The 59,370-nt window shown below is 46.7% G+C and overlaps 4 protein-coding genes across 5 annotated transcripts in view; 3 read left to right on the plus strand and 1 right to left on the minus strand.

The window, feature by feature from the left end:
- Positions 1 to 15,977: 15,977 nt before the first annotated feature.
- Positions 15,978 to 32,814, plus strand: LOC127029397 (lactosylceramide 4-alpha-galactosyltransferase-like). The gene is given in 5 exon segments (XM_050915003.1): positions 15,978 to 15,995; positions 15,998 to 20,170; positions 21,603 to 21,716; positions 30,259 to 30,369; positions 32,752 to 32,814. Coding segments are annotated over 2 exon segments (1,152 nt in total). The 3' UTR covers positions 17,132 to 20,170; positions 21,603 to 21,716; positions 30,259 to 30,369; positions 32,752 to 32,814.
- Positions 32,641 to 35,447, plus strand: LOC127029399 (lactosylceramide 4-alpha-galactosyltransferase-like). Its single transcript, XM_050915006.1, has one exon. It carries the CDS (start codon positions 32,806 to 32,808, stop codon positions 33,886 to 33,888), a length of 1,083 nt encoding a protein of 360 aa, XP_050770963.1. The 5' UTR covers positions 32,641 to 32,805; the 3' UTR covers positions 33,889 to 35,447.
- Positions 35,448 to 35,547: 100 nt separating this feature from the next.
- On the minus strand, positions 35,548 to 46,081 carry LOC127029398 (poly(U)-specific endoribonuclease-B-like). Its single transcript, XM_050915004.1, has 7 exons — positions 46,060 to 46,081; positions 41,214 to 41,313; positions 39,157 to 39,268; positions 37,814 to 37,935; positions 37,616 to 37,728; positions 36,258 to 36,411; positions 35,548 to 35,832 (listed from the first exon to the last, which is right to left on the minus strand). The coding sequence occupies exons 1-7, from the start codon at positions 46,068 to 46,070 to the stop codon at positions 35,563 to 35,565; spliced, it is 882 nt and encodes a 293-aa protein (XP_050770961.1). The 5' UTR covers positions 46,071 to 46,081; the 3' UTR covers positions 35,548 to 35,562.
- A 4,512-nt stretch (positions 46,082 to 50,593) lies between these two features.
- Positions 50,594 to 59,370, plus strand: part of LOC127017486 (NADH-cytochrome b5 reductase 3) — a 22,559-nt gene continuing 13,782 nt past the window's right edge. Inside the window, exons 1-2 of one of the 2 annotated variants that reach the window (XM_050898569.1) lie at positions 50,594 to 50,614; positions 55,465 to 55,596. In XM_050898569.1, the coding sequence (XP_050754526.1) occupies positions 50,594 to 50,614; positions 55,465 to 55,596 (153 nt within the window). Of the gene's footprint in view, positions 50,615 to 55,200; positions 55,597 to 59,370 lie in introns of those variants that run through there. The other variant, XM_050898561.1, reaches the window with a different exon arrangement.

The raw sequence follows: 59,370 nt of genomic DNA on the forward strand, positions 1-59,370 counted from the left end.
TGTATAATATCTGGGAGACTGATACCGCAAGGGCTTAACCCCACTGGCTGCTTTCCTTCCCCCTGCGCTGTGTGCAGGCGACCCAAAGCCTCTGGCACGTGCTTCCTCTACCCCCGTGAACGGATGCATGTCCTCCCTCCTCCTCCACCCCCTCCCTCCCCACATGGGCTGTTACAATCTAATCACTAAGTGCCAGCCACGCCGCACCCTTCTCCCTCCCCACCTTCAGTAAGCCATTTACTTATTTCCCAGGCTAAGAGACCAGTGCCATTGATTACGCGTCTTTCATAGGAATAGTTTTTGCGTAAACTCTTCCCAGTACTGACACCTCAGCAGCTGACGCACAGACCTTTCCAGCAGCAGGACTCAGCCCTGGCCGGCAGCTCACCGGCTTATTTTGAAACAGGGATGAGGATGAAGTCACCTGTAGTGCCATAGCAACCCTCCCCAGCATCTCTCCTCTCCCAGTTCAAACCAAAGCCACCTCGCTGGCTGACAGACGAGGTAGGAAGCTGCTCATCAAATGAAAACCAGGCTGAAAGCACTTAAGAACTGTTTACTCAGGTGATTTGCAGCTGTGAAATCAGCTCACAGGTGATGCTGCTCTTGTTCTGCCAGGTGCTTTGGAGGATGATTTGCATGGTGCTATGCTCTTTACAGTGGCTGGGGGTAGGTCGTGCCTCCCACAGCTTGTCTCGGCTCCCTGACACCCAGCATACCCTGGCTCTGATTGGCAAGCAGGGCTGGCTAGCATCTTTGGGGTACTCCCCAGGTCATTGCCTCCTTCAAGCACAGGGGCAGCTGTGCCACTTGCACATCAGCGCTTTAAGGCAAATCCAAACCAGTGGCAGCTCACACAGTGGCTGTAAGCCAACAGTTCAGGAACTAATGAAAAAACGGCCCAGAGGCACGTGCGTGATCCGAATTCTGCTATTTAGAGACATCTCCACGTCCAGAGACTAAGACTTTACCATCTCTGCTGTAGCAGCCCCATGGGAGCTAAATCCTGGCTCTGGCAATCTTCAGGAGAGATGTCCAGGCTTCAGATCCTCCTTCCCCACTTTGTTACCGTTCCACAGGGTGCCTGCGTATGGCAGTGCTGCAGGTACTGCACTTGCCGTGCGCTTGCCCCACCAGCTCCCATGATGTAGCTATTTGCCCCTGAATGCACCCAGCCCAGGTTCACAAACTCCATCTTGCCTTCCCCTGCGTCCGACGCCTGCTTTCACCCAGGGACCAGGCGAGGAATAGCATCCCTGAGCTCAGCGCCGCGGGCTGCTGAGGGTGCTGCCCATGCAGCTCAGAAATGCAGAAAAACTGAGGTGGGAAGGGATCTCAGGAGGTCATCTGGTCCAAACCCTCGCTCCAAGGAGGGCGAGCATTGACACTTTCAGTAGCAACTCTGTCTCATTAATCTAAACTCTGCTCAGCGGGGCAGACAAAAATATCTTGAAATCCATTTTAACTTCAAATTCGATTAAGGCCTGTTCTGGTAAAAGAAATAGTTTAACATTATTTCGGGGGGGGGGGAGGAGCAGTTTCAGATTACTTAATTGTGGGGAAAACATGTTTTTTGTTTAAAGCAATGTCAACATCTCTTTCATGGAAATGTTTGTTGTAAGTACACTGTTTTGTAACACATAAGTAACATACTGTATCATGGGAATCGTAAAAAACAGGCCTGGAAGACACCTCAAAAGAGCCTGTGTCCAACCCCTGCTCCAGTTAGGATTACCTCCATCTAAACCTTTCCTGATTATCATCTAACCTGCCTCCCAAAATCTCTGGTGATCTTCCCATGCAATTTACTCCACCCCATAACAGCCCTGCAGTCAAAGGTGCTTTCCTAAATGAAAGCCCAAATTTCCCTTCTTTATTCACGCTAATTGAGAACTTGTCAAGCAGTCATTTGTGAGGAATAATTTAGGCAAAACTTCCTCCTGCCTGAGGGTAGATATGAAACTTGTTTTGCAACACATAAGCAGCTCATCTGCGGGCTGCGCTTCTTTTTTTTTTTTTTTTTTTTAAAAACTAAAATTTTCAGTTTCACGTCTTTGTTGACGCGTGTCAGCTTTGTAATCATCTCCGTCGTCCCATCCTCCCCTGCTCCTCTCTCCGTCCGTAGTTTACCAGCCCTTCAGGCCCTGATGTCTCTAACCAGGGTCGGTTGAATCCCCTAGCAGCCGCCCCCGCTGCCCGCCCGCCCGCCGCCCCGCCGGCGGAGGGGCCACGCGCTACCGACCACCGACGCGCATCGTGACTTGCGCTCCGCTTGATATATCACAGCGTGACAAGAGGTAAAACTGCGATGAAAAGCATGGATCGGATGACAAGCTCCCGACCGGCCGTGAGGCAGAGGAGAAATTCCTGGAAGTGAGGAGGAGAGCGCGAGGGAAATTTAAATTGCCTTGCGGCAATTTAAAACGGTATATTATGAATTAAAAAAAACCCCAAACCACCATCCCAAAAGCAGCAGTGGCCTTGCCCAGGGAGGGGCCGTTTCTCGGTGCCGTCGGGGGGGGGGGGGCGATGCCGCCCGCTCCGGGGCGCGGGGGCGGCTCGGGCGGCGCCGCCGGCCCCGCGTCTCCGGCGAGTAACGGGTACGTTTCCCCGCCGGGTCTCTCCGACCCGACCCGGGAGGGGGCGGCCGGGGGCCCGTCCGGAGGCGGGACCGGCGGGGGAGGGCGGGCGCCGTCGGTGATGCCCGGGGCGGCGGGAGGGCAGCCGCACTTCTTAGCGGGCGCGGAGCGGCGGCCCCGGAGGTGAGGTGGCGGGCGGGGAGGCTCGGGGGGCCGCGGCCGGGGCTCCGGGCCGGGCTGCGGGGAAGGCGGCGCAGCCCAGCGACGGCGCCCGGGCGCAGCGAGGGGGACGCGGGTCTCGGGTTGCCCGTGAGCCGGGGCTGGGTGGCTTCGTCCTCCCTCCCCGCTTGGGGAAAGGTGTATTCTTCCACGGGGAACTTTTCCACGAGCAGAGGCGCGTCACCGTCCACCGCGGTGCCGGCCGCCCTGCGGGCAGCCCTTCCGTGTGGGTTGGAGCCCAGCTGCCGGCGGGACGGCGGCTCCGCTCGCCTCGTCGGGCGCAGCGGCCGGGAGGGCTGCCAGGCCCGGGGCGGGGCGGGGGGGAGGCGGGGGGCGGCCTGGCAGCCGGGCCGCCCTCAGCCGGGACCCCCTGGGCAGCTCTGAGCTGGCTCCGTGCGGCTGCCGTGCCCGGTCGGAGCTCTGCAGACAGCAGTTCTTACGGTCCAGGCAGGCAGGGAGGTCTCCCTCTCGGTGGTGGCAAGGCATTTCGGCTGAGGTTTGTGAAGGGGAGCTGCTCTGGGATCCAGGCACAGCTTTGTGAGGGTTTCTGCTGTGCAGGCATCGCTGTCAGAGGGAGCTGTCGAAGGCGCAGATGAATGTGGGAGCTGCGGGGAAAGGAGCTGCACGTACAGTGCCCGCATGTGCTGCAGGCTGAAAGGGCTCCATCCCACTTGAGAAGGACTAGTCGAACGCTGAAACTGGGGGTCCGGGTGAATGGCAGCAGCACAGTGGGAGGACGAAGAGAAACGGGTCGGATGGGACAGAGACACGTGGAATTCCTCTCTGCCAGCAGTGACGGGCTGGCTTGGGTGAGGGGGTGGAAAAGACACCAGAACTGGTGACAGGGGAGGGTGCAGTTGGCCGTCACATTCCCGGGCAGACACGCCGTGAAAAACTTCAGAGTCTGAGCAGGGATCAGGTCTGAGGAAGAAAGATGGAGACTCGCAATAGAGCTGTAGAAATGCTTGCTGTGGCGAGAGGGGGAAGAAAGCCCCTACGAAAGAGGCGTAAGAAAATACGTAACACTTGTAACTGTAGTAACCTAAAACTAGTAATGCTGCTGAAAGAAGGCGAGTTTAGAAGCTTTGGCCAAGAATGAGCTATCCCAGTTAAACTAACATGTTGTTTCTTAATGCGTGAGAGGTTGCTCAGAATAGACTGGATATTTCTTAACCCTGAAGAAACCCTCTCTAGCTTCTGCTGAGCTCTGATGGTTTTGCACTATTATTCATGGGTTTTGTTGCCGTGGAAGTCAGAGGAGCAAATCTTGCAGAACTCAAATTCCCTTTTTTTGGTTCTTGTAGCAATTCCAGCAGCGTCTCGAGGCACAGGCTCTGTAGGAGGAAGCACTGACTAGGGAGTGATAACTGAAGGCCCTTCTCTTGTTCGCATGCCCCTCATTTGACAACACAAAAATGGCAGTCATCCTTGAGGGCTGGAGGGTGTGATGTTGGGTGAACAGCAATCTGCCTGCCATGAATTACTTTTAGGTGTGTGGTTCAGGTAGCAGCTGGTAGCTATGCCCGACGTTTTCCTTCTCACAGGATTTCTACTGGCTCTCAAGGCGTTGGCTGTCTCCATCCGACAGTGGCTCTAATGAAGTTTTTCCTGCTCAGGGGTATCACGGGGCCAAGTTCAGTAGTTGTGGACTGTGAAGGCCTCAGTGTGCTATTTGGTGTTACCACGGAGTTAAGTTTGGTGACACTAAAAGGATGCAGCCTCCTGGCTGCCTGTTCTTGCATCTCTGTGCCAGTATTTGTGCCTGTCTCACCCTGCAGTGGAGCAAAGTCAATTCTGGGAGCTATACCAGTAAGAAAATCAAATCCTTCAGCAGAACTGGCTTTTTGGTGCTTTAGCTTTCACGGTTGGTCACAGCAGGGTCAGAGGAGTGTCAAGGAGGAGCCTGAGAAGGAAGGGAGTGGGGCCACTTGCTTTATCAACAATTAGCCATTGCCTTGGTTTTGCTGTGTCATCAGCAGATACTTTGGCACGACGTACTTATGAGTAATTCTACTTCCATCTTACTTTCATTGCATTTGTTTTGTCCTTAGTATAGAGAGAAGCCACTGTCTGCCAGTCGCAGTTACCATATAAAACCATACAGATGTGCCTGTTCCATATATAGAGGGGAGACCAGATGAGCAGTGTGTAGCGCTGGATACGTCTTGCTATCAGCGCTGTTGTGGTTTGGATCAAGTTCCAGTACGTGATGGCAGGAGAGATTGGGGACAGCCTTCTTGTCTTTACTGGCAGCCCCTCAGTAAATCAGCATAGCTGTACTATCGTTTAGCTCCCTAAGGGTTGCACTTCCCATGCTTGTTAAAAGCTTGGACTCTGTCTTTTGGCTTTGCGATCCCTTTCTGTGCTCTCATCTGGGTTTTTTTTTCACAGGCACTCCTGACCAAAGAAACACTTAAAACTCCTTACGTTGCTGGGTTGTTCAGATTCCAGAACAGATGAACAAATCTTATTTTGGGTGGTGCTTTCACTGGGAAACAAGTGATATGTTACCAACTCACTTCTTCGCTTGTCACTCACTTCTTCGCTTGTCTCTGCTAGCTTTTACAATTATCTTAAACTGGGGCTGGGAACTCTGCCTCTGGGAACTGAGGTCTGGTGGAACTTCAGATTATGGCATTGTGAACCAACCACTCCTTTGCGAGTGAAGGATTAAGTACAATCATGTTAATATTTAGATTTTTCTGTTAAAAAGGAAAGTGTTCACACTCTATGTTTTTGTATAATTGCACAAAACCTCCCATCTGTGCAAGACACATGGGTGGGTTAGTATCTCCCAGTCTTTAATATGTTCACCCTTGCAGTGGCTCTGTCAGATAGGAAAGTACTCCTTCCATATTCATAGGAGGAAGGTTGTGTTAGAGACAGAAAAACAACCCCTGAGATCCTTGAAGAAATTTAGACATCGACTTCACTATGATTTCAAGTTGGAGGTGAGATTTTATGCTTCAGTTTTAAGTGATCTGTTCCTTGTCCTGTAAGAAACCTGTTCCAGAGCAGCAAAATAAATAGAAATCCCCTGAATCCATGTGTAGTCTGCTGTTGGACCATCTTTCCTCTCCAGCATGTCTCTGGATTTTAAAAACAGAGAAAGAAAGTGTTGTCCAGATTAGGGGAAGGAAAAATCACTACATATTGGCCTATTAGGCTTGAAGTGTTTAATCATTAGTATGCTTTGATACATTGTATCTCTTCGCTTATTAATGCTGCTGGATGCCTGGTCACATATGACTGACCTCCTTGTAGAAGAGGACAGCGTCTTCAGTGCCTTCTCTCTGTTTTGCAAGATCTGCTGTGCAGAGGCAGCAGTAATACTGGTGATTAACAGGATTTGCTCACTTCCCAACCGGGCGTAGTTCTGACTTCCGTGTTCTCGCAGTCTGCTCGTATATGCATGTCCTTCCAAAGAGCTGCTCCTTTTCTAGCCATGTGCCAATATTTTCTTGAGCTGTGAGGGTTAAAATAGTGTTTAGACTTAAATTTTATACACAGTTTCCAGCCCTATTATACAATGAGTGTGCATGGCTTTCTACAAATATGCAGTAATAGGAAACTACTATTTGAAAGCTGTTGGTGGCAAAGAGCTGTATCAGTTTGCTAGCTGATCTACTGCTAGCATCTGTCCCTTTTGTCTGTTTGTCCTTTCCAGCAGCTTTCTGCAGCCAAATTCTGCCTTCTCTTTTATTTTAAGTATTGATGAGGGGTTTATGTGGTCTGTTTCTTGAAAGCTAAAAGCTGCGAGGTACAAAAACTGCTCCTTTCAGTTAAAGAAGACCCAAATGCTAAGCTCTACAAAAAAGCATTGGGAAACTTCTCTTGACAGGGTGCTGAATAAGATGTTCCTGTACTATTTTGGGTGGAAAGAGAGATACCAGTCTGACTAAGCACTGTAGCTGGGTTCCTGATTTTGCCAGCCTTTCTCTACCCAGGTCTGTTCGTAAATGCTCCTGCTCCCCTCTGTGCCTCGCAGTGACCCTGGCATCTTTCCTCACTCCACCGCACTCGTTGCATTGCTTGGTGCTCCTATCAGGATGGAACCCTTCACCACTCCATCCCCCAGGGACCTCGGTTTGGCACAGTGGAGCCCAGCACCCTGACATTATATGGTGTTACCCCAGTAGTACACTGGGGAGCCACGGGGGGCACTGGGGAATGAGGGGTCCAAGCAGGCCCTCCCCGACCCATGCCAGCCCGTGTGAGGCCAGTGGGGCAGCTGTGGGGTGCAGCGGGCTCAGCCAGAAGCCCCACACGAGGCCGAGCCACGAGGGTGAGGCAGCTCTGGGGTCAGTCTGTGGGGCAGAGTCCAGGTCAATGGGGTACAGGGCCAGACGTAGGCATGGCTGCAATGTCAGGGGCAAGAGCCTCAGCTTAAAAGCCCTCTCCATGTTTCTCAGCTCCTTCCCGGTTCCCTGCCTGCAAGCCAGCTGCCTCGTACAGTGCTTTCTCTTCTGTTGAGAAATTCCGTCTTCTGTCCTGCCTCACAGCTCAGGGTTTCTGGGTTGGTGATGCTTGCTGTTGCCATCTCTGATTCCTGAAGCCATCCTACATACCTGCTGCTCCCCAGTGCCTCCTGTGCTGGGCTGAAGGGCCACGGCAGAGTGGGGAGGAAGGCGTGGAGCAGAGCAACATGGGGAAGGATGCTCCTGCGATGAGGAAGTGAAGGGGCTACGGCCCACTGTGAAGGAGGGATGGAGGTTCAGAAAAAGAAAATGAGGGGTGTGCTTCGAATTACCACAGGATTCTTTGAGTTGGGAGGCAGGTTATAGCTCCCACATCACTGGGATGCTGTACTCTGCAGCTGGGAGTGCTGGCCAGCTGTACAATACCTAGCGCTGGGGACTTTGCAGTATGTTCTGCTGTTGTGCCTGTCAGGTGTAAGTAAATCTTATCACTTTATTCATGAAATAGGCATAGAAATCTCAGGAAGACACGAGGCTATAGTGTTTTACTTGTGCTTATGAAGCTTCACTAAGAAATACTCAAGATCATTTGAGATCTTTGCAAGGACACGCAGAGTCTTATATTTCAATAAATACTCTAAAGACTAGCAACAGCTTTTCGTAAAGTTGAGAAGAAAATTAATCTTCCTGGGGCTTTTTGGGTAACCTCAGGTGTCCCCGAGCAGGCGAGGCGTGTGGGGGTGAGGAGCAGATATCCACCACAGGGCCCTCCCGCCCACACCCCGCACCTTGGTGGCCTCGCCACAGAGGGGCTGCTCACACCTGCAGGGCTCCCTGGAAGGCTTTGGGAAAGCTGCAAGTCAGAAACGACGCTTCCCTTTCAGCCCTGTGTTTGTTTGAGCAGTTCAGCCCTGTATTCATTTGAGCAGGTAGTCATGAGTTCAATATTAGAAATCTCTGCTCTTGATCGGGTAGCTAAATTCTCTATGTGAATGCCGTGTGGAGCGTGAATAGCGTTGAATTTTAAAAGGAGTGCATTCAGGGAGGTTACATATGATCCTGGTATGCGCTGGTTGAGCTAAGTGCAAATAGCATATTATCATGAAGTGTGCAGAAGTGAACAGAATCAAATGCATCATCTCTTGGTGTTTCATATGTATAGTATTAGTATTGGGGGAAGCCTTGATAAGCAAGAAACTTTAACGTAGATTCAGGTTGTGTAAAAAGTCAAGGCGTTTTAAATGTGTTAACTATGGTACCTGGTGTACCCTTTGGAAAGGCCGCCATGTTTCCCCCTTAGGCTGTGATCGTGTGAATGGTTTCATACGAACTGACCTGCACCTGCTTCCATACAACCGGTAGCACAGGGGCAGAACCAAAAAGCACGGCTCCAAACATGAGTCCTTCGTCCACCTTTCTGCTGCAGGCTGCCTTATTCCAAGTATTTCTAGAGACCACTCTTGACCATAACTCTCCACAGCACATAGTAACAATTCAGAGTATCCCTTCATATTTACTGTCCTTGGCAAATGTGCTAAACTTGAAAGAGCGAAGGGATAAAAGCGGAAGGGACAGTGCAGAGCAGCGTTGTGTATTGTCTTTGGACTGCAAGATGCTGCACACTTTGCTTTGACAATTCGCGTAGTCTGTAGATCTGTTTTTTTCCTAATTTGTTCTTGATGAAAGCTTTGCAAGCTTTAATTTTCCATCGTGCTTGAAAGGAAGGAAATGCCTATCTGTAGCTGCTCTGAAACACAGTAACTGGGAACGGATTTATGTAAACTTTCAGCAGCTTTTTTTTTTTTTTTATACTTAAGTGTGCCTTAACACCAAATATATTTAATGGGAATTATGCCCATTGATTATTCTAAATTCCCTTAGCTCTAGATTCAAGCTTAATATATTTAATTTTGGTGGACCAAATGTTACTTAAAAATCTACCTTGACAATTCTCCTTTGATACTAGTTTGAGATTTTAAGATTTTGTGTGTTTTCTTGTGACTTACGTTTCCAGCGGCTTTTAGAGGAAAAGCTATAGGTGCATGCCCCAAAAAACTTGTCATGGCTTTCCAAGAAACAAAAGCAAGGGCTAAAACCTGTTGGCAGAGAGGAATGGAGTTATGGATTTGACCTTCTCCATGAAGCAGCAGCAAAGAGACTCTGGATCTTTTCTAATGTTAATCTGGGAAAACATCCTGGACTCAATATTAGGGAGCATATTTAACAAAGCATTTAAAACCAGCACTTTACGTGACCCATGTAGAAATGTTCCAAGCTTCTATTGTATCACCTTCAGTGAATTGCAGCCCTGTCTGCCTTGTGGAAACTTTTGAATGGCATGCTCTGTGCCTTGCTGAGCCAACAGCATATTGCTTCAGCCACGGTTAACTAACCATCGGGGCTGAAATAGGAGGAGGTATCTGGCAGCATGTGAAGGCCACTTTGTGGGATGGATGTTGTGGTTGATGCTGGGATGTGGCACACTGTCCTGCACAGAAAGTACTATACTAAAGGTACTTTAAAATAACAAACAAGTTTATTCCTTGGTGTGTGCACCACAGTAAATGAACTCAACGGATCTGTCCCCTGCCCCATGGGAAAGTGCAGCCTGGTTTCTGTGAGGGGGGACCTGGCTCTCGGCTCTTGCTGCTGTGATACCTGTTTCCTGCTAAGTCATCTCTGCGTTGTCCCAGCAAAGTCTTAAAGCGCCTCTTTCTGACAGGGTCAGGAAACTCCCTTCCTCAGAGCTTATTAACATTTGCTTTGCTTTTTTGACACAAAACACCTCTAAAGTAAAAATGTGAGTGAATTTTAAGCAAACGCAGCTGCATGTTTGCATTGGTGTAGCAGCCATTTCTGTGCTTGTGGTCATTTCCTCTTGCTTTGTTTCATCAATCGAAATTACTAGATGGGACTTCAGTGGTGTATCACCATCAGCTATCTTGTAACTTCAGATAAGACTTCAGCAGACATGATAGGAAGAACTGGAGCTTTTGCGCTAGCTCTAGAGGTGCTTTCACTGCCCTTGAGGAGCCCGTGGTTTCCCGGGTGCTTTCACTGTTGTTGCTGAAACAGCTGTTGTAATCTGCTGCACCTGTTTACTGCCTGAGATACTTCTCTCCTGTTCAGCTGCTGAGTATCTTTAAAAGAAATCAAACCAGGACATTGCTATTTCCTCGCTGTTCATAAGGGAGAAGTGTTGAGGGAGCAGTAGTGCTCTCTTAAGTACTCTCCCTCAGATTTGTGCTTCAGTCAAGCTGTTCTGTGGAAGCTAAACCATCAGAAAAGCTTCATATTTACTTTGTAAGCGAAATTTTCTGTCTCAGATACCTGAGGGAATCCCCCTTTTGTTGGAAACTTCTCCTTAGGTTGGTTTAGCTGCAACACAAGGCCTTGCTTTCTGGGGAAGGATGTACAGGTGGGTGGCAGTGCTGGGACGTCCTTACCTTCCTGCTTAACTGGTAGAGTCCTTTGGCACGTGGTAAGGAAACGTTTAGGGTAAGCTGTTGACAGGCTTAAGCAAATTATAAAATGAGTTCTCTGCAACGTGAAGCCATCAATAAATTGTTGGCGAGCCCTTTGCATTGCAGGCAGGTAAACGATGACATGCCACTTATGGCCGCTCATTTCTTTGTTTAAAGAATTTCTAAAGAATTGTACAGGGAACTTTTGGAGGCAGATGTGACCACAAAGGGAAATAAATACAAGTCATTCAGGAAGTCAGTAACCTTGACCACCTAACCTGTTTTATAACCAGTTTTGTTTGTAGTGGGTAGTGAAGCACTGTACACCAGTTGGTAATCCAACATCCAAATCCAGATTTCACCCTTGCAGGGAAAAAAAAGCTAGGGACTTCTCTGTATTTAAACATTACAAGGCACTCTGTATTAGGTGTAACTGGCAGGGTTTGGGGAGACGGGGGCTGCGGGGGTGACCTGTGTGGAAAGGGGCCATGAGCTGCCCTGTGCCAGTTCCAGCTGGTTCCAGCCAGCTCCAAAACAGACAAAACCAGCCCATTGCACACCAAAACTGCAACCAGTCAGAGGAACTCATGGTGCCTCTGCTGGAATGTATTTAAAGAAAGGGTGGTAGCTGCTAGGGACAGGAGTCACAGAAAGGAGACATGGGAGGAGGCACGTGAGGAGACACAGAAGGGCACACGTGAGGACAAATATGGGAGGACACGTGAGGAGTCACAAAAAAGGATATGAAAAGGTGACATGGGGCACAAAAGGACATGTGTGAGGACAAATAAAAGGAGACACAAAAGCAAAAATGTGAGGAGACACAGGAGGAGATACAAGAGGACATGCAAAAGGAGATGCGAGGAGATATGTGAAGAGGCATGTCTGGAGTAAAGGGAGGAAGAAGTGGAGGAGACATGTGGAAGGAGACATTGTTGGGTACATGGCTGGAGATGCTCTCTTGGAAGGAGGCGCTCTGTGCTGGAGGAGGTACCCTTGAGGGACTGCAACCCATGTTGGGGCAGGGACACCCCTGAGGATCTGTGGCCTGTGGAGGACGCACGCTGGGACAGAGACACCCCTGAGGGACTGTGGCCCATGGAGAACCTGTGCCAGGGCAGGTACACACCGAGGGACTGCAGGCTGTGGAGGACCCATGCTGGAGCAGAGGAGCAGTAAGAAGCAAGGAGCAGTGGGGGAAAAGTGAGATGCAAGGAGCAGCCAAAAGAAACCGTTACGCACTAACTCATAGCCTCCTGTGCTGCCTTTGCCTCACCGAAGGAATTGGGACAGACTGAGTGTAACCCACAGTGAAAACAAGGGAAGTTGAGACTAGGAAGGGAGGAGCAGAGGTGTTGGACTGAAGATGAGCCTGGGGAAAGAGGAGGAAAGGTGTTTCCCAAAGTGTTTGTTTAATTGTTGGTTGGTCATCTCCCCCCGCCCCCCCCCGTACCTGAATCAGTAATTAAAAGTTTATGTTAATTTGTAATAAATTAAATGAAGTGAAATTCCCCCAGTCAAGAATGTTTTGCCTGTGGCAGTATATTCATTATGCTGGGATGTAAAGTGGTTTAGCAATGACATGGCCAAACAGTACAAACCCCATGTGGACGAGTAGAGTAGAGTAATCTGGGTAGAGTTTCCCCTCTCCATGAGTGAGACTGGCATACTCCTGTATCGCTGCATCGGCGCTTTGGCATTTTGCTAAGTACAGCTTTCTAGTGAAGGGCCAGCACCAGCCAGTTGCAGGCGTTCATGAGTGGTGATCTTTGAACAAGTTGTGTAGGCAAAAGCCATAGAATAGATGCAGTTTTATTTTCAAACCCTTGTATTCAGGCTGTAAAAGATTCATTGTGGGGCAGAGCTGGAGTAAACTTTTGCCGTTGATGTGGTGTTTCTTCAGGGTGGAGTTGCATGCCCATCTCTTTTCCCCCACCCCCAAACTCTTTGCAGCACAGTACTACTAGCCTAGCAGTAACTATACCATGTACTCCAGGTGTAATTTGGTTAAAAAAAACCCCTCACTCTTCCATCCAAACACGAGTGGAGCGATAGAAAGAAAAGGGAGAGAACAGAGGGAGGGGAGATGGCAGGGTCTTGCCACCTCTTGCAAATATATGGAAAGAAAGTGCGTGTTACCCTCTTAGAGTCTGAAGGAAAGCAGAGGGTACAGAGGGGAAGGGCAGCTCACCGTGATGTGGCCGTTCCCAGGCACGCCAGTGCCACCAGCCGGATGATGTGTCATTGTCTACAGGTAGAGTAGAAATGCTCCAAAGCGGTCTCTCTCAGAGATAGGTTGAAAAATCATAGGATAAGGCTTTTGTTCAAATGGAGGGAAAAAAACTGAGAGAGAAAAAAATTTCAGCGGAGATTTTTCTTTTTTACAACTGAAGAATGATTAATCTGAAATGGAAAATTGTTCTGTTATTAAGCTGACCCGTAGCTATCTGTAGCAGGCATAATGTAGTTCGCTATTACATTCTGTGCATTTTTGGTTTGTGTCACAGAACTTCTGTTTTTACTGTTGGATTGTATTGATTTTATTTCTTTTAAATTATGCAAACTTTTACCAAAAGGGAAAGAGGGATTAAAGCAGAGAAGACACTAAAATGTTTTGCATCTTTCAGACAATTTTTTTTTTTTTTTTTTTTTTGTCTTTAAAGAGTATATTCCTTGTGAAACCTTACTGGTTTTTTCTTTATTAAGAGCCTGGCACCACTTTGACTATGCAGGCTTTGAGGAAGGCATTGGCACATTGATAACAGCGCCCTTCAATTAGACTGAGCATTGACACATCTTATTTCAGACTGTTAAAAACTGTTGGACTTTCTGGGAGCTAAACTCAGCTCTACTCTTGCATCTGCTGCAACATATCTCTTTATGGTTAAATTTGCACTTTGGACTTCAGAGATCTAAACTGGGGGGCTGGCCAGGACAGTCACACTAGGCTTGTAAAAGCAGAAATAGCACTGTGTATCCCAGCTCAACTGCCTGACAGGAGGGTATATAGGTGTCCCCCTACACTTGAGCGTGCTGCTAGAGAAGGTCTTGCTCTGTGGGTAGAACAGGTGCGAAAAGAGGAGAATGTGTCTTTTAAAGATGACTGCTGTACTGAAGGCTTAACAGTCGTAATGGTTGATTCTCTTTCACAAAGTGTGGTTTTAAATGGTGAAAGAAGGGAAAGATAGGATTTTTTTTTTTTTTTTTCAGTGAAGGTAAGTGTTAAGTACTTTAAGTCTAGAGGCTTAAGTATAAAATTAAGAGCATGGTCAAGAACAGAGGGGCCGTGTGAAGGAACATAATACACACTACCATGTTGTGGAGCTTTGTAGCAAATATGGGACACAGGGTAGTTATCAAGGAATAAATGGAAGGGAAACAAGTACCATTCTGTGATTCTGGGAGCTGAGACCTCTTGACAGGAACAGATGATAGCACTGGGATTTTAGATGAGTTCTCAGTTTTGGGGAAGGCTGGAGGGTGGTTCTCCTCTGAGGAAATGAAACACCTCAGGAGCAGCTGTCCCACTCACTGTCAGGTGTCAGGGTCATTAGTATGGCAGCAAACTGGAGGACAAAAAAGAATCTAAAATCCTAGTATCCAGGATTCTTCTTGTACATGTCTGATTTGAAAATAATAGACTGATGAAGATAAAATGGAATAAATGCTGTATTTCCTTACAAGTGGCAAGCACAGTATGCATCCAGGGAAGTCAGGGTCAGTCTTGATTTGTGATAAACGAAGGGAGAGGTTTGATGATATTTTGTTTTTGAAGGAGAGTAATCTTTGCTAGAGGACAATATATCATACCAGATCCAACAGCCCGAGACAGATGAGACTGCTGCTGCTCCATGTCCAGACAGTAGTGAGGCTGAAGATGTATTCAGCAGGCACACGCACACAAAGCACACATATACACTACATATATATGTACATATACGTGGCTGGCCACACAGATCACCGGCAGACACTCAGAGCACCCACATGAACATAGGCAGTATCAACAGCCTCATCCTGCTCCCTTCTTTGGCTGGACAAGATGGAAGCCCACAAGTGAGAATATACAGACATATGTACAAGGTGGATCTCTCCAGCAGCTGGGCTTAGACACTCAGCCCAGTAGCTGCCCCTGGATCCCAGTCTCCCCAGTTGCTGGCACCTGGACACACAAGTCCCCAAGGCCGTAGCCCTGCTCCAGTTGCTGGTACAAACTGTCAAACACACGCACGCAGCTGGCCAGGACTTTCCATGTTCCGTAGCCGACCCCGATGTGCTCTCACCCTTAGAGACACAGAGGTGCTCTCATGCCCAGAGCCAGCCCTTAGGGACCCACCCACCCTCCTGGCTCCCAGGCCACTTCGCATGCTCACAGGCTGGTCCACTTGATCTTTGCTAGCCATCGCACACTTTCACACCCACACTCACTCCAGTTGCTGGCACCACGCGCACATGGGCCCCCTGACCGCGGTCTGACGCCAGTTGCTGTGTTCACACCCCGATACGCACACGTGCACACAGAATTGAATGCCCTCACCCAGGAGAGTCAGAAAGGAATTTAATAAGAAGAGAGACTGCGCTGATCAGGCACAAGGCACGGCCAGACAAGCGTACTGACCAGCAAGCTATTTACCTGCGTCTGGCCCTTGTTATCCCCTTACACCTCTATTTTCCCACTCTTGTTCCTCTCAAAATCACCTAAACCCCTCCCTTGCCCCACCTTTGGTTCCTTTGCTAAATATCTCATAATAAGTCCTGTGCAATTCCAAACTGTTCTTCCCCTGCATAATATGTCCCGCCCCTAGGCAGTGCCCCCCTTAGTCCGAAAGGTGATCTGGAGAGCTGCTTCTGGTGACCCTGGTGATGGGTTTCATGCCTGGACACTGGGACGGCCCTGGGAGGGGCCCAGACAAGGTGCTGGTTCCTCTGGAGTCCTTGATCCAGGATCCCGCCTGCCATTGTGCTCCTGCGCTCCTCTGGGCTTGGGCAGATGGGCCTTTGATGGGCTGATGGCCCCTGTGATGGGCCTGGGACTATCCTGGCAGGGTATATTTGGGCTCCCCCTCCTGCCATTGTCCCTCTGACCTTTTTGTGTGTGTGTCACATAACCTCACAACCTGAACATGGGCTGTGGTTTCTAATGGGGCCCTGTGGGCACTGTGGCAGCACGGAGAAGCCAGGATGCTTTTTTAAAGATGACCTAAAGGCGTAATTCAAGCATGCCAGCATGAAGGACAGTTCAGCATGCGGCTCTGCCATAGTACTGTCCTGAGGCTCGTGGTCTGTTGCCTTCCCTGTCAATGTCTTTTTCTTCTTTCCTCCCCTTCAGATCACAACGGTTGTCTTGGGAGAGCAGGCTCTGACGGGAGTGAGAATGCTCAGGATGCCCAACTGCCTGCTAAAACTGACCAGGGTGGTGCTGAGCCACAAGCTCAGAGCTCTGTTTATCCTCGCCTTTAAGTTCATGTTCTTTGTCTCCATCACGTTGTACTGGAGAATTGCGGAGGACCCTAAGAGCAGAGGCCAGGTCTACAGCTTGCCTGTTGAAATCCGCTGTGCTCACTCTGTGCCTTCTCCTCCCCGCGCCGTTGGTGGTGGGCCCCCTCCTTCCCCAGGGGATGTGTTTTTTGTGGAGACCTCGGAGCGAACTAACCCAAGTTACCTGTTCATGTGCTCTGTGGAGTCAACGGCCAGGACGCACCCTGGGACAAGGGTTGTGGTGCTCATGAAAGGCTTGGCAAACGGGAGTGCCTCGTTACCCAGCCACTGGGGCTTCTCGTTGCTGAGCTGCTTTCCCAACGTGGAATTCCGGCCCCTGGACTTGCCAGAGCTTTTCTCTGGAACACCTCTGGCAAAGTGGTACTTGCAGGCTCAGCAGCGCTGGGAGCCTTATTTCTTACCCGTCCTGTCTGACGCCTGCAGAATTGCCATCATGTGGAAATTTGGTGGCATCTACCTGGACACAGACTTCATTGTGCTTAAGAACTTAAAGAACCTCACCAATGTGCTTGGTACCCAGTCCAAGTATGTACTGAATGGGGCTTTTCTGTCCTTTAAGCCCAAGCACGAGTTCATGGAGCTTTGCATGCAGGACTTTGTGGAGAACTACAACAGCTGGATCTGGGGGCACCAGGGCCCACAGCTCCTAACGCGTGTCTTCAAGAAGTGGTGCTCCATCAGGAGTCTTCAGAGCAGTACAAGCTGCAAAGGAGTGAGTACTCTGCCACGTGAGGCTTTTTATCCCATTCGGTGGCAAGACTGGAAGAAATACTTTGAAGCGGTCAACTCCTCGGAGCTTCACCACCTCTTTAATAACACCTACGCGGTGCACGTATGGAACAAGAAGAGCCAAGGGACAAGGCTAGAGATCACGTCCCAGGCTTTGCTGGCTCAGCTGTATTCTCACTTCTGCCCTGCAACGTACGGTGTCATGAAGGACTCTGAAAGGCAGTGACTCAAGGGTCAGCCAAGAGAAGTTGCCTGGGAGCCCACAACTTTCCAGCTGTTCCATCATGAACGAACCTTCTTTTGCAGTGAGGTGGTGAGAGTTGAGGATAAAAGCCATTTGTGGGGTGTAGGTGGAGCCTGTAGCTTCAGCCGATGTCTGTGCAGCTCTTTGTCTTGACTTTAACTGCCTACCAGCAATATTTTGTTTCTCTGCAGGACCTTTCTTCTGCTCTGCTTGGTCAGGCAGAGAAATCTCAGGAGGGGAGCAAGTGCTGGGCCACTTGTGGCAGCCTCCATCAGCCTTTCAGAGGAGTAAGAATGGCTGTAAACCTGGAAGAGGTCTTTGTAGAAATGGGTATCTCATCGCCTGATTCTCAGGACTTCTGAAGTGCAGTCCTCAAAGCAACGAAAGGATGGGAGAGCAAAGAACAGGAACTGAGGAGGAAGTTAAGGATGTGCTAGAGGAGGTGTCCTGACAAAAATGTAGAAGAAAACAGAGAAGAAAGGGCTACAGCAATGTCTTTTTCTTTTCATTGCCTTCTCTTCTGAAGCCTTTAGTGGAGGAGACTTTCTCATGTCTGGTTTGAGCAGGGAGCAGGATGCTGCAGTCTCTGTTCGATGTCATAGATCTAAAGACATGGTAATTTGGTGCAAATTAGAACATGAGGATCTGAGACCAGCTCATCATTTACAAGGAGCTCTTGCGCAGCAATGATTTATTTTATAGTAGTGGCAAATTGACACCCTGGGATGAGCAGGAGAGCTCATCCAAATCACACCTTAAATTGCACCTGACACAGGAAGAGCTGAACTATCTTTTACACTGAGTTTGTCTCTGTGACCAAATGTCCATAACTGTGTCTAAGATGCACCAGAACTTTCAGCAGTTGGATGGATCCTAACGGAAAGGCATGATATTTCCAAGTATTTCCAAGGTTACAGAGAGCTTGGTAGGGAACCTGTACTGTCTAAATTCTAGTCCATTTATGAATCATTTATGGTGGACCTCTTCAAGTAGTCTGGAGTACTCCTGCAATTCACTGTCCAGGAGTACAAATCTCTCCTGGGAGGTCTTGAGGAGGGCAGTGGAAAGCTTTACTCTTCTCCCTGAGCATCTTCCTGAATTGCAGTGGAGAAAGTTAATGTATCTCTTGCAAGGTGCTGTTGTGCCTTTGACGGTTCCCACCACAGAGGCAAGTTTGTTGGACAAACTGTGGGAGAAAACTTGCTCCTTGCCTTGATGGCCAAAAGGACGTATTGATGCTCTTACAGTTCTTGTAGGAAAATAATGGAGAAAGAGCAGCGACAAACAAGAATAAGGTCAAGACCATCAGCATTGTTACATTGGGTCCCCACCACACTCTAAAGGGGATCACTGAGGCAGATAAGCTTGGCACTACGATAGGGTTAATGCAGATGAGCAGAGCATTGGCCATCCCCTCTCCTACACTACTAAAAGATTATCATCTCACTGTAAAATCTTTTCTGCCTCCAGTGTGCCTCGTCTTCTTATGGCTAGGAACAGCAGTGGGGTGGTCCAATGGCCCCTTCGATGACCGTGAGTCGGTCAGATCTTCAATGTCACCTGGCCCCAAAGTGACAGCTCTTTCACATGGTGCTTCCTGCGAGTCCTCTGAGTGTGACTTAAATGATTTCTAGATCTGCAGTTGTATGAGGCCTCTTCTGTTTCCCCAGTCAACCATAAGCAATGTGAGGTTTGCCCAGTTCAGCCAGGGCAATAGTCAAAAACGTCAAAAACTGTGCATGCAACTTTTCTGTGTTTGTCTCAGGTTTATTTGTCTCTGATGATAAAAATGAGAAAGACAAATTGCCCACCACTTTTACCAAACAGTTCCCTGTCCCTCAGGGAACATGGCTGTGGGAGCTTAAGGAGGGTGTGTACCTTTTGTGGTTTTTTTTGTTTTTGTTTTTTTTAATGCTGAGCTGTCCGGTGTTGATCGGAGACCAGTGCTGCTTTGACTGAAAGCTACCTGCCTGTGAGTTGGGCTGGGTGTAAAGTCTGTGCACAAGTGGAGTGAAGAAGGTGCTGGAAACACCCCTCCAGTGGCTGGCACCACATGCGTGTATGTATGTAGTGCTCTGCCTTTGTTCTGCCCAGCTTTATGGTATATCCTGGAGGCATTCACGACTTTGAATGTCTGCAGCTCTCCCAACACTAAACATCTTTAAGAACTAAGACTTTGTGGGGAAACAGCAGATCTTCCTGACTGTGTAAGCATTCTTCAACACACTAAGTGGTATAAATGGATGCTGTTTTCACTCCCTACTCTGTCACTACTCTGTGGGTTGTTTTCACTGCTTTCTTTAGAAGCAGCTGCAAAATTGTCAGCCCTGGCCTAGTGTGTGGTCAGTGAGGCATGGTTTCTGCTTCTACTGGTTCCTTCTGTTTTGGGCCCTTTGGGCTAAACAACAAAATTCTTAGTGAGCTGGGAAGCCCTACCAGAGATGGTAAAATGGTGGTTGGTGATCATAAAGGCGTAACAAGGGACTCCACTGTGGCAATACCATGAACTGATTATGGGAGTGTTTGGGACCCGCTGCAGTGAGTATCTGGCTTGATGTACCACTGCTTATTCTAGCAAAGTGCCTTTTTGGATAAGCGGAGTGTTTTTTTTGTTGTTGTTTTTCTTTGGTTTTTTTTCCCCTGTAGAGTCAATGTTCCGAGGTTTGATAAGGAGCGAATCAAATCAAAGCAGCCTTTGGCCTTTTTCCCTTTGTCTTGTGAAAGAAAAATAAATACAGTTTTTACTATTACTTCTCTCTGCCAAGATGTTCCATTTTGTTCTGCAAGGCGTTGGTGGTAGGTCTGAGCAATCTGTTAGTTATTATGTGGAAAAGCATTTTAAAGTTGTGTCCTGAAGTGACTCACTAAAATTAGGAGTGTGGAATGAACATGAGACAAGTTGAGCATAAGCACATGTGGAAAGAAGGCTCTGCGGACCATGACTACATGCCATCTTTGGGACTTGAGCAGAGGGAACAGAGGAAAGCACAGTGTGTGGTACTGATTCCTCAATCCAACCAGGTAACGCTCCATCATTCATGACCTGCAATCTATCTGAAGCAAGGCATTTTAGTCTCACTCCAAAGGTCTGGATGTTATGGAATAGAAAACTCCATGAGAAATTGTGTTGCTTTTTCCCTGGGTGATGGGCTACAGCCTCCCTTAGTAGTGACAGTGTCTGTGCTCTTGTAGACCTAGAAGTGGAAAGCTTGTGCTGCAGCCATTCATTTTCCCACCTGCCTTTCAGAGCCTCATCTAAAGACCCTGGAGTCCAGGGGAGCATTTTGAGAGGCTGTGAAAGGACTAGTGGGGTCTGGTGTGCAGAGGAGTTTTATTGTGACTCCTTGAGTCAAGAGCCAGGGAAACAGTTTTCTCTTGAGATGTAAAATAGTTGCCTGTGCTTTCTTCGTTGCTGATATGCAGTCGAACATGATGGGAAGTGGTGAGAAGGCACTAGCTGTTTCTTGCACTGTCTCCTTTGTCCTTGAACTTATGAAAGTTAGCTGGTACACAGGTGTGCAGTACATCAAGGAGAGAAGCCAAGGGTGGGGGTTGGAGATGCAGAATTGGACAGCGCAACAGAAGAGGAGTAAGGAAGGATCAGTAGGGTAATCCTGGACCTGGTCTCCAGGGAAGAGACTGAATGATGATTATTTTCTCTGTGCTGGCTGAGAGCTCTCCTATGCCAGGAGCTCTTGTGTTGGGGGGATCTAGGATGTGCAGGAACTAGTAATGCTCTGTAGGGCTCTTTTTTCCCCTGTTTTTCTCCTCCCTGTTTCTTCTTCCTCCTCCCAAAATGTGTAGTCCAGGAAGGCTGTGGTGCAAAGTAGGTTAAGAGCCCTTCTTGGGGGGAAAGGGCAGTTACCTGCCTTAATCTTATATATGTTGGGAGCTGAGGTCTGCCTAGGGCTGGTTTGTCCTTAGCAGGAGAGAAGAGGAAAAACAAAGCTCTCCGCATGCTCTGTTTAGATATGCCATTTGTGAACACTGGCACACTGGTCTTCCATATGTACTTCAGGTTCATCTCTCTCAAATATTTGTGACCATTCCCTGTGTGCACTTGGCTTGTGGTCTCTCGGGTATCTTCTTTGCAACCATGCCTGGAAGTCAGATGAATAGGCATAGTCCAGAAGAGAAGACTACAGGAGGAAGTCACTTCAGCTGCACCCTGCCATTACAGCTCAAGCTGAGATCTTGACCTTTAAATTTGTGTATAATGATGGAGCCATATAGCAGCTGCCATGGCTCTGCAGTATGTTGGTAGAGGTATGAGAAGTAAGAAAGTACTCTTCACAAAGTGGAATCTATGTCCAGGGGGAAAATTATGTAGGTGCGTAAAGTCTGGCAAGTTAAATATGAAAACACCATAAGGCTATAGAAAACATTGTTTGAAAAACAATTTCCAGAAGATATTAAAGCTACCAATGTTGTTATTCTTTTTTTCCAACTGCAGAAGGAACAGGAAGCCTGCTAGAGAGGCGGAAGGTCAGTAGGAGATGAGAGATTGAAAGGGAGTTCAGAGATCAGTTTGAAGCAAAGCAGAATAAATTTCTGCATCTGGCTACAGGTAAGAGGAACTTGGGGATGTTTCTCTACACTGTAATCCCTCCTTGTGGGGGATGCATGCCACAGTCTCTTGCGCATCACATGTCCATGGAATACATGTCAGGACTGAATGAACAGATAGATGATGGGACCTGATGGGATGCATCCATGAGTGCTGCGGGAGCTGGCTGATGTCATTGTGAGACTGCTCTTTGTTATGCTTGAAAGGTCATAGAGATTGGGGGAAGTGGAAGGAAGCAAAAGTCACTCCTATCTTGCTTATCTTCAAGACATGCAAGGAAGAGGATCCAGGGAACTACAGGCCAGTCAGTGTCACCTTGAACCCTTGGAAGCAAAGGGTGATGGAGCAAATCCTCCTGGAAGTCATCTGCAAACATATTAAGGACAAGAAGGTGATTAGGAGTAGCCGGCATGAATTTACAAAGGGGCAATCATGGCTGGCCAAACTGGTCACCTTCTATGATGAAATAACCAGCTCAGTGGACAGGGGAAGAGAATTGGATATTGTTTATTGTGACTTTAGTAAGGCTTTTGACAGTCTCCATAACAGCCTCGTAGACATACTGATGAAATGTGGACTACATAAACATAGTGAGGTGGATTGAAAACTGGCTGAACTTCTGGACTTGAAGGATTGTGATGAGTGACACAAAGTCCAGGTGGAGAGCAGTAACTAGTGGTACACTCCAAGGACCTGTGCTGGGGCCAGTACTGTTTAATGTCTTTATTAATGACCTTGATGATGATGGGATGGAGTGCAACCTCGACAAGTTTGCAGATGATGCACAACTGGGAGGAGTGGTTGATACACAAGGTGGTTGAGCTGCCTCTCAGAGCAACCTCAACAAGCTGGAGAAATGAGCCAACAGGAATCTCATGAAGCTCAACAAAGAGAGAAGCAACTGGTGAGGGGTAACTCCATGCACCTGTGGACAAGAAGTTGACCAGGAGCCAGCAGTGTGCCCTTGTGGCAAAGAAGGCCAACAGCCTGCTGGGCTGCGTTATGTAGAGCATTGCCTGCGAGGTCAAGGAAAGCAATCCTTCCCCTCTACTCAGCACTGGTGAGACACATCTGGAGTGCTGTGCCCGGTTCTGGGCTCCCCAGTTGGCTCAGGGGTTAGTGCTTGCATGCTCTGTTCTGGTGCACCGCTGCGCTGTCTCAGCTTGCTCAGCAAGCAACTTACATTGTGGCTGTAGCTAACAGCACTGGTAACATTAGAAGAACGCTTTTCTTATGAATTCATATGCCACCATTCTCAAATAGCACTGTCACTGGGTGCAAGCTAGTCCTGTCAAAGGGTTACTGTCTGAGAAAATAACAGCTCCTGCTAGTGTTTTTTTACAATTGATGAAGCTACTGAGCAAGCTCACTTAACTGTAATTGAGCATGCCTGGTTTTTTGGAAGCTGTTACAGCTCTATCTTAATTCATTCAACAAATTTCCTACTCTGTCTAAGTGTAATAGCATTACGGACCATTTTCCGCTGATCTTAGACTACTGCTTATTGTATTTAGGGAGACTGAGCCTGAATTGAAGCTTAATGATGTTGCCATGACTGGCTATGTGATTTTCTGTTTGTGGCCATTACTTATGTACCTCATTGGTTCTCTCTGTTGCAAATAACAGAGTCTGTATATTTTTTTCTGGATAACTCCAGTGAGATGCTATCACATCTATGGCCACTTTCTGTACAGTGATTGGGGAATCAACAGCTATAAAAACTGCCATATCATTTCTCCCCACAATCTGTTTATTTTTTGCAGAAACTTGCTAATATCATCCTCCGACTCTTTGCTGTGCCTTGCTTTTAATTCTTTGTACCCCACAGAGTGTCTATCCAGCACTGCATTACACCTATATGAGTGGGTATTTTCACTGTTCTTTCTTTTATTTCAGGAGAAAACTTAGTTTAAAAAACATGTAAGTGAAATTGGATATTGCAGGATTCACTCTGGAAAGGTGAAGTTGTGATTAAGCACAAAAGATGCAGCTAAGAGACAGGTGCCTTAAGTGTCCTCTGTCTATAGCTGCAGTATCTTATGGCTCGGTCTAATATACCCATTACAATTACAATACTCTCACCTCAAATATTCACACATGCTTGGTCTGCCATTCTCTCTAGGGTCAGAAGGAGGAGCTGTAAAGCTGTTGCTAAAATGCTAGATACTAATTCCCCTAAACACTAGGGGAATTAGCTGGTGGATTCATCCCTGTTTGGCACCACTCTGCTGTTCCATGCCTAACAGACTGATTAGTCACCCACTGAATGTTGGTATTTTCAAATCTTACCTCTTCTATGCTTGTTGGTAATGTAAATCTGGAGAAAATGGAGATCTTCAGCTGTTGTCTGGTGGGTCCCCAAAATACTCTTATCAGGCTGCTTGTGATCAGTGATACTGTTCAAGACCCCTAGCAGCTACCTGGGTATGCAGCAGGACTTTGCTGGACCTTTTTCCTCTCTGTTTTTGTTACTGAATTTGTAGCAAATTTACACACCCCCTCCAGTGTTTTTCTGTTCATATGTCCACACGCTTACTTGAAGGGACATCACTAAACTCAAGAGTACTTGATTCGTTCTCCTAAAGACAACTGGGACTGGTGCAATCACTTCTTCCAAGGCTGACCAGAGCTGTGTTGCCGTGTTTCTACTTGATGTACCATAAAAGTAGCTTTTGAATAGCAGAATGGCATAAGGTAGTTGAGGTTGCACTAAAATTATGCAACAAAGACAAGCAATGATAAGACAAAGAAAGAAGGGAAGGTATACCACAGCGTACTTTCATTTAGCCTGTGAAGCTAGATTTGGATGTTCATGACATATTCTGGCCAATCTCAGCTGTACCAGATTCTCCAGCCCAGCCCCAGTCTCCAGTGCCTCTAGCACTGGGTCCCATGCTAAGAGCTGCAACTCTCTCCTTTGCTTCCCCAGCAGTGCCTTCCTTAAACCCAGAAGGCTGTTTTTAATGCACAGAACTGCAGGAATGATAGTTGAATTGGCCATGAGAGGGAGCTATTGCTTTAAAATATTGGTTATGAAAGGGACCGTCCAAAGCATCTTGCTCAGTTTAAGATACAAAACCCATCTCTAACCAGTCTCTCTTGTAAATCTGCACTTAAGCATGTTCTGAGGGACATCAAAGAATTACATTCTCAATCCGTTTTAGTTAATAATAGAGGTAGATATAGGTTATGTTTCTCTTACAGGTTCCCTTCTTCAAGGATTGTCACGGTTTAGGCCCAGCCGGCCACAAAGCAGCAGGCAGCCGCTCGCTCACTCCTCCCCCCCGGCAGGATGGGGAGGAGAAAATACAACGAAAGGCTCCTGAGTCGAGACAAGGACAGGGAGGGATCCCTCACCGGTTATGGTCACAGGCAAAACAGACTCGACTTGGGGAAAAAGCAATCAATTTAATTTGTTACCAATCAAATCAGAGTAGCATAATGAGAAATAGAACCAGATCTTAAAAACACACCTTCCCCCCACCCCTCCCTTCTTCCTGGGCTCAGCGTTGCTCCCGAGTTCTCTACCTCCTCCCCTCCCAGCGGTGCAGGGGGATGGGAATGGGGGTTGCGGTCAGTTCATCACAGGTTGTTTCTGCTGCTCCTTCCTCCTCAGGGGGAGGACTCCTCACACTCTTCCCCTGCTCCAGCGTGGGGTCCCTCCCACCGGGGTCAGCCCTCCATGAGCTTCTCCAATGCGCGTCCTTTCCATGGGTTGCAGTCCTCCATGAACTGCTCCAGCGTGGGCTTTCCCACGGAATCATGGCCTTCTCCAGGCCCAGCCACCTGCTATGGTGTGGGGTCCTCCACGGGCTGCAGGGGAATCTCTGCTCCACCGTGAACCTCCATGGGCTGCAGGGGGACAGCCTGCCGCTCACCAAGGGCTGCAGGGGAATCTCTGCTCCGGCGCACCTCCTCCCTCTCCTTCTTCACTGACCTCGGTGTCTGCGTGGTTCTCTCTCTCACATTCCACTCCTCTCTCCACTGCAGGTTTTGGGGTTTTTTAAGCAGTCTTTTTCCCCTTCTTAAATATGCTGTCCCAGAGGCTCTACCACCGTCGCTGACTGGCTTGGCCTTGGCCAGCGGCGGGTCTGACTTGGAGCTGGGGAAGCTTCTAGCAGCTTCTCACAGGAGCCACCCCTGTAGCCCCTCCCCTGCTACACAACCCCCCACCACACAAACCCAACATAGGGATGAATGTAAGAGCCATCTTGTGTTTTCTGTCACTGCTGGGTGAGATTGAGCAAGTGTGGGGACCAAGAAGCCAACACAAGGAACGCACAAAAAAGGAGGGCAGTGGGAAGGCTTTAAGGACAGAGAATTCACCTCATCTCCTCTGAACACAGAGCCACTTGGTTTGGGTGGTCTTCCCAACAACTCTAGGGATGTGCACTAGGTGCAGGTAGGCTCACAGGACAGGCGCTGGTTATTTTCCTTTTAAGACTGGTTCAAAGAGCTCACAAGACTGGAAGGAAGAGTTTCTCCCTCTACCTGGGGTTATGTCAGCTCAATACTGTTAGTAATTGCAGTTCCTCTTTCTACACTGTGGGAGCACTCAATCACAATTCCAGTTTTTCTAGGGGTCCTCTTGTTTGGGAGTATTGTGAATTGATCAAATATTCAAATTCTAAATTGACTCTTATTCCTGTTTTCTACAGCCTCAGCAGCTGCCTGCTCAGCAGTTCAGCTTCTCTCCTCCCCACAGCCTAGGAGCTGGGTTTGTTGCTTCACTGCACTCCACAGGCAGGCCAGCTTAGGAGAGAGCAGCCTGGTTGTCAAGACAAAGACTGTATTTAACAGCAAGCATGAGCTCCGGCAGCCAAAGTCACAGGCACCCAGGGGATCACCCTTCCCAGTCCCTTTGGGCAGGCGATCCGTGAGTGCCTGAGTATCAGGGATCATTTGGCTTCTCTTTTGCTGTTTTATTCTTGCAACATTTTAGGCAAAACAGAATCCTTAGTCTGTGCCTCTGTTTCTATTACTCTCTGTTCTCCCTCTTCTCCCCTTTTGCTCGGCAGATGTATTTGCAAATAGCTAGATGATCCTTTTGCACCTTCTTTCCTGTAAGTTTCTGCTTATTTGCAGGTCTGTCTAGCTTCATAGGTTAAATCTGCTAATTGCCTACGCATAAGCTATATCAATTAAATCACAGAAGGAAAACAAAAGAAAGTCCTTATTCGCATCCTTAGTTTATATTCTACTTTGCAACCATTTGTACTTCTGCAATATTGTCCTGGTTTCAGCTGGGATAGAGTTAATTTTCTTCCTAGTAGCTGGTATGGTGTTATGTTTTGGATTTAGTATGAGAATAATGTTGATAACACACTGATGGTTTTAGTTGTTGCTAAGTAGTGTTTATACTAAGTCAAGGATTTTTCAGCTTCTCATGCCCAGCCAGCAAGAAGGCTGGAGGGGCACAAGAAGCTGGGAGGGGACACCGCCAGGACAGCTGACCCAAACTGGCCAAAGGGATGTTCCATACCATATGATGTCATGCCCAGTATATAAACTGGGGGGAGTTGGCTGGGGCGGGGTGGGGATCGCTGCTCGGGAACTAACTGGGCATCGGTCAGCGAGTGGTGAGCAACGGCATTGTGCATCACTTGTTTTGTATATTCTAATCCTTTTAGTACTATTATTGTCATTTTATTATTATCACTATCATTATTTTCTTCCTTTCTGTCCTATTAAACTGTCTTTATCTCAACCCATGAGTTGTTGGGGTTTTTTTTCCTGATTCTCTCCCCCATCCCACTGGGCGGGGGGAGTGAGCGGGCAGCTGTGTGGTCCTTAGTTGTGGGCTGGGGTTAAACCACAACAAATATATACAGCCACAGTCTTCCTGTAAACATCCGATCGCCTCTGGCTAAGATAGTTGTTTATACTGGTTATACTAAGCTTTAGACCTGGAGGTTTGAGCCCTTCTACAGAAGTCATAATCTGAGAATTATACAGTTCTAATGTAATTATTTAAAAGCAATTCTAATTGCTTTCAGTGTGAACTGAGAACGTAACGTTTCATTCTCTGACATCGCTAAATGCATGCCCTTAAAGAATTTGTACAGCTTATTTCTTGCCACTTATTATCACTACTTGAAGTGTCACAAAGATCTGATGATGTTCTATAACAATACCACTCAAAAGTGTACATTTTTTCCTATTAGGAATGATTTGCCAGGTTTCAGGGACTTCTGAGTATCTACTGTTACAATTTGAAAAGCAGAGGATTGCAGGAACTGGTGATGCTTGTTTGGCTTCATGTAAGTTGGCTTCATGTACAATTCATGTTGTGCCATCACCCAGTCATCCAATTATCATCCAGTTTTGGTTGTTTCCTTTTTTTGCTGTCTGTGGTTTTGCTACCAAGGGAAGTATCAGTGAAGCACATTTACGGTCACGTAGGGCAGGAAACTCCTTTGCTCAGTGCAGGGTGCTACAGTACCCCTTAGGGGCACCAAGAGTAGATGCGAGCATGTGCTGATCCAGCAGCATCAGATTGGTTGAAATCCTTGCGTGGCGGAGTTACAAGATCATCTATGGTAGCAGCCCTATGTCTGTTCCCTTTGTACTATGTTTTATCCTTTTTGTGCTTGGAACAAGGGAAACTTGCTATCATTTAATGTCAGCCTTTACCTTATGCAGTAACGTGTCTCTGTATGTTTTACAATTTCTGTTTGGACTGGGTTTTTTGTTTTGTTTTTTTTCTCTTTGCATATTTCCAGCACCGCATTGGTTAGGTAGGCTTTTAAGTTTAGCAAACAAGGTCGTGAAAATTATACACAGTATTTTGCAAATCATGTATTGTCAGAAAATATGCATTAACAGGTTTCTTGCTCTGTTGAAGAAATTCTTGTGGGATGTGCATATCTAACCAGTCCTTGTCACACTCTCAGAGGGTCTCAGCATCTGCCTGTTTCTGCATTCATATGAGAAGGAAAAGCATTACCTTCCTTTCATTGGAGTATTGAACACATTGTGGAAGAACAGGGGCAGGCATGTCCACATGAGCAGAAGGACCAGTGACCACGTCCAGGAGTAGGACCAGTGTCCCCAGTGACATCTTATTATTGTCACTGGGGACCAAGTCAATGGCTTATGCAGGGTCATTCATCTAACCCTAATGCAGATTACACAAGCAGATAAGTGACTGCAGGCATCACTGCCTGTAATGGGAACACAGGTGCCTATACCACGGACTTCTGAAGTTAGGTGAGATAAAGCCGACTGTGGCTTCTAGAAAACCTGGGCAGAGCCAATGCAGTGATAGACTTGAGGAGAGAAGTACCTGGGCTGACCAGCTGGAAAGCATCTTGGCAGAAAAGGACCTGATGGTCCTGTGGACAACAAGTTGACCAGGAGCCAGCAGTGTGCCCTTGTGGCAAAGAAGGCCAACAGCCTGCTGGGCTGCATTATGTAGAGCATTGCCTGCAAGGTCAAGGGAAGCAATCCTTCCCTGCTACGCAGCCCTGGTAAGACACATCTGGAGTGCTGGTTCTGGGCTCCTCAGTCAAAAGCGAGACATGGACATACTGGAGCAAGTCCAGCGAAGGGCCACTAAGATGAGAAAGGGACTGGAGCACATGCTGTATGAAGAGAGGCTGAGAGAGCTCTCATCATTCTTCCTGGAGAAGAGCAGGCTCGGGGGGGGGGGGGCGTCTTGTCAAAGTGTATAAATACCTGATTGAAGATGGGTGGGGTAAAGAAGACAAGCCAGACTCTTCACTGTGGAATCCAGTGACAGGATGAGACACAATGGGCACAAATTGAAATACGGGAAATTAGAATGGAAGAAATGGTGGTGAAACACTGGAACAGGTTGCCCAGTGCTTTCCCCAGTGTTGGTATCTTAAGAGTCCATCCGTGGTGCTGCAGTGCTTGGAAGGATTTGGGGAGGGGAGAGGGGTCTGGGAAGCTACAGAGCAATAGGCATTTGGTGCAGGCAACTGAGTAGAAACTGCACTAAACCCTAAACTTAGTGGCTGTATGGATAAAGATCGTATTTTATGAACGCGTCAACGTGACTTCTCTAAGGGAAGGTCAGCTGCCATTGAGCACAGGAACTCTATCACAAACTGAGGGACACCTGAATTTGGCAAAGTCATTCAATGAAGTATCTGGCATAAGAGGGAGTATTCCCAAATGAATGATTAAATTAATTGGTCGAAAGAGTGTGTGTTCGAAGGAGCATTTAAAACTGAAGTCTTGGGGTGGGAGGAGGCAGCTCTATGAAACCCTCAGCTCAGTTCTCATGGCAGCCACCCAAGCAGCATAAGCACTGGGAATTCTTAACAAAGGAGTAGAAAACAAAACAGCAACTGGTTTCCTGCCACAGTATAAACCTTAATGTGTAGCGATAATGCGGTTTCAATTTCCTTCCTTTTTTTTTTTTCTGCTTCATTTCTAATTAGATGGGTTCTTCACAGCACAGCTGCCTGACCCTTACATCCGCCACTGTTTTAGCTGAACGTATGATGTCACATCCTCCTCCATCTGCTTGTTTTCTCCATGTTTTCAGACTCCATCTTTGACCATTTCTTTTCAGAAAAAGGAAGCGCCAGACCATAGAGTTACAGGTGCTCTCAGAGACACTAACCTCTTGAAAATCTTGTCCAGCTGAGCAGTGACTTCTGTGGTGTCTTGAAAGCAGGGACAGGTGAGTAGTATTTGTAGTTTCTGTGCAATGGCACTTGCGATTTTGGAGGAAGGTAGAGAGCTAGATTTCCTGTGTTTGTTTTGTGAAATAAATGGACTGGCTAACGCAGCACCTAAAATGTCCTCTTATCCGCTACAAAAGCAGAAATGTATTTCTAAACATATAGGAGTGCGATTGTAGTAGAAGTTCCTCCTCTTATTAAAAATATGCACGTAACCTTGAAGCTTGCTCACTGTTAGATTAGAGCAGTGCTTTCCTGCCTTCTCTACAGCAAAGGCTCTGTCCCTTCAAGCCTGTACCTGCTTTCTTTTCTACAGCTTACCAAGCTAAAAATGATTTACAGGATTCAACTGGCTGTGGTGTGGAGGGAGGGGGAAATAGGTATGTAAAAAGCAGTGTGGGGTTTTTTTGCTGCCTGTAACACTCACAGCACATGCTGGCATTTCTCTGCAGGGGAAGAAAATGTTCTGGGAATCCAGAGCTGATGATTTGTGCATTGGCTGCCTCTCCTCTGTCCCCCAGGTGCCTAGTGGAGAGTGGTGGCTCCGTGCTGTTGCATTTGGAAACCTCCCAGTGCGGCTGACAAGTAATTTTCTGGCTACATGGAGAGTTTACTATGTGACCCAGTCGCAGTAACCAGGGGTGAATGACAAATGGGATTGTGCCAGCTGGGTTCTCTGTCCTGTTCCCTGTCTGTTTGGTTACAGCTGTTTGATTAAAGCTTTTGCTGTTTCCTGAAGCTCTCTGTTCTGGAGCATGGGGATTTGGATTTGGAGATGGAGCAGAAGGAGGCAGGCAGAATCATAGAATCATTTAGGTTGGAAAAGACCTTTAAGATCATCGGGTCCAACCGTAAACCTAACACTGCCAAGTCCACCACTAAACCATGTCCCTAAGTGCCACTGCCAAGTCCACCACTAAACCATGTCCCTAAGTGTCATGTCTACAAGTCTTTTAAATACCTCCAGGGATGGTGACTCAACCACTTCCCTGGGCAGCCTGTTCCAATGCTTGACAACCCTTTCAGTGAATAATTTTTTCCTACTATCCCATGTAAAGCTCCCCTGGCACAACTTGACGCTGTTTCCTCTCATCCTAAATGCCACAATCCTCCTTGCTCCTTCTTCATGTGCTTTTACGCACTCACCTTTGGGGCCCCAGTGGTGGGCCCAGGATGTGCTGATTCTGCTGTCCTTTACTTTAAGGGGAGGCAAGGGCAGAAATGCTGATGCTAATGCTGAGAATGTAGTTAGAATGACTTCTCTTTTTCTTGCTGCCTTGTTAATAATCTCTTCCTCTCCATCCCTCCCTTTTGCAGGAGGAAGAGAGGAAGTAAGGACAGGGTGGAGGGGGGTTTGCATATCTATCACCAGGTGATTCCACTGGCAGAGCTGAGCAGGTTATAGCCAGCATGGCCTTTGCGTCCTGGGTTGGTGACAGTTGGGTTAGCCAGCACCATCTACCAGAGGAGGGAGAAGTGAGGACTTGGCAGGGGAGCAGGGTTGGGAAGCAGCCTTGAAGCTCTCTTTACCTAGGCAGTTCTTGTCCTTATCATCTGCATCTGCCTCCAAAGCTGCCTTGGATCAATTCCCCTCCCACTATCCATCCATTCTCCTATGCTACAGTGCCATGAAAAATGAGTCAGGCTCTCTGTTGGGCCGGGTTGTTGATTTCGAAAGGCAGCAAATGCTGGTTCAACAGCCTGGGAGACTGACGTCTCTCAATAGGAACTGATGACAGCACTGGGGTTTTAGTATTGTGTTTGGCTTTGGGGAAGGACAGGTTGTGTATTAGGAGAAAAAACTCTCATCATGAGAAAAAGCTCTTATCAGGGCAGCAGTTCCACACAATGTCTGTTGACAGAGCTCCAGGAATATTCATAAGGAGCATTCCTATTTCCTTGTCCTAGGGTTTTTTGCATGTATGTCTCATGTCCAGAATGACCTGAAATTCCAGAAGATGATAGATAAGGTCTCTAATGCTGTTCCCAGAGTTTGTTGTGCACCACTGTGAAGGTATGCCATTTGTGTCAAATGCTGTATATCCTTCCAAGAGGCAAGCACAACTTACATGGACAATATACATAGACAGAACTGAGGATCAGTCTTGGTTTGTGATATAGAGAATGGAGAGGCTTGTCCTAATTTTGTGTTTGAAAGAGAGGGATCCAAAAATGGGGAGTAGTTTCTGATGTGGGATCTGAAGGCCCTGTGACAATACGGAGGAGGCAGGAGACTGTTTCAGAAATGACCAAGAGGCATAATTTAAGCATGCGGCCCTGAGGTGAAGGAAGGAGAGTTCTGCTCTGCCGTGGCACTGTCCCAAGGCTCGTGGTCTGCTGCCTTGCCTGTCAGTGTCTTTTTCTTCTTTCCTCCCCTTCAGATCACAACAATTGTCTTGGGAGAGCAGGCTCTGACGGGAGCAAGACTGCCCAGGATGTCCAACTGCCTGCTAAAGCTGACCACAGTGCTGCTCAGCCACAGGCTCAGGGCTCCGTTTATCATCGCTGCTTCATTTGTGTTCTTTGCCTCTGTCATGTTCTACTGGAGAACTGGGGAGGATGCTGAGGGCCAGCTCTACAGCTTGCCTACACAAAGCAGGTATGAATGGTTTTTGCCTTACCTTCCCCATCCCACTGCCAGTGGGCCCCCTCCTCCACCAGGGGATGTGTTTTTTGTGGAGACCTCGGAGCGAACTAACCCAAGTTACCTGTTCACGTGCTCCGTGGAGTCAACGGCCAGGACGCACCCTGGGACAAGGGTTGTGGTGCTCATGAAAGGCTTGGCAAACGGGAGTGCCTCGTTACCCAGCCACTGGGGCTTCTCGTTGCTGAGCCGCTTTCCCAACGTGGAATTCCGGCCCCTGGACTTGCCAGAGCTTTTCTCTGGAACACCTCTGGCAAAGTGGTACTTGCAGGCTCAGCAGCGCTGGGAGCCTTATTTCTTACCCGTCCTGTCTGACGCCTGCAGAATTGCCATCATGTGGAAATTTGGTGGCATCTACCTGGACACAGACTTCATTGTGCTTAAGAACTTAAAGAACCTCACCAATGCCCTCGGTAGACAGTCTCAGGATGTACTGAATGGGGCTTTTCTGTCCTTTAAGCCCAAGCACGAGTTCATGGAGCTTTGCATGCAGGACTTTGTGGAGAACTACAACGGCTGGATCTGGGCGCACCAGGGCCCAGAGCTCCTAACACGTGTCTTCAAGAAGTGGTGCTCCATCAGTAATATCCAGAACGCTATGAGCTGCAAAGGCATGAGTGTTCTTTCCCCAGAAGCCTTTTATCCCATTCAGTGGCAAGACTGGAAGAAATTATTTGAAGCAATCAGCTCCTCAGAGCTTCACAAGCTCCTTAAGAACACCTACGCGGTGCACGTATGGAACAAAATGAGCCACGGGACAAGGCTAGAGATCACGTCCCAGGCTTTGCTGGCTCAGCTGTATTCTCACTTCTGCCCTATCACATATGCGAAGATGAAGAAGGACTCTGAAGAGCAGTCAAGGCCTGCAATGTGACCTGTGGGCCCTTGGCTGCAGGGAAGTTCCCCAACCTGAAGGAAACAGAGTGCCTTTCACCTTCCACAGAATTGGTTTCTAGCACACGGAGCAGGTATTGTGTGTGACAGCTCAGTGATTTTGTACCATTTCCAATATCTGCCTCAGATCCTACATGCTTCATATATACACCAGAACCTGAGTTCAGACTCTCTTGTTGTCCTTCAGTAGCCCTCGATGCTGCAGGGGAGGGTGGACTTGTTCATAGGTGCCTATCAATTGCTCTTCTATTGCTGTTCTCTCAATTGCTCCTCCTGTGTATCAGGCCTGGAAAGCTTTTCGTGTAGTTTCAACAGCTGTAGGAACCCTTGGCTTGCTCTCTGTAATGTTTCTAAGTATGTAAATAAATGCCAGCCAGTGCTATAGGACACGGTTTACTGGAGCTTAGGACCAAATTCCCCAGGTGGTAAAGATTCTTACGGCTCGTGAAGTATATGGGGAGTATATGAAAATTGCTTTAAGAAACGGAAAACATTTTAAATCCCTGCATGGCTCAGTGTAAAGTTTTTCTTGCGTTCCAAAGCTACTTTATTTCAAATGATCTTTTCTACTGTTTTAAATTCCATAGCAATAGGCTGACTTTTCTGGTCCTCTTCAGGAAAACAAATAGACAAAAGCAGTTCTTTTACCAGTGTGAGTAAAGATCCTTCCTTTGTTGAAGAAATTCTTGTGGGATGTGCATATCTAACCAGTCCTTGTCACTCTCTCAGAGGGTCTCAGCATCTGCCTGTTTCTGCATTCATATGAGAAGGAAAAGCATTACCTTCCTTTCATTGGAGTATTGAACACATTGTGGAAGAACAGGGGCAGGCATGTCCACATGAGCAGAAGGACCAGTGACCACGTCCAGGAGTAGGACCAGTGTCCCCAGTGACATCTATTATTGTCACTGGGGACCTAGTCAATGGATTATGCAGGGTCATTCATCTAACCCTAATGCAGATTACACAAGCAGATAAGTGACTGCAGGCATCACTGCCTGTAATGGGAACACAGGTGCCTATACCACGGACTTCTGAAGTTAGGTGAGATAAAGCCGACTGTGGCTTCTAGAAAACCTGGGCAAAGTCGATGCAGTGATAGACCTGGTGTTGATCTGATGGCCAGTCTCACATCTAAATGTGTTTCCTGTGTGTCCAGGGCACTGTAATTGTACGAATGCATTTGAAATTAACCTCTTATGACATGAAGAGAGGAGAAAAAAAAATGTACTGTGGTTCTGCTTGTGCCAAATTAAAATTCCTGTCTGGAAGGCTAAGTGTAAGCAATGTGTGGTTATTGCTCTTTCAGCTATGCTCTTTCAGCTAACAAGTAAGAGAAATATGTGTATCAATTTTCATATGGCCTTTTCCTAAATTCCATTATCTGCTGAAAAGTACAGTGTTATGCATGAAGGAAGGCTGATGTAAGTTTGATCCAGCCTTAATATGAGCAGCAGTATGTTTCAAGGTTTGTCAAACACTAAGCCACGGCACACTATTGATTAAACACTCCATTGCAGACTAAAAGCAAGTGAGTCATCAATTTTTACTTGAAATGAGCTGTATAAAACAACACATCAAGTTACTCTGCCATCCAGTCCCATGTCATGTGTCATCCCCCCCCCTCGCCCCCAAAAAAAGAAATGTTGCCATATCACTCCAACAACTCGTCTTCACTACTGGTGCTGAGTAGTACTGGATATGCTGTTCCAATGTGGTTCCCATGACGGCAAACAACTATCTGTAGCTCATATTCCTCTATCTTCACTGTTTCACGTGTGACTCTTTCTTCAGCCAGCAGGAAAATGATGGTGTAAAGGGCAAATTCGAATTCCGGGCTGACACCAATAAAGGTGCTTCCAATTGGCTTGACCGAGCCCTTCCAGCTGAACTGGATGCTCAAAACTTGGTCATCTTTGTCAGGCTGAAAGCATAAACAAAACAACAGAATAATCTCCAACACAGCTGTGACCAGACAGATACAATTTCTGCCTCCAGATTTTTGGGAGCATTGCAAGATTCAGTCATCCTTGCTGTGCCAGGGTGCTATAGGTGGAGCACAGCCTTTTCCCTGTCCTCTGGAGCATACATGATCATTCATCTCAATTAAGCTTCAGCAGTGTTGCGATTCTGTAAACACTAGCACTACTTTTTAAAATAGTTTTTGCAAAAAAAGAAGCTGGACTTGAGGGCATGCTAGTATTTCTTCTGCTTATATACACCTGGGCAAATCAGGCTCAAAACAGTTAGGCCTATAATTGCATCGTTGTGCCTTGATTCATTACCACAGCTTTTATCTCTGTCATTTGTCATTTGTCTTATTTGCAAAGGCAGCCTGCTTGTTCTTACCCTGGTTTTGTTCTTCCGAGCGACATATCCCTTGTAGTCAATTTGGTTGCGCTTTTCCTGAAGGTAAAATTGCACCCAGTTGTGCAAACCTAAGATCTGTTTACCACGCCTTGTTTCTCCAACAAAAACATGTTCAAAACCACAAGAATCAGGTCTGTAATAAACCAAACAATAATATATAGGTCTTGTATGTGTTTAAACAGTTCAAATTGGCAGAGGTAAAAGGCAAGAAGATGCACAAGCTTGCTTAGGTTGTTTTGTGAGCAGTTTTTTTATTTGTCTGGATTTGTTGGGTTTTCTTTCTTACTTTGCACAAAACTTGCAATGAAATCTAGCCACGAAGTCTAAATTTGTATTTGATGATGAAGATTGCTAGTAAATGCCACAGATGCATCACTGCTGCTCATCCAGATTTAAGCAAGGCTTCTGACACTGTCTCCCATAACAGACTGTCATGGTTTAACCCCAGCCAGCAACTAAGCACCACTAAGCCGCTTGCTCACTCCTCCCCCCTCCCAGTGGGTTGGGGAGGAGAATCGGGAAAACAAGCAAAACTTGTGGGTTGAGATAAGAACAGTTTAATAACTAAAAGTTAAAAAAACAAAACAAAACACAACAATAATTGTAATGAAAAGGAATATAACAAAAAGAGATAAATTAGACCCAAGAAAAGACAAATGATGCACAAGGCAATTGCTCACCACCCGCTGACCGATGCCTAAGCAGCGATCCGCCCCTCCTGGCCAACTCCCCCCAGTTTATATAGTGGGCATGACGTTCTATGGTATGGAATATCCCTTTGGCTAGTTCGGGTCAGCTGCCCCGGCTATGCTCCCTCCCAGCTTCTTGCACACCTGCTTGCTGGCAGAGCATGGGAAACTGAAAAGTCCTGAACTTGGGATAAGCACTACTTAGCAACAACTAAAACATCAGCGTGTTATCAACATTATTCTCACACTAAATGCAAAACACACTGTACCAGCTACTGGGAAGAAAATTAACTCTATCCCAGCTGAAACCAGGACACAGACTCGTAGACAAACTGATGAAGTACAGATTAGAAAAGTGGATGATGTGGTGGGCTGAAAAGTGGATTAATGTCTGTGGTTGAAGGCCTGTGATGAGGGATACAAAGTGCAGCTGTAGGCAATTCACCAGTGATGTACCCCAAGGGTCAATACTGTTAGTATCTGATCAGTAAGTCTTTAAACATGATCTGTGTGGGAGCAATGAACACCTGATTTAGGCCATATTCTAAGGCTGTCTTCCAGTTCTGTGTGTAACAGATGGCACTCAGGCTTATATTTACCTAAGTCAGAATAGTGTAGAGGTTATCGGGCCATATCCGTCAAACATACCTGTCTCCTTCTTTCCTGGCATAGAGCTGGAACCAGATGTCATAGAGCTGATATTTGAAATCGGCTAGGTTTGGCTTTGCTAGTTTTTTTTTAAGCAGATACTCATGCGCTAGCTGAAGGATAGAAAACCAAGATATATACACAGTTTACTTTTTAATTCAGTGTTTTCAGCGACTAAAAAAGATCTGTGTTACTTACTTTCATGACTTCTGTTGCTAAGATAGCATCAAGAAAACAATTGTTTTCAACTATTTCTTCTGGAGTCACTACTTCTGCTATACCGGTTGATGTCTCATAGTTGTCCAATAAGGAAATAAAGGCTGCAGAAAAAGAGAAACTTTCAGCATGCTCATCCTGATTGAACAGGCCATATGCCTAATCATACCTGTGATCCAGACATTAGAGAGTGTCATCATAAAAAGATGCCTTATAATATGCCTTGACAGCCCTTAGAGAAAGACATTCCTTTATATGTCAAATTTCATTCTCAGGTACGCTGTTGGGTATAGGTCTAGAGGTGACTCAAGGCCAGACCATTGCTGTACTTCTTTTTAAGATAAACAGCTCACCACTGACCTTCCTTATGGAGCCAAGTGCTGAAGCAATAATGACCTTCTACCAAAACAAATCATATCTGACCACCAAAATTACAGACATAGGCTTATGAACTTGAGCTATGCTCACAGAAGGCTTTGTGGGCATTACTTCAGTAGAGGAATAATACAGCATAAACCTACATGAGATGGCTTGAGCTTGAGCGCATGGCCACTGAGCGGACGGGTTCATTTTCTCCGTTGCAACCCTTTTGCCACCTGCTCCCTCCCGTCACTTCATCTACTCGTGCTCTGACACTCAGTGGACTCTGGGAGCTGATTCAGCACACCCAGCTGATAGAAAAATACTTGAGGTCAAAAACCTACATAATTTCCTGCCAGGTTAGTGAGCTGAAGGGACTCAGCGTAGGGTTCAGTGAGTACCAGAGCTGCCCTCACTAGACACAGGATTGTGTGGCTCAGAGAGGAGTGGGGGGAACAGAGAAAAACGGTGCTCCCATTGTGCCAGCTGTTCGATCAGCTTAATGTAGCTCTATCCAGGGAAAAGAAAAATCAGGGAAGGAAGCATACATTCATAGACATGCTTGAGGTACAGCCCCCAACAGAAATGCAAGAAGTAGCTGTGGACCGAGTGCTATCTGAAAGGGCTAGAAGCTGCGAGCAAAGGAGGAAAGATGACTTTAGCATCTTTTTCAATACATGGAATAACATCAAAGCAATGACAAGAGACTCATCCATTTCACTTTGTAGTGGAAGAACCACAGAGAAATTCAGATTTTGGCTGAGGCACAAAAGGATGTTCTTCCTGAGGCTGAGGTTACAGGTAACCTCCATGCAAATGTTGCGGAAACTAACTTCAAATGACTTGTGGCCTGATGATCCTCACCACCATCCAAATTATATATGAAGTTTTATTTTAGGCAAACATATAAAATCAACACGGATTCTTCATGTCATTTCCACTATTAACAAAAGAACGGGTCTCACTTGCAAAAGTTTTTATGCTCTTCAGGTGTTCTTCATTCACGTTGTGAAACAGATGTCTGGCTGCGCTGTCCTGGACACCACTATCACCTTGATGTGCGACACCTGCTTTTCCCTAGGAGAAACACCAGAGTACAACAATGAAAGAAGTAAGATGTCCTTAAAGGAGACAGTGCCTGCCTTTATAATAATCAAAAGAAAACCCATAATGCTATCAGGATTGTTTGTTAGGAATGGTCTTCCAAGAGAAGGCATTACAGAAGAACTGCCAGCACAAAGAAAAAAGACATAATCTCTGACACTGTAAGAGCCTGAAATTTCTCTGTTGGCTCATTTTCAGAGAAGATTGTGATGACCCATGTGATAGCTCAGTTCTGATCAGTAACCAGCTGTGCTACTATGCTATATACATCACAAATGATAAAGAGAAGTAATGTAGAGCCAAGGCTCCCTCCCACCACAAATAAATAAAAAGGAGATTTGGGCACCTTCCTTCTCTGTTCATTTGTAACCAACAGACCCACTGCATATGGTTTATGAGGCCATGCAGTGCAGCAGAGGGGTTGTTTCTCTCCTGAGTCCCTACTTCCCCAGTTAGCCAGTCTAATTCTCCTCTCCTCCATGATAATGCTTAAGCAGTCCAACTCCTGAGTAGGCTCCCTCAGGCTCAGCCTTTGTTTTCTAACTTCATGACTGCAGCCCCAGCCATCGCCCAGTGCCAGGGAGATGCCGAGATAGTTCCATGCAGCTCCACCAGCTTTGGACTGGTGCATCCTGGTGCCATGAAGTTTTCAAAGACTTCTGGTGGGCCACGTTTAAGGGCATTTTAATCAATGTTACCAATAAGCACATCCAAAACGGAAAGGAGGCTTTCCTGACAATTTTCAAATTTCTGTTCCAAAAAAGGCATTCTCAAGGAAAGAGAAGAAAAGATAAGTAGCATTTTGTTAACATGGGCAATGGGTAACTAGAGCCTTGTTCTGAGAAATGGAGAAACCATACGGGAGAAGTTTTCCCCACACACATTTTCCCTGAGGTATGTACCCCTTTTTCAAGTTCATCAGCAACAGAAAATTGTATCTTATAATATGAAGCAATGTTGAAATGAAGTGTTTGAGCACTTGTGTGAGTACAAAATTGGATACTGCATATTCAGTGGCCTGCTGCAATTTGTGGCCAAAACACATGGTCATGTTTGCACTACACTGAGCTGGCAAGGAGCGAAATGGCTGCTCATCGAATCTGATACCCGCTCCTCCCGCACAGTTCCCTGGGACTGGTAGCAACAACCCTGAAACCCTCCTCACCCACGCCTCTGTGCTACTCCACACTCTCCAGGAGAGACCCAGGAATTCCTCAAATTCCTCCCTTATTCCCCCAAGAATGACTTGGGACCTATCATCTCCCCTTCTCCCTCGCTGCAAGTCACCCAGACCATACACACAACCAGTCATACACACAGAGAAACATCCAGGGTGGAGGGGACCTCAGGACATCTGTAGTCCTGCTCAAAGTATGGTCAACACTGAATTCAGACCATATTGCTCAGGGTGTCATCTTGTTGGCTCTTGAAAACCTCCAGAGATGGAGATTTCACAGCTTCTCTGGGTATCCTGTTCTGGTTGCATTTGTCCTTGTTGAATTTCATGATGTTCCTTCCTTAGCCTATTCCTCCAGCCTACCTAGGTCCAGCTGAAGAGAAGCCCTGCACTTGAGCATACCAACTTCATCACCACAGTTCACTGTCGTCTGCAAAACTGGAAAGGCTGCACTCCATCTCCTCCTCCAGGCCACTGATAAAGGTATTAAATGTTATAGGACTCAGGACAGACACCTGAGAGACTTGTAACCAACATCCAGGTCGTGTGGACCATTAATGTGTTCTCTGTACTGTTCCCTCTCCTAAGTGATTCTTTGTCATTAGGAAGTCCTGCCTATGACATTAGTGGAAATGACAATGCATAGGCAACTCTTTTAGCAAAAGGCAGTTTTGCAGACACCTTTTCCTACAGTACCATGCTGCCCTTAATCCTCATGTGACTTACTTAGCAACTGGTTACCTGCAAATCAATTGTGTAGTCTTTCCCAGGCATAAGGCGGTTAACATCCATATCCCACATCTCATTGAAAAGTTTAGAAAGTTCATGATTTACGGACTTCCTGTCAAGAAATCCAGAGAAATACACGTTAAAAAAGACAGATGCTGTTATTTCTGCAAGTCACTTCTAGAGTCTTCTAATGTCACTCTACGTTCTGGATACTAGCTTGTTATCAGGAGAGCTTTCTCTTGTCCCCACACCTTCCTGTCAGTGCTGCTCTAAAAACCATAGAGCTTACACTTCATGTTCATATCTAAAGAATGCAGGTAACCTGCAAGGAAACTTGAGCCTTCCCTAAGGTTATTTTAGAGCATATTTTAACAAAGTTCTTGTTAATAAGCCTTCCTGCGGCTTTCCATGCCCTGAAATAAAAACGAAGATGGTGTTTCATTCAGGAGGATTCTATGTACAAACCAGAGGCAAGCAGATTGTTATCAGCGTGCAGCAACACTACACAACAAAACAGGAAGCGAAGAATTCTCTCTATGATGCTTTTCTAGCAGCAATCCTATATACACTCTTCCTACCTTTTTTCCTTCAAGACTAAGACTCCACACTAGAGACGCTTTCCTTCACCCATACGCGTGGTTATCCTAGCATAAAGTTAGCATGATGAAGGGTGACTAAGACTCTAAACAGAGGGTCTGCATACAATAAAATTCTCTCATGCACTGATCTCTGATGCACATGCAAACCTACCCAGGCTAGTCCTTTCCTCATTTTAATGGAATTTTGTCCTGCATAATAGTGTATAGTTTTCAGAAGTCTATCCATCCATCCATCTATCAACAAGATTTAGGAAGGGTTGTTACTGTGATGAACTGCCCAAAGGTAGCTCCAGTTTCAAAGGTATTATGTCCACACTAACACATAAGCTCAAGGCAAAGAACAGAGTGGAGAAGAAAGAGAAGTGGATTAATCTTTAAATGACTGACAGTCGAATTAATCAGTTACAAGCAAGCACATGCATCAAAGCCCAGAGAAGAACCGCTTGACAATTTTTAATTTCTCTTCCAAAGCAGATGTTCTCAAGAAAAGAAAAAAAGTGTAGAAATTTGTCAACAATAGGCATTTCTTTCAAGTAGCCATTTGGGCAACTTGCCATGATTTTAACAACTGGTTCTCCCAGACTGAACCAAGGCATCTTAAGCCCAACTCGGAACCTCCTAACTGATCACTGTTATGTCTTCTCTTTCTGTTCTGGCCAGGATGGAGACACTCGCTGCATCCTCCTGCCAGTGGCAAATTCCATGCTCTCTAGCAGAAAGAGCAAATATTGTGGTAAGGTCACAGTCTTCTGACGTGGCAGCCTTGATGTGAGGCAGCTTGAGAGCCAGGAAGAGCAAAAAGTGAGCCAGGCAGGCACCTGCCCCGTTGTTGGCAGGGAGGGAATAGAAGTCATAGCAGAAAAGAGGGCATTAATCAAATGGTAGGAAAACAGTCTAGAAGCAGTACAGCAAGATTTTATGTGCTTTCTCCTGTCCTGGACTGCACTTCATGGCTGGCTCAGAAACTGCTGGTCTAAGCTCCACATTGAAAGAAACAGAAAGTAGCAAACTGTGCCTGGAGAACTGGGACTTTTTTTTCACATTATTGAGCAATCCTTTTTCTCCAGAATTGTGTGTGTAACTGTGGGATGGAACTCATACAGCCTAAGATTAAAATCCTGAAAAGCATAAGCAATCTGTGCTTAAGTCCTTGAAAGCCTGTTGCCCAAAGGAGTTAATATCCCTGAGTTAAGAGCCACAAGCAGCCAGTTTACATTAATGCGCCAGAGGATGAGCTGCAGCAGCTGAGGAGCATAAAGAACATGTATGATATTCATATTATACACAGCATTATTTAGAGCGGGGAAAGCAACCTCCTACAGAAGGGCAGGGCAGACAACCGTAAGTACTTTGGCCGCCACACCTCAGTCTGCCTGTAACTGGGAATCTGAGTCATCAGGTACCTCAGCCACACTGGAGGCACTGACAGTCTGTTCTCACTCGGGCTCTGTGATACTTTGAGATCGTTGTTGATCGGAAATCTACAAGATCACTTGAATTTTAAACTGGACTTGAATAGGTGTCAATACCTGAAAGAAGGAAAAAGACTAAAAATTCTAGTACATGGGAGCCAAAGGATATGTTTGTTGCTAGGGTTAAACACAAATACGAAGGAAGATTTTTCTTGGAAGAAGTACTTGCATGGATCTTACAGTGGAGCAGAAGGAGACTGTCACAGAGCAGCTATATTCAGCCCTTGCCCAAACCCCAGCTCTGCTTATACAGCAGAAGTGTGGCTTGGGGCATCACATTATCAACACTGGCTGTGCAGCCCAAACGAGGCACCTGCTCAACTTCACAAGGAGTTAGCCTCACGGCGTATCACAGAAGTCACCAACAGCAGCATTTTTATTTGTTTTCAGCTGTACCTCCACATTCTTTCCAGAGTCTTAAGAGGAGCAATTCCTTCTCAAAAGAGTTTACAAACCAAGACAAAAATGTTCACCTCACCAGCTCAGCTGAAGTCCCAAGAACAGGATCGGCAAGTTCACAGAACAGTACTGGAGATGTTTTTCAAACTTCAAGTCTACATTCATGTTACCTTGGACTGACCTAATTTTATTGGATCACTTTTCTCCTGGGTTCTGGACACTCCTGCTGTCTACTCCTCTGCATCAGCTTATCCCATCTGTTTGAGTACTGCCATATTATGTTTAATACAGTTTTTACATTGCAAGTAACTCCCAGTGGTGGATAGGAGTCTGCTGTCTGTTGAACATCCAAGGTATGTGAAATATTAGGGGAGATGTCAGGGTGGTTTTTTAAAATATTTTTTCCACATATAGTATAGTATTTTATATACATATATTTTAGTATGTATGTATTTTGGTAAAAGTCACCTATACAGGAAATCTGTCATCCCTTCAATACCTACTGCTTGTTCTTGGTCTGCTCTTGGCAGATTTGTCCTGTGTTTATAAAGCACTGTAGGGCTCTGTTGGATCTTTCCTCCTCTAGAAATGTTATGGAATACTGCATGAGCTCATGGAGGCAAGCTCAAGATGTCTACTCAGGAGAGGGTTACAGCAAAAGCGTACCTACAGATTTCAATCCTCATATTTATTTAATAAATATACTTCTACTAAATGTATTCCTGCATTCAGAAAATGTGTCCCAAAACTCTGCAGTCACTTAATTTTATAAAAGAAAAGCCTTTTCTCTCGTTTTTCTCTTCTGGGTGCTACCACAATATCATCATGGACTTTTCCTTTCCTTTTTGTTGTCCCTTTAGTTTCCAAACAGAGCAGAGCGCCTGTACACATTGTAACTGAAGATTAGAATAAAGAAAAATATATCCCTGCCAAAGCAGACAACTTGTTTAGCAAATTACATAGTCATCTTGTAAAAACTCTTTCTGGACAGTATTTCTTTAAAAAAGGTCCATAAACTTAGCTTACACATGAGGTGAGACAACTTCAAAGAGAAGCCGAACACCTTCATGCAAATCCATGACACACAGCATTTAGGTAAGGTTTCCCTGAAAAAGAGTATTGTGTATTTACTCTCTGGTTTTCAATATGATTGCATGTATGACTCAAAACAGAGATTTTTATCATTAATTCTCAACCCACTCCCTATGGTGAAATCTCTCAGTTGTTTGATTTGTGCTTTCACATAGAATAAATTATTTCTGTGCAAGAAGCCTGGCCAGTTGGATTTTGGCCAGTTGAGTCTTGCTTGGATGTGCATACATGCACAAAGCACCACCCCAATAACAAGAACACTTAGTCTGCACTTGTAAGAGCTGAGAAAATTTTGGGGGAGGCTTTTTGCAATAGTAACTCTAATGCACCAGCAGCGTGGCTAGAGCGAAAGAATCTAACATCTCCATTTTATTATAGCTTTCAAGTGAAACATTCACATGGTGTGCCTGTTTTTTCCAAGTTATTTTCTTGTATGAAACCTTCATTCTATCCAAAACAATGCCCCAAGAAGAAGTCTTTTATTGCTATAAGTCAGAGATGACTCAAGACACAAAGAGAATTAAAGGGTAGGTGGCGAATCATGTGAGCAAGTCAACAGTGTCAAAGCAAGAAAAACATGTATTGCAAATGGGTCACACGGAGCCCTGCAAAGAAAGTTTGATTGAACATTTTCTCTAAAGTAAATTTACCTTCAGAGATCCTTTGAACATCCAATTTTAAAAAGCCTTTAATCTTGGCATAGAGAAGAAAAGCATTTGGAAAGCCTGATGAGCAGCCATTTACAAGAACTTTCCAATCATTTAAAAAAATCGGTTCAAATGTTGTGAAATACACGCATCAGCTTATATGGTTAATAGAAGATACAAGCAATTATCTCGATTTTCCTCTTAGGCCAGCGTGTATGTCTTTTACTTGAGTCCAGTGATGTTTTTCTTAGTTTAAAGCTGGTATTTGAAATACCAAAGGATAAATCAGACAGGTTTTGTAGGTGGAAAGGAAAATGCATTGTCAAGGGACAAACGTAAGAGTGGGCAGTTACTCGGCAAACGCTCTGTCAAGGTCCTGGGCAGGCAGGTGGTGTTTGGAGAACCGATTCTACGTTATCAGCTATGTTTAAACAAAATCTGATTTTAGCATCACCTTATTTTAGCTAAAACAGCTTATGATTCAGTTGTCTCACCAACTTTTTACGCCGAGGTGAGTTAGTAAAACAGAATTGAAACAGAAATGCAGTGCTGCATTTCACATAACTCCCTTTTACACATCTCCCAGACAAATATATCCCATCCCCACTGCCCTTCGCGTTAGAGAAGAATTGGTATGATTTTCTCTTACCCATCAGCCATGCCAGGAAGTTGTTTTTCTCTTAGCAAATACACTGAGCAGGGATAAGGCAACCTGAAGTTCAGAAATCCTCCTGGTAGTCCAAGGCCTGGAGCTGTCTCCCTCTTATACTCCGCGTGTCCGCTGAGGACTGTCACTCAGACTGACAGGCAGCGCAGGAAGGCAAGGGAGAGGCAGGAGGTGCCAAACCCCACAAGATGACGTGGAGGGTAAGGACAGTACCATGTCTCACGCCTCTCTCAGTGCAGGCACGCTCAGACCAGGAACTCCGAGCCACCTCTACCAGGCTCCTGCTTCTCCTTATCGCCGCAGACAATCAGTATGGCAGGGAATACGGAAGGTGACAGCAGAGAGACACACGGCGACCGCCGCCTTCGCCCACCTGGGTTTTCAGATACAGTCCTGAGATCCTCGTACGAACTTCAGACATGAGTCACGGCATCGCATCTGGCGTTACGCTGGATTATTTGTTAACAGATTTTAGATCTCTACATGAATTTCAGGCCCAGAAATAAGCACTTCAAGTCTGAAAGCCTTGAATGAGATGGACGGGCCATTCTAGTCTTGCTGTTCTATATACAGTTATTATTTGACAATAGAAGGGAAGATGATAATATATCAGAGATCAAAAAAATTATAGGTGGGGAAGAAAAAACAACCAACGTATGCTTCTCTATTTACAGCTGAAATTGCTAGTTGCAACCTTGTAAATATGAGGAGGCATTATAATCAGGAAATGTTTTACAAAGGCAGCACTTTGTGTGCACCACTGGAAGCAAGTGGTGGCAGATGCTGGTAAGTGCAGGTACCCACTCCAGTGCCTGTCCTGGGAAGCATGCATTCATTATGTGTCTAAATTAACCTTCAGATGGTTTAAAGCTTATTTTTGTTTGACTGATACTTTTAAAATTTTCTTCTTCATAATAGTTAATTCCTGAAAAACATAGCTTTAGGTTTAAACTGTATATATGTATATACAGAAGCCAAAATGGTTTGATGTTAGGCTACCAGTTATCCAAATGGTTCTGCACCTCTGGTCCATGTACCCCTTCAAAGAATCATATTAGAGCCAAACAAAGCTCCCATTAATGAAGATGCCTGACACATGGAATTGCAGAGGGGACAAGACATGCAGCTAGCTCACTTAAAACACTTAAAAGTGAAGCTTCCTTCTGACACTGATAGGGGAAATTAATGTATCTCAAAATTGAATATCCTTAAATTTAACAGAAATTTTCTTTACCATTTTTTGTTAGTATTTATTGCAGTTCTGAGTAAGCAAGGTAAATGACAAAAAATACAGTGCCTGTGTTTATCAACTGAATGCAGGAACTCTTTTTCTAGGCTTTCATTTAAAATATAAAAGCCAGTGGGCATATTCTGTCTATAAGGAAGTTGCCACTTCTTTATTCACATCAGCAGAAAGAGCCCAGATGGGAGCCCAGGGAATTTCCATTTACAGCCATCATCATCACTGGAGTCAGTGGATTTAAGTTAATCTTTGATAAAATTACAGGTCAGATCAGTAGCATCGCTAGTGATTTCATAACCAAACATGCACTTAAATCTGTTGTAAAATTTCTGTCCTATGATTTAGATGTTGAGCTAAGAAAAACTTAAGGATCCCGAAGAGTGTAAAAGGGTGCGTTTGCCAACAGAAACAAAGCACTGATCAAAGGCAAATGAGATCAGCACAGAATCTGCGTCATTCCCAGGTCTAACGCAGGCAGTAAAAAAACGCGTGTCCAGAGAGCGGCCTTGCTGACACTGTGGGTTGGCTTTCTCTACTCAAGAGGTCAGGCAATGCTTTGTCAAACCCATTGCACAGGGCAGTATACGTTTGCTGCACAGGAGCTGAGGTCAGGCTCCTCCGGCTCTCTGTTCCTCTTCTCTGGCACAAGGGAACGGGGAGAGTATTTGGCGCTGTCGCACTCGCATGTGAACAGCATTTCCAAAGGAATGGGGCAATAGACTCGCGGAAGACACTCTGCCTAACAAAACTGCCACCTCAAGCGTCAGATGCTGACCTTTGCCAAGGTCAAGGATCAAGGAAACCCTCTGAATAAGACCTGTTTCTAAAGCATGTAGGCATCTCTCTGTGTTTCTGGCCTAAGTATTTTGCTTTTCTAACCAAGGCGGCCAATGGATAAGCGCTGGTTTGTTGCCTCTAGTCAGGTGCCTAAACTTCCCTGAAGAGGGAAAAGGCTCATTCAGAGTTAATTTGAACCTCTCTGGTGGATCTCGAGATGGTGAGCGAGAACACGGTGCTCTACAGGCTTCCAGACCAAAGCAGCCAGGGCTCACACATGCATGAAGGACACATTTGGGCTGGACAGGCTCACTCAGGGAGACTGACAGCTAGAACAAACACCGTGCAGATCTATAGCAGACTCAGTCCTTTCCTCAGAGAAGCCAGAGCAGGCCTTTGGGTCATGTTTTGTGCATGGATATAGGGAAGAGGAAAGTTCCTGAGACACTGAGTTTGCTGGACATTCCCATGGGAGCTTTGGCTATTGCTGCCAAGTCTCTACAAGCTGACCAACACTGAAAAGCAGTGGAGACACGGCCCGGGCTGGTCAGTGGGAACCTAGCCAGGTCAGAGCTCACTGAGAGCAGGGAGCAGGGACTTGGAGGTCTCCACCCTTCCCTAAGCATTAATTCTCAAGCTGGAGCCTCAGCTGACAGACTGTCTCCCACCAAACCCCATGGTCCCTGTGCCCAGCCTGTCTCTTAGTTATCTCCCCACTTTCCTAAGCCTCGGCCTCTCAATCCTGAAGTCCTTCTCTCTAGCCAATGGTGTTATAATCCCTCCGCTGACTCGGGAGTTTCTGGTGTGGCAGCTGTGCTGAAAGAGAAAAGTAAGAGGATTACACAGCCAGGCATGTTTTTGTCATAGAAATGCCAGGAATAATTAACTCCATTCCTGCAGCGAAATGTCTTCACCTAGACTGTGCAGTGATGTCACGTGCTTACCTTTAGGTTGGTCTGTTAACCTGTCTTTATTTACCAGTGCTAATTCCCAGGTTTAATAGGTAACCCATGGCTGACTTGTGAATGTTCTCACAGCCAGATGAGCTGCCTGCACATTCAGCAAACCCAGAGGCTGGGAGAAAGCAAGTGCTTGGGAAGGGAGGTGGCTCAGTACCCCTGTGTGAGCTGAGGGGCTAAGGGAGGAAATATTTTATTGTTTTTTTAATCTTAATATTAGGACTGTCAGCATACGCCTTCCTTGATTTTTGTAAGGAGAAACTGTGTCTAGGAATCATCAAGGCCTGTTTACTTCAAGTTAAGACATACTAATTAGAGAGCTTTGAAGCATTTGTTTAGCACAGACACAAAGACACGTTTGCTTATTAGTCATTAATTCGTACACATCAATGTAAACCAAAATTTTACGTGGTCTGGCTGAAACATCCTCTCTTGTTGCACAGCTCAGTTCTTGTACTTTTCAGATAAGCATCGCCATTAATGAATCGGGCTGTTGGCCATCACCAGCCTCGAGGAAACGAGTAGATTCACAGAAGGATTCAGAAATGCCAGTGCAGGGCATCCTGGCACCCAGGCACCTTTCTCTTTACTCTGGGCGGTGTGCAGGTGCTGGCTCCGAAGCAGTACAAGCAGGGGAAATGAAGGCTCGAGAAGCTTATTTGATATAATAATGAATTGTGGTGTTGACATACAGAAGTTATCCTCTTCTTCTCTCGAAAAGATAGCGGGGCTTTGATTACTGGTTAGGAAAGGAAGGTGCTGCAATTGTATTACCCTCGCTTTCCCTCATCATCATTTATGCAGTTAATAAAGGGCAAAAGGGCGTTATGTATGCGGTATAATACAATAAGGGCAGGCTCACTTAGGAAGCGGCGGCACTAATAAAAATGACGCGTGTGCATCTTCTCTGTTGCTGGGGGGAGGCACGGAAGGTAAACACGCAACGCGCAGCGGTGAAAGCACGACTACCGGACTTCATTCGTTGTGCGATTTCCACGCCTCGCGCCCCGATTTGTGCAGGCACCGGGAGGTACCGCCCTGCCAGCCCGCCTGCCGGCAGCCGCCCCCCGCGGCCATTTCGAGCAGCGCCGCCTCAGGGCCCGGGAACCCGAGCCCGCGGTTCTCCACAGCGACCGGCCAGGGGCGCACGTAGCCGAAACAAGGGGGGGGGACAGCACCTCCTCCCCCCCGCTCCCCCCCCCCCCCCCCCCCGCAGCGGGAAGCTGGCCCCGCCGCCTGTTCCCCGGGCGAGGGGCCCCGCCCTCCGGCCCCGCCCTCCGGCCCCGCCCCGGCCCCGGGTGCAGCGGCCACCGCCCCGGCCGCCTCAGCGGGGAGCGGCCGCCCCTGGCGGCCGCGCCGCCCCTTCCGCGGCCTCGGCGGGCGCCGGCCGGGTGGGGCGGGCCGCGAGCCCGCGCGGGGAGGGGGAGGAAACCAGCTGGCGGCCACCAGGGGACGGTAGCGGCTCGGCGCTGATTGGCGGGGCGCGGGGCGACGTCGCGGGGCGGGGCGGTGCTTTCGCTTCTGGCAGGGGGCAGCGATGGGGGCGCAGCTCAGCAGGGTGAGTGCGCCCTAACCCCCGGGCGGCGGGGGGCGGCCGGGCCGCGGGGCGGCGGGATGGAGGCGGCCAGCAGGCCCTGCGCATCCCGGCAGCGGGCGGTTGGGGTGCCGGCTGCCGTGGGGCTGCGTTCGTGTCTCGTCTCCGGCCCCCCCCCCCCCCCCCCCCCGCCAAGGCTTTGAGCGAGCCGAGGCCTCGAGCTGAGGCCCCGAGGCCTGGCCGCGGGCGAGGGGGGAGGGGCGGCGGCCCGCTGCGCCTCGGGCGGGGCCGCTCCGCTCGTCCCAACGGTCCCGGGGCGAGCCGTCTCCGGATGGCTGAGCAGAGCGGGGGCTGTGGGGCGGTGTCACAGGGTGCCCGAGGCTCCTGCTGCCCCCCCTGCCGTGTACCCATCATCCGGGAGGGAAGACGGGGGTGCCTGTGTGGGGAGCCGCGTCCATCCCCCACGCAGCGATGCGGTGGCTCAGGGACCGTCTCGTGGCTGGTGTGGGCCGGGGCGTGTGTGCCAGCGTGGACGCCCACGGCTCTTGTGGATGGGATAATGGTGCCTGTGTTGGTTGCCGCGGTGTGTGCGTTTTTCTTTTCTCGGTTCCCTGAATAGTTTTTCAATGTCCGTGCTGATGGCTTTAAAACCACCAGCCTGGCAGCTGCTGTTGTAGTGGAGAGCTCTTTCGGGATCATGTCTGCTGAGCGTTGGGTTTGCAGGGCTATTATCTGTTGCATGCATCATTACCCTCTTTCTGCAGCTGCCTGACACATCGTTTCTTTCCTCTGGTGCACCTGCTCAAACATTTCTGGCTCTGGGTTTGTGAGAGGAGCAGGACGGAGGTGGATGCAACATATGCTAGTTTGTGTACAGCTGCTTATTAGGTTACTTGAACAGAAGAGGATGAGGCAGATGCTTAAAGCTGCAGAAGTGAAGAAATGCCTGTCCCATAATCCTCTCATTTTCTAAAACAGATGAGAAGAATGTTTAACTAAGATCACTTAAAGATAGGGTTTGAATGAGAAAGTGGGGGAGGGGGGATTGGAGCTGAGGGTACAAGATTTTTGTTGGCAAAGAAGCATTTGGTTTGTGTGTTTGTAGGGCAGTTCAGTGATGGAGTGTCCTGCCATAAGCTTATGTGTTTAACTGTGTTTTGCTCACCACGCCCTAGTGGAAAGGGCTGGCAATCTTGATGCTGTGGATTTTCTCTTTCTTGTGGCCTTTTTTTGTTATTCCGCAGAGGTCTGTTTCCATTAATAAAAGTTCCTGCTCAGTTACTTATTTTGTGATCTCTGTTAGCAAAGATTTGTGCAACTGGAAACTATGAGTCACTGCATCTTCATTTAGTGATTCCTGGCCTTATGGTCAGCCAGTCACTCCCTCTGCTGCTGTAGATCTGATGCAGCTTCCATGGTTGCAGTGCAGTTATCTTCATGATATCTTGATATACCCTGTGGTAAGAGTATATAGATCACTTTTAACCCTGAGAATGTATTTCTTAGCAAGGATAACTTTTTGTAATCGTTCAGCCTTCAGTTCTTCCCCTTTTGTCTGCCCACCAGCTGGTACCTTCTGAGTAAGGAGCTAAAATAGCTATCTGAATTAGTGGGTGTGTTGTTTCTTTCCAGGCTAAATCCCATGAGGCTTTTGCACTAACTGACCATGAATAACAAATTGCCTTCCACGAGGCTAACACTGTGTTAAAAGTATTTGTCAAAATTAAACTGCATTTTGTTCCAGTAGACTCAGACCTGGTGTATTGCTTCAAAAAGTGATGATTATGCACATTTGGGGAAAGAGTGTGTTAATCTGTGATGATTATGCACATTTGGGAAAGAGTGTGTTAATCTCATTTATTAAACAGCTGTGGTAGTTTTCACTTGACATCAGATGACCCAAAAATGATGTGCAAAGATGGGAGAAAACGTTTATTTCTGCACACGGGTGGAGATGATGCAGAGATGATATTTTGAACTCCACTCTCCTCCTGCCTTCCTGATTGTCTGTTACGGACGTACATTAGTGTTGGAGTTGAGACTGAGCCTAAGTTTTTGAATTCCCATTTTCAACTGCAATTTTGCTAGACGACAGCTACGCTTTTTTGGTCCATTTTAGATAGCCACATCTGTAAATGAAGCTAGTTTATTTTAACATAGTAATGTCTTCTTTGAAACATCATCTGCTGCGGATTCAGCTTGCTGTCTCCACCGGGTCTCATTCACCTGTTGCAATTCTCATTAGGGAGTTTATTTGCTGCTCTGTCACTTCCTTTAACAACTCCTCTCCCTCCCCCCTTTTTTGTGACTCAATAACAAAAGTTCTTTCTGGAGCTGCAGTAATCTGGTGGATCTGCAGGAATTAAGGAATAACATTCCTGTAAAGTTCAGCTTCTTCAGAAACAACCTGTGTGGTGCTATTTCAGTATTTTCAAATAAAAGTGAAAAATGCAGTGTGTGTGTGTGTGTACAGCATGGTGTGCCTTCAAGTTATACCCAGTGTTGATATATTTTAAACCTGTACAGCAGCATTTTAAGAAGAGAGAGCTTATGCTGTCCCTTTTTTAATTTTACACTTGCCACAGTTTTAGTAATAATGTAGGAGGGGGTGTTTTTTTAATAGCCTCCTGAGAACTGTCACACTAGTGGAAATGTGCTTCTAAAAGACTAGTCAGGTCCCTTTAAAGTGAAATGAAAGTGAAAGCTAACTGGGCAGGACTTTGAGCTCTTTCAAAAATCAGTTAGTGCATTGTATATAATCTAAGTATTTGCCGGTTTCCCCCCCCCCCCGCTCTGTTAAAGCATTGAATAACAAATTACAGAGTTGGAGAGGATTTTTATGAGTAGTTGTTCAGTTTATTCTCCTGTCCTAAGTTAGGACCAAGTCTGTCTACACAGGTGACTTTGTAGGCTGTTGTAGTGCTTATCTAACCTCGCAAGAACAGGACTTTCCCTGGGAACAGGCATTAGAAACAAAGGCATGGGCCTCTAGCTGAGCATGGTCCTGGCAGGCTCCGCACTTGTAGCCTGCGGGTGACCCATCTTCAGCCCCATAGACCCACCAAGTGCTTGAGGCGTATGGCGCTGGGCCGGGGAGGTGACATCTTCCTTCCATCTTGTCCGCACAGCTGTAGTTGCAGTGGCGTGGTCTCTTCTCTGCTTTCCTGGGCTGGTGTGGTCAGTCTCTCCCGGCTAGGCAGCCCGTGCGTGGTGTTGGGGATGGAGAGGGTGGTGGTGTGGTGTGGGGGCATAACCTGCTCCTGTCTTGTGGGGCTTCAGCCTAGGGCTGAAGCTCGTCCCTGCAGCAAGCTACGTGACCAGGTCTCCATCTGCCACCGAGCACTGTGATGTAAAAGGCCCAAAGCAGTGGTGTGTGTTAGGTGACGTGGTTGAGGAGCCTGTCTGCACGTGCATGCACCAAGGAGCACAGAGGCACAGCGGTAGGTGGGGCACCTCGGTGATGTCCTGACCCAGCTACTACCAGGCCCATCACAGGAGAGCAGCTAACTTGTGAAGGCTTATCTCCACACACATGCACACAAAGGAGCACAGAGACACTGATAGGTGGGGGAGCCCCAATAACCCACTCAGAGAAATGGGCCCCAGAGCTGTCCAGGGGAGCCATTGCCCCGTGGGCCAGCGGTGACGCCCATCTGCATGCATCAGTGGGTGGCTGACTCCCCTTGCAGGCTGGGGGGGCATGGGATGCAGGGGGTGAGCATTTGGGGATTGTGGGACTTTTAGGGGAGGAACCAAAGGCAGGGATCGAGGCCATTTGGGGAGGAACAAATGTGGGGAAAATAAAAGGATAAAGGGATAAAAAGGAGTGACCCTGCGTAAACAGGCCTGCTCTGTACCCTTGTCTGGCTGTGTCATGCAGCCAGTCACTGCAGTCTGTCCTGTGTCCTTGTTAAACTCCATAGCTGGTTTCCCAGGGAAGGGACGCTGTTCTGCATGCGTGTGTCTGTGTGGAGGTGTAAGCACTAGTGCCTGGAGCCAGACTGTGGGTCAGAGGGCCTGTGTGTCTGTGGTGCCAGCACCCAGTGTGAGTGTGCAATGGCTAGCAAAGATCAAGATGGACTAGCCAGCAAGTAGGTGAGGTGGCCTGGGAGCCAGGTGTGTGTGCATCTCTGAGGGTGAGACCCCCCAAAGGCACGGGGGTCCTGGCCAGCTGCCCGAGAGAGAGTGGGGTCTGTAGTCGAGTGTGAGACCCCCAATTACTTGGGGGTGCACAGCACATGTGATGGTGTGTGAAGGGGTCTGTGCAACAGTGGCTCGTACGTCCAGGTGCCAGCAACTGCGGAGACTGGAGTCTGGGGACAGCTGCTGCAAAGACTAAGCCAGCTACTGGTGGATCCACCTTCTACACATGCGTGTGTATGTATTCCCACTAACGGACCTGCATCCTGATCGGTCAGCGAGGGGAACAGGATGAGGCCATCGGTACTGTTTGTGTGAGCATCTGTCTGTGTTGATCAAGGTGGCCAGCCACGTGTATATTTGGGCGTGTGTTGTGTATGTGTGTCCATGTGTGTGCCTGCTGGACGTACATGCTCAGCCTCGCTAATGGTTGGACCTGGGGACATGGAGCTGTGACAGCCTCGCTTCTGTCAAGCTGCCGGGTTTGGCAACCCTCTGCCGGTATGCCAAGTGCCTCAATGTAGGAGTAACGCCAGGTATTCATAAAGCAAATTTGTGTGTTAACGCTGGCTGGTGTTTTTTTAATACTTCCTTTTCCTGCTCATATTAGTACAAAGAAACACAGGTTTTTTTGGTGGTTAGATTGTCATGTTATGCTACCATATTCCTTCTCACCAAAATAACTTTTGCTTGTTATGCACACGTGTCTTAACACTCTTTCTGTATTGCTGCAGTTGAGTTGGGTTGTGACATACCCAGTATGGTTAATCTACACCACCATCCTGAGGCTTTTCAAGAATCCCCATCCTGCAATTACTCTGAAGGATCCTGAAGTGAAATATGCATTGAGGCTGATTGATAAGGAGGTAAGAGCATGTACAGTGCTGAGCATGACCTCTCCGTGGATACTGTGAAATGCTTATAGCTTTTTAAATCTTGGGTAATGTTCCAGTAGGGCAAATATTTGTATTTTAAGGAAAGGACTTTTTATAAATGCTCCTTGCCTAGTATAACTGAGTTCTGCAAGCAGCTTGTTTCCAAGCAAGTTGGAGTGGAGAATGCTGCTTTAGAAATGACCAGACTTGTAGTTTCTGTCACGTGTCTCATGTCATGGAGTACATCAGCAGAAATTCCTGAACTCTGCACTACTAGATTGACTATGAGACAGAAGTCATGTTGTCAGGCAGAGCAGGCAGTTTTTTCATGGTCAGTAGTATTCAGCATAGTAGTTGTCAGAACTGTGTTGATACTGATTCATGTCATTGGATTTATGGACTCCAATATGTTACGGGAAGGAAGGTGTTTAAATGGTGTAGTCCTGACAGTACCTGAGCTGTCTCAGCTTCTCTTTCTCTCTGTTAAAAGTAGAAGCTGTTCTGTACCTCCTGGGCTGCTCAATCAGGTTTTCGGAGGAGAGTCATGACCCTTTCAGGGGTGGATCTTGCTATCAGAAGTTAGTAGCTCAACTTGTGGGAAGGGGACCAAAGCCACAAAAGGTGAAGAGTCCAGATTTCCCTTGGATAAACTCACCATCAAACTGTCGTGGTTTAACCCCAGCCAGCAACTAAGCACCACGCAGCCGCTTCCCCCTTCCCCCTCCCAGTGGGGTGAGGAGGAGGAAAGAGGGGGAAAAAAAAGTAAAACTCGTGGGTTGAGATAAGAACAGTTTAATAACTAAAGTAAAATATAATACTAACAATAGTAATAATGAAATACAATAATAATAGTAATGAAAAGGAATATAACAAAAAGGAGGGGGAGGAAGGGAAAAAAACCAACCAAACAACAACAAAAGAAAAAAAAACACCAGTGATGCACAATGCACAATGCAATTGCTCACCACCCGCTGACCGATGCCCAGTTAGCTCCCGAGCCACGATCCGCCCTCCCAGTTAACTCTCCCCAGTTTATATACTGGGCATGATGTCATATGGTATGGAATAGCTCTTTGGCCAGTTTGGGTCAGCTGTCTTGATGGTGTCCCCTCCCAGCTTCTTGTGCCCCTCCAGCCTTCTTGCTGGCTGGGCACGAGAAGCTGAGAAATCCTTGAATTAGTATAAACACTACTTAGCAACAACTGAAAACATCGGTGTGTTATCAACATTATTTTCCTACTAAACCCAAAACACAGCACTATACCAGCTACTAGGAAGAAAATTAACTCTGTCCTAGCCGAAACCAGGACACAAACGCAAGAAATAGAAATCTTGGCTTTTCAGGTGTGAAGTCACCCCTGAAGATATTCTTAGTGTTGACTTTTTAAGTGAACAAGCTAGTCACAAAGTTAACAGAAGAGTTTTGATGAAAAGGACTTTGGACTGGAACAGAGCTTTGTTTGAGGTATAGGGAGTGCACTGATAGCTTGGCTTTCATTTGTTCTGTCTGTCAAAGAAAACGATTACTGTCATTCCAAAGCCTAGTTTCGTGGGAACTGAAGGCTTCCCCATGGCTTGGGCTGGGCGGCATTACTGAATTTATTTCCCATGTGTACTTAATGAATTTATTTCCCATATGTACTGCAACAACGCTGTTACTATATACTCCCCACTTTCTCATGACGCAGTTGCAGGTACAGTCTGCCTGACCTGCAGGAGGGGAGGGAAGCTTGAGGCACTGCACATGCTTCTGAGAATCAAGCTACTTGCAGGTTTCTGCTGTAGCAGTTTGTAACAGAAGAGAATTTGCAGTTCACTTGATTTCCCCCCCCCAATACTGATTTTTTTTTTTTTCTCACTCTGTTATTTTTTGTATGCTTTTTTTAATCTTGGGATGGAGGAACAGCTCTTACATAACCAGGTCAAATGCTGCTGCATGCAGTACCTTGATTGACTGAGAATATTTGACTGATGAATGTTTATAATTTTTTGCCTAAATGGGAGATGTGTCCTGGAAACAGAAGTTAATTTTGAAAAATAATAACTTGGTACAATAAGTGCTAGTAGCTTGTAACAGCCTGCCAAAAATCTGGTGCAAACACTCTGATCTTTGCTACTAAACTTCTCAACATTGCTGTATCTACCTGTCCGGGAAAGATTAAATTAGTCAGAGTCTTTCTGACATGCTTCAGTTTGTATTTTACAAGGTATTAAACTTGAAGTAGATGAGAACTCTAATCTAAAAACACCTGTCGTTACACAAAAACATTTTAACTTGGGAAGAGAATTGTGGCTCTCAGTGTGGTTGTGGAGCCTACTCAAGACATCTGTGTGGTCGGCTAGAGTTTACCTTCCATTGCAACAGGAATTTCAGTAGGCTGATTTTACCTTGTAGTGTTGCTCCTTTTGCTTGCCCAGCCTAGCTAGAGACCCTCATATTTTTAAAGTTTCTGCTGTTCCCATGTTGGTATTTATCATTCGCTTTTTGTGACTATGAAGCTGTTGGTACCTTCACCAGCAGAGCACCAAAATGATTTGTGTTTAAAACAAAAAATGAACAAATGAACTCCCTGTTCTGGGAGTAGCTGGGGGTTGTAATTTTTAACCTGACGTATTTTGATGATATAGTTGAGAGTATGGCCTTGCAGAAAGTTTTCTTAGTGGACTGTGGCCCAAGTAAAGGAACAAGAAACTTGACCAGGAAGGGAAGTGGCAGGAACCGCTTAGACCGATTTCACAGCTAAAGAAAATGGACCGGTGATTACAATGGAAAACTGGGTCCCCTGTACTGGGCTGCCATACAGCAATATACGTATGTGAAATTTCAGAAGGATTCTACAGTTATATAGAAAGTTTTTAGGTGTCTGCAATGTGAAGTTTGAAAAGCACTGATCTAGCGAATGCCTAGTTTGACATATATTTATCTTTTAATGCAGCTTAGATTTTTGTGTATGAAAGCTGGAAATCAAACGTACCATTTTGTCAAGCTGTTGCAAGCAGAAGCCTTTCTTCCTTTACCCACTGTCTGCCTTTTACCCACCAGCTGAAACGTTAACATCTGCCCACATTGAGTATGCCATACCTCCCGTCTGTTGAGCGGAGAAATAGTGGTCACAAGGCTGCTTCCCAGTGTTTAGCATAGGAAAAAACTGTCATAATTGTCCTGGTTAGGTGTGCTAATGTAGTTTATGCCTTAAAAAAAGCCCACAACCTCAGGGGTTTTTTTTGTAATGGTAAGCATAATTCATTTGTCGCCTTTCAATGGCTTCAGCAAAGTACCAGCCTGCAAAAACTGTTCTCCAGCTTTGCATTTGCAGTTGCGAGTGTGGAAAACTCCTCAGCACCTGCAACTTGAGACAGAAACGCGTGGTGGTGGCTGGAGGCCAAGGGCTTCCAGGCACTTAGGGCAATGCCAGGTGATGGTGTTGGGGAGTGCAGCGGAGATGACCCCATGCTGGAAATGGCTTCCGTGTTCTGTTTCCAGGCTATCTTTAAGCTAGCCTTGACTAATGACTTGCTGAATGGCACGCTCAGTGTTTTGGCTGTGTAACAGAGGCAAGGCGTAGGCATGCTGATCTAGGTACTAGGAATTTCTTGAGCCTTTTAGTGTTTCTCACAATTGTCTCTTGTGAGGCACCAAAATATTTGTGTTCAGATACCTTCGGCTAAGCTATCTTGACTTTAATTGATGAGATGATTAACTGGGAATTCAGAACTTTGTTCTTTCTGCATGCTGTTAAAGACAGCATCTTAAAGTAAAGGTTT

This window comes from Gymnogyps californianus, chromosome 1 (genome assembly GCF_018139145.2).
Source record: "Gymnogyps californianus isolate 813 chromosome 1, ASM1813914v2, whole genome shotgun sequence".
NCBI lineage: Eukaryota > Metazoa > Chordata > Aves > Accipitriformes > Cathartidae > Gymnogyps > Gymnogyps californianus.

Coding starts and splice junctions, on each gene's coding strand:
- LOC127029399 (XM_050915006.1), top strand. CDS start 32,806: ATGTCCAACTGCCTGCTAAAGCTGACCACAGTGCTGCTCAGCCACAGG.
- LOC127029398 (XM_050915004.1), bottom strand. Junction 37,729..37,813: donor TAGCAACAGAAGTCATGAAA/GTAAGTAACACA, acceptor TCTATCCTTCAG/CTAGCGCATGAGTATCTGCT. Junction 35,833..36,257: donor CTCGGAAGAACAAAACCAGG/GTAAGAACAAGC, acceptor TTATGCTTTCAG/CCTGACAAAGATGACCAAGT.